This window comes from Geotrypetes seraphini, chromosome 16 (genome assembly GCF_902459505.1).
Source record: "Geotrypetes seraphini chromosome 16, aGeoSer1.1, whole genome shotgun sequence".
NCBI classification, from domain to species: Eukaryota; Metazoa; Chordata; class Amphibia; order Gymnophiona; family Dermophiidae; genus Geotrypetes; species Geotrypetes seraphini.
This window is the reverse complement of record NC_047099.1, coordinates 13,203,435-13,275,523: the sequence shown is the minus strand read 5'-3', so window position 1 is coordinate 13,275,523 and position 72,089 is coordinate 13,203,435. Positions and strand designations below refer to the sequence as shown.

Here is a 72,089-nt window from a genome sequence, read left to right as displayed (position 1 = left end):
TTTAGGGATACTGATGTGGAATTGAGAAAAAGTTTAGGAAATGTAACGAGATGTGTTCGGGAACCTTTTTTATATTTACTCTTTATGCTCCATCTCTGGATCTCTTCAAATCCTGGCTTAAAGTCTACCTTTCTGAGGCATTTTTTTAAAGTCTTAACCCCTCATTCTCTTATTTATACCCATGTTGTTTTTAATCTTTTTTCCATAATAAAAGGAACTTCAAAATTTCTTATTTCTTCTGTTTATCTTGATTAGATTGTAAGCTCTGTAGAGTAGGGGCTAACTCCTGTTTCAATGTGTACAAGGTTAGTGCTATAGAAGTGATAACTAAATTGTAGTAGTAGTCTCCAAAAGGACTCATAGTTTAATAGTTTACCTGAGTGTGAAGTGACTTGCACAACGTCAACGGCGTGCCAGTGGAATTTGAACCCTATTCTTATAGGTCATTTTACTAAGGTGTGCTAACCGATTTATCATGCGCAAACTGTTTCAGCAAGCGAAAATCGAATTAGCACACTCTAAAAGTAAACGTGTGCATGTTAGTCTTTGGACACGTTAGCGTTTAGCGCTTGCTAAATCAGTTAGCACGCCTTAGCAAAAGAGAGGGTTAGTTTCTGACTTCTCAGTCTTCTCTGGTCACAAACTGGTTACTTTAAACTTGGACTTCTTGTTCATTTTTCAAAGAGATCATGAGATGAATGTGAAATGGAGATAGATTTCAGAGAACTGTAAAGGAATATTTCTTTAACGAAAGTATTGTAGGCATGTGGAAGCCCTTCGCAGTGGAGATGGGAAGACAAGGGAAAATGTTAGAATTCAAGAAAGCCTGAGATAATCACAGTGGATTTCTGAGAAGAGTAAAGGGTTAATGGGCAGAATGTAAGCTGTATGATCTTTGTCTGCCATTATGTTAGGAAAGGCTCCCAGATCTACATGAATGGGAAAAAAAAATTCTGATCACATTGCTCATGTCATTTCAAGTAATTTTTAACCTGACACAACAGGGGAAAGTCTGAAATTTTATTTTTTTCAGTGTTGTGAAGACTATAACTTGCAACTCCAAGGGGGCAAACGGTTGGACAAAACATGAATGGAGCAATGGCGGGCCTCCCAGTTACACAAGTAAGCACTGTCCCCTCTAAGTTGAGTGGGAGTCCTCCACCTACACTCCTGCCAGTAGGTGGTGCTGTTTCACTATCAGATATTCAATAGTGAGAGGCAGTCAAGGCCTGTAAGACTCCATGGAACCTGTCTGTCCGCAGAGATTGAAAACATGCTGAAGCATGCTTCCCTCCCACCACCACCACCATCGGCAGCCATGCAGATGGAGGACTTTCGCTCAGTTCAAGTCCCTTATCCTTGTGATGCTTATCCTTGTGATGCTTCAGTGGCCATTGCCTTGCTTTGTGTTTCTACTTTTTCTCCACATAAGGCCAGTTTATCCTTTTTTTTTTTTTTTTTTACTGCTTGTGCCTAACAGGTTGGACATGTCCTCTTTTTAGGGGATATGTCTGGGTGTTTGGATAGCTTTTCAAAACCCAGTATTTTGGGTTTTGAAAAGCTTCCACCTCAGGACCGCATCAGGGGGGCATCTGCGCATGCCCTTTCGACGCGGTCCCGAGGATGAGAACAGGTTGAGGGGGCAGGGCTGGTGAGAGGCTGGGGCAGAACAGGGCATGACTTGGATGGAATGGGGTGGGGCTGGGAGGCACAGCCATGGGTCTAGATCTGGTAACCTTAGCTAAGCACAATTCTATACATGGCGTGTGCCTTTTATAAAATCAGGCTAAGCGCCATTCTAGTCAGGGCCAAATTTATGGTATTATATATAGAATTGGGTCCTTGTACTAAAGGATTTTTTCTAACCATTGTTGTATCTATGGTGAAAATGCATAATACGTAAGTCCTCCTAACATGTTCAGTTAATTCTTTTTTTTTTGTGAAATATTTATATAGGGCATCTTTGACTTCTTTATTATTTTAGACTATAAATAAATGGATTCACTAGGGGAGTTACAACAGCATACAGCACAGCCATCACTTTGTTCTGTTCGGCATCTCTTGCGATTGGCTTAATATACATAGTGAGAACTGTGCTAACAAAAATTATTACAACTATAAGGTGGGAGGCACAGGTGGAAAAAGCTTTCTGCTTCCCAGTTGCTGAAGACATTTTCAAATGCAGAAAAACAGAGTGGAATTGTCCTAATCAGAATGATGCGCACATATAAAGTGTCCTTCAACTCATCTGATGGTTCAAATGCCTTTATTCTTCCAAAAACTCATTAATTCATCCAATGACTCGACATGTACATGTTTCGGCCAAACTGGCCTGCCTCAGGAATCTATAAATACATATATGGACATATAAATTAATTAAAAACATACATAATGCATCAGGTCACAAATACACATAAAATACACATAAGAAATTTAATAAATAAAGACAACAGCGAAAGAAAATCAAATATAAAAACATTAGTGCATAAAAACATACAATGCCAAATGCAAATCACATATGCCTATGGACTGCATATTGAAATATATTACATGCAACTACAAGAATGGAAAAACAAAGTCAATTACACACAAATACACAGTAGAAATTTATGTAACCATTGAATCCCCAACTGATTAAATATACAAATGCTGTTGTCTTTATTTATTACATTACGTGTATTTTATAAGGTTCTATTTGTGACTTAATGCATTATGTATATATGTTTTTAATTAATTTATATGTCCATATATGAATTTATAGGCTCCTGAGTAGAGGTCTGCACGGGAACGGGGATCGCGGGGATCCCGCGGGTCCCGCGGGGATCCCGCGGGTTCCCCCCCTGGCCCACGGGACTCCCACGGGGACGCCCCCTGGCCCACGGGACTCTCACGGGGATGCCCCCCTGACCCACGGGACTCCCACGGGGACGCCCCCTTGCCCACGGGACTCCCACGGGGATGAAAACAACCTACCTAAATTCTGGCGATGCAAGCATGCAGCTTACAAGTCTGGCGTCGCGTCGGGAAATAGCCATGTTGAGCAGTGAGCTCAGCACGTACACAGATGAAAGCCTTGCTTGCTGATTGGTCCGGCGGCCCCGCCCCACCGTGCCGCCGGACCAATCAGCAAGCAAGGCTTTCATCTGTGTACGTGCTGAGCTCACTGCTCAGCATGGCTATTTCCCGACGCGGGCATTAGGCTGTTTTTTGTCATTTCGGGTGGGGGATGGCAGCGGCAGCAGCAGCCTGAAAAAGAAATCATCCTGGCCGGGTTCGGTGTCATGCTCCGGAGCTTCTACAGCCTTCCTATCTCCCTCTCCCTTCTACCTGCGGCTCTCTTCGGCAACTCAGCAGCAACGATCGACACAAGCTTCTGGCGTCGGGGCCTACCCTCTGCGAGTCCCGCTTGTTTCAACTTCCTTTTTCCACAAAGGTGGGACTCGTAGAGGGAAGGCCTCGATGTCGGCAGCTTGTCTTGATCACCGCTGCTGACGAGTTGCTTAAGAGAGCCGCGGAGCAGGGGGGTGTTGCCAGGTGCAGGTAGAAGGGAGAGGGCCAGATGCAGGACTCGTGGGTGAGGGAGGAGAAGAGAGAGGGGAGAGAAACAAAAGGAAATATTTCATACTGGGCTGGGCCGGAGTGGAGAGAGGGTGGAAAGATTCTGGCTACAGGGTGCAGTAACAAAGGAAAAGGGGGGAAAGCTGAAAATGGAGATAGTGACACAAAGAAGAGAAAGGGTAAGCAGGACCTTCTGAATAAGGATAGAGATACAGAGGGGACATGAAGAGGAGGTGAAATAGAGACATAGAAGTAATGCTGAAAAAGTGTGTGTGGGGGGGGGAGATAAAGACATTGAAAGGGCAAATGGTGAATATGGGGTAAAGACAAGGACAGAGACAAATGAAGATTCTGAAAAAGTGGTGAGATAGGGATATAGGTGAGATGGACACAAAGAAGGGTGATGCTGGAAAATAGGTGGAATGGTAATTCTGACAGACACAGAAGGGAAATGCTGGATCAAGGAGAGATGGGGCTCAGGCTGGATGGAATGAGGAGAAATGCCTTGTTGGCCTGGAACTTCCTCTCCTACGTCAGAATTGACGTCAGGGAGCGGAATGCTGGTCAGCGCGACGCTTCTGCAGGGAAAGCTTGGGACAGCGGTGGCTTGGGGACTATTCCCCGATGGCGGTGGCAGCAAACCGAGTGGCTTGGGGGAGGGCACGGAGAAAGAAAGAAAGGGGGCAGACAGAGAGACAGAAAGAAGGGGGAACAGGGAGACAGAAAGAAAAAGTTGGGGGAGAGAATGAGGTCTGGAGGAGAGGAAACATACAGGAGGCTGAAAGAAAGGAAGAAAGATTGGATGCACAGTCAGAAGAAGAAAGTGCAACCAGAGACTCATGAAATCACCAAACAGCAAAGATAGGAAAAATGATTTTATTTTCAATTTAGTGATCAAAATGTGTCTGTTTTGAGAATTTATATCTGCTGTCTATATTTTGCACTATGGCTCCCTTTTACTAAACCGCAATATTGTTTTTTAGCGCAGGGAGCCTATGAGCATTGAGAGCAGCGCGAGGCATTCAGCGTAACTCCCTGTGCTAAAACCTACTATTGTGGTTTAGTAAAAAGGGAGGGGGTGTATTTGTCTATTTTTGTATTTTGTTACCGAGGTGACATTGCATAGAGTCATCTGCCTTGGGAAATGTATATGGCAGATATCTTTGTTTTGTGTTCAAAAGAAAAGGAAATGCATTTCTGGTTTTATTTCTACAGTGTTGAAGTACTTGTTGGCCCTTGCTGTGACTGGTGGGGATCCCCAAGCACCGCCAGCAGAGGACCTCTGGCAGCATCCATGAGCCACTGAGGTGCCAGCATCTGTGACTCAGGGACGCTACTGCTGCCTGCCAAGCTTGGCAAAAGGGACCCCAGGCCAACTGCAAAGGAAGTCCTCAGCTGACAGTTTGTGGGTTCTCATCAGCTGAGTATTTATATTTTATATTTACATTAGAGGTTCTGGTAGAAACCCATTTACAAAGTATGTATTCTTCCCAATTAATATTTCCAAATTAATAGTCTCTTTGCTTATTTGTAAATGGGTCTCTACCAGAGCCTTTAATTCAGTAGCATAATTAAATAAAATAACTATTTCTGAAGTTTATAGGGAAGGATGGTGACGGAGGGGATTCCTCGCGGGGACGGGTGGGGACGGAGGGGATTCCTCGCGGGGACGGGTGGGGACGGAGGGGATTCCTCGCGGGGACGGGTGGGGACGGAGGGATTCCTCACGGGGACGGGTGGGGACGGAGGGATTCCTCACGGGGACGGGTGGGGATGGGTGGGATTTTGGCGGGGACGGGTGGGGACGGGTGGGATTTCTGTCCCCGCGCAACTCTCTACTCCTGAGGCAGGCCGGTTTGACCGAAACATGTACATGTCGAGTCATTGAGTCATTGGATGAATTAATGAGTTTTTGGAAGAATAAAGGCATTTGAACCATCAGATGAGTTGAAGGCAATTTATTTGTGTGCATCATTCTGATTAGGACAATTCCACTCTGTTTTTGTGCATTTGTATTTGTGGTTTTGTTTTCCCCTGTTTTATTCGAAGACATTTTTAAGACAGTTACTCTGATATGAATGTAGGACACCAGAGTTACAATCACAGAACACAGTATTACAACTGAAGCACACACAGTAACAGCTAGATCCACAAGATAGTCATTACCACAGGCCAACGTTAGCAAAGGAGAACGTTCACAGAAGAAATGGTCAATGATATTAGGACCACAGCCAGGTAATCTGGAAATCAAAATAATTGGGAAAGAAGTAGAGAGAAAGGTAATAATCCACGTTGCAATAGTTAACTGGAGGCAAACTCTGCTGCTCATATTGGTAGCATAGTGCAAAGGGTGACGGCCAGATATTGTTCAATAGACATTAATCCAAGGAGGATATTCTCTACAGCAACGAGGAATGTGAAAAAGAACATCTGGAAAAAGTATCCCTCAAAAGAAATGTTGTTCTTATGTGTGAGAAGGCTGGTGAGGATTCTGGGAACTGTAACGGACACGTAGCCAATCTCAAGAAAGTACAAGTTAGAGGGGAAAAAGTACATGGGTCTGTGAAGGTGGTGGGACATCTTCACTATGGTAATTAAGCCAAGATTCACACTTATAGTTATTAAATACACCATCAGAAACACCCAGAACACAAAGAACTGAAGGCGGAATTCTTTCACATGGGTTTTGTTGATCATCTCCTTATTAAAACATCACCTAAAAAAAAAATTATGTTCACAGACATAATTAGTATCCAAATTCTTAAAAAGCACATTTTAGGCCTATGTACCCGCAAGACACATTGCAGTACAAAAGTTATCAAGGCCTTGCAGGCCTCTTCTTCAGACAAGACAAAGAATCCATTTTAGGAATATTCCAGGGGTTCTAAACACATGGAGGGGTTGTTGTTTTTTTTCAATAAAAATTGACTAATCCCTGATATACAGTGCTAGGTATCTTTCAGAGCTCTGCATTTTTCGGGTTTATACACCTCATCCAGAATTTGACCAGGGTTCATAATTTAAATCAGGGTTGTCCAAGATCAGTCCTCAAGGGCCACAATCTAGTTGAGTTCTCAGGATTTCCCCAATGAATTTGCAAGAGATCTATTTTCATGCACTGCTTCTATCGTATACAAATAGACCACATACATATTCATTGGGAAAATCCTGAAAACCTGACCTGGCGAGGGCTGAGTTTGGACACCCCTGATTTAAATCAAATACATAGATAGAACATTCCAATAAACGCAGTACCTAGCCCCCAAAGAATTAAATGAATAGGACATCAATTTGAAATTATAAGTGCTTTTATAATCTTAATCTTCCTACTTTTCTATTCTTTTAAAAGGTCATTAATATTAATCTTAGTCTTCTTACTTTTTTCATGTAAAAGGCCATTTACATTTAAACTGATCAATCATTCTTAACATTATCTCATATTTTGAATTATTTCAAAATAATTAAAGCTTTTTTAATCAATTGTGTGCAAACCTTAAATGTTCCTTTTTTAAAATTTTATTGTATAAATTGTATTTCTACCCTTTACCTATTTGTTCCAGTTTGTATCAATAGAACATAATGATTAGTCTGTATTATTTTGTCTCATTTGTATTTGTCATCCCTGGCTTTTATGGTATATTAGAATTATGTAATACGCATTGAAATATTGGATATTGCGTAAAATCAAAATTTATTAAACTTGAAACTTGAGCTTTATTGTCAAACTAGTCATGCAGGAGTCAATACTGGAAGTGATTTAATTGGCATGTTAGTTATGTAATGTAATGTAATTTATTTCTTATATACCGCTACATCCGTTAGGTTCTAAGCGGTTTACAGAAAATATACATTAAGATTAGAAATAGGAAAGGTACTTGAAAAATTCCCTTACTGTCCCGAAGGCTCACAATCTAACAAGGGCTCGTGTAACTAACATGCACTGTTCTCTTGGATGTATAAATTATTTGTCTGAGGGGAGTGTGGCTTAGTGGTTCGAGCTGCTGCCTCTACATCCTGAGCTTTCTAGTTCAATCTCAGACTGTTCCCTGTCACTCTGGGAAAATCAGTTAAGCCTCCACTGCCCCATGTTGCAGAGTTAGATTGTGGGTCTGCAAGAACAGACAGGGAAAATACTCAAGCACACTTGAGTACTATTCAAATGCATTGAAAACCACTTTGGGTTACTCTTTTCATGAAAAGGTGGTAAATAACTGTTCCTATTCACTGGCACGTAACCAGTTAGAGCAGCTATGGGCAACTCTGGTCCTCAAGGGCTGGAATTCAATCGGGTTTTCAGGATTTTCCCAATGAATATACATGAGATCTATTTGCATGCACTGTTTTCAATGCATATACATTGGGGAAATCCTGAAAACCCGATTGGATGTCTGAGTTAGAAGCATATTTTCAAAGAACTTAAACACACAAAGTTCCATAGGTTACAATGATGCTTTGTGTGTCTAGTATTTTTAAAATATCCAGTTAGGTCCAGATTCTCTATAGGGTGCCGATATCAGCAGCCACCAATTGCATGTCAATCACACGACGGCACCCTATAGAGAATTGAGCCTTCGTGAAAGATAGGTACCAGAAATGTAGGTCAGGCTTTTCTGGGCCTACATTTTCAGTGCTTATCATTGTCTTGAATCACATCTACATAGGTGCTTTATGCCTTATAATGCCACTTCCAGCTTTAGCCATGTCCATAGTAGTGTTCGGCAGCCTAAAGGGCCTATGTAGGCATGATTCCAGCATGTATCATTTAGTCACCAGTAGGCACTTTAACAGTGCCATATATAAATATATTGTTGTTGTTGCCAATTTTATTTTATTTTTTATTTTGAATAATATCTTTATTGGAACAAGCAAAACAGCCAAAACACAACCAGAAATATAACAGCGAGAAAACAAATCACACTAGCAATGTAAACATCACTGCAATATATGAGGGCTGTTCAAAAAGTATCAGACCTTAATTTTTCTTGCATAAACAAATAAAGCTAGGGAGGCATGGTTTGGTACGCGCATGTAGGTGACCCTAATGCGCCTGCTTGAATTTTTTTCCTGCTTACAAAAGCTGTCAGTAGCTGGAAGACCACCAATGAGTGAGGAAAGAGCGCTATCCAATTTTCATTTTTGACAAAATGACTGAAAAAGTTGAACAATGCTACTGCATTAAATTTTGTGTAAAGCTTTGCGATTCCCAAGTAGAAATGATCAGCAAGATTCAACAGGCCTTCGGGGATGAAGCAATGGGCACCACACAGATAAAGGAGTGGTACAACTGCTTCAGAGATGGCCGCACATCAGTGGAGAGTGAAGCACGTTCTGGTAGGCCCTCAAGATCCAGAAGAGATTGTCATTGATCAAGTGAGGACCCTGGTGAAGTAGGATTGTCAAATCGTGATCAGAGAATTTGCAAACGAGGTGAGCATCAGCATTGGATCCGTTCATTCCATTTTGACTGAGGCTTTGGGCTTCAGGAGAATTTCAGCGAAGTTCATGCCAAAGCTGCTAACGATCGAGCAGAAGCTACTCCGTTTGGAGATCGCACAGGACATGCTGGAGACTGTGAACAGTTATCCCAACTTCCTCAGCACAGTGATCATTGGCGATGAGTCCTGAAAGGGACCAGATTTCAGTCAAGAGAAGACATCATGTAGAATGCGACGGACCAGTTGAGAGCAATCTCAAAAGAGGCATTCCAGTGCTGCTTCCAACAGTGGCAGAACCATTGGAAGAAGTGTGTGGCAGTCCAAATCTGAATACGAGTATTTTTTATGAATAAAGGTCTGATACTTTTAGAACAGTCTTCGTATACTCAACTCCAACAGCACTTCTTACTCAGGCGCCGTTTCTAGAATTTTTCCCTGTGTCCATCTCAAAATCATTTATTTTAGGGCATTCAGAGGGTAGTCAGCCTTTGGTCCATTAAGTGCTGACATTCCAGACTTAACTATTTTTGTAATACACCTTGGAGAAAGGCCGACTAGAAATAATAAATTGAAATTGAAACTGACCAAGGTAACCACATAAATAGGACTGTATGAGTCGGTCCTATCTTTATGGCTTCACCTGCTCTGTTAACCTCGAAATTCAATTCCAGAGCCCAGATATGATTCAGCATTGAATTTCTGGGCAAAATACCTGCAGCAGCCAGCAAAATGTTGAGCACCGCCCACTGTATGTTGATCCCACAGCGTTCTTCAGTTGTTTGAAAGAGGGATATAACATTAAAGCTTGATAAATCCAAACATCAATAAGGAAAAATAAAATTGATAGCACGCTGGTCCCCTGAATTAAGAAACATAGAAACCTGAGTCACCCTGCTGAATTAATTGTTTTCCCATCCTATTCCACAGTTCAGTGCCTATCGCTGCTTCCCAACACAAAGCAAGATTTCTATATATGCTTACAAGGACATGCCGCAGATCTGATCTCTCACTCGTTGCTCGCTGGACTCTCTTCTTCATGCCCCTGTCATTATTCCATCACTAAATTTTCAACAGTCACCTTCATACAGTATTTTACTTTGCATTATCATAGACTGACATCTTTTGCTTGCTTCCTAGCAGGGAGGCTAGATGTAGTAAGTACTTTTTCTGCAGACAGACAAGACAATATACTTTTTTTTTTTTTTAGTACATCTGGTCCTATTTGTCAAAAGGAAACAAATACCCTATATTGCTTCCAACCACAGGTCCTGCTTCAATCATATTTACATTTGCTTGTGTTAGTCTCATTCATCTGATTTTATGTCTTTCTTGACATAATTTTGTTCAGCGTCATGGACTAATATATAAGATAAAGTGCCTTTCATGTCAATGTGTACCTGTGTGAACCATTAAGCATGCAGGAACCATTGTGCATGTATGCCCAAGCACACACTATGAGGAAAGAGTGTACCCTCTTAATGGCATTGATTCCGTAATGACAAAATGGTCAAGAAAATCCAAATAAAACAATCCTCGCAAACAGGAAGCACCACAGATTAAAATTTTTCTGTCCACCTGAAAAAAAATACAATGTTAATGGTCAGCTACTAATTATGATATTATTACCTCAGACCATATGTATAATTTGATAACCATTTGATAACTTTATGTAGCATGTATAATTCTTTGTAATATATTTAACTCTATACAAAATTCTATGTAACAATATGTTGCCTGCAACTCACCTAGAATTTTAATTAATGAGGATTTGACGGGATATAAGATTGCACATAACATAACATATAGTTTTGCAAATAGCTAATTCATTAATCAACTAATCAACTGGAAAATAACACTTCTCTTTTCTTCATGTGAGCATTGTTTGCCAACCTTTGAGAAGACATTCATATTTAGCTTTAATTTCGGGTCCCTGATAAGCTCACACACGGGATTGGCTGCCTATTATAGCTGTGATTGCAAAAAGAGACAATACTGGCAGCAAATCCCCTGTGTATAAGCTAGGCAGGGACTGTCATTGAGACCACATAGGAATTCCTCCTATCAGCAGAAATATGCAGAAATGAAAACGTTATTTTACGATGTGAATCCTGCATCTCAAGAAGCAAAAGTATTTCTTCCAAACTATAGGTGTCATCCTTATACTTACCCCTGGATTCTATAAAGGTTGCCAAAAAAGTTAACTGGATCAAATGATTTCATTATTGGAGATATTAAGCACTAAGGATCTGATTCTATAAACGGCATCTAACACCAAGGCGCCATTGGGCACAATTGTCAATCATCATCTAGGCACCAGTAGGCGTTGAATCCTTAGGCACACTTCCATTTAGGTAAGGGTTTACTTGGCCAAAATGAGTGCGTCTATAGAAGCCTATCAGCACCTAAGTCAAACCACGCCCAAAATATACCCCAAATCCACCCCTAACCATGCCTATTTGCTTGTAGGCACCTTGATGTAGCTACCTACATTGAAGTGGAAGGCATCTACAGAGTTAGGTGCCTAAATTTGGCATCATTTATAGAATCCAGCCCTAATGATTCAATTCTATAAATAGTGCCTAAACCATAGATTCTTAGGAACGCGGCACTTAGTGCATATCAATCTTAAGTTAGGCGCCATTTATAGAAACATGCCTAGCAGTGCCTAAAGAGAGCTTAGGCACTGGTAAGTATCAGAACCTTAGGCACACCCTATTTATGGTCTTAATACTGGTGCCTAAGTCCAAAACAGGCACCTATAGTACCTGCAAAACATGCACACAACCCTCCCCAACCACGCCGGACTAGGTGCCTCCCTGAAAGTGGTAGGTGCCTACTGCCCAATTAATTTTAATTAATTGAATTATGAGGTGCTAATTGCTTGTTATCAGTGCTATTTAAGCTTTTTAAATAATTAAGACAGACCTGTAGATTGGATAGGTGCACCAAAAGTTTAGATGTGTTTTATAGAATCTGCTAGTACATTGGCACTGATTATGATGTGGGCATCAATCTGGCTGAGCACAATTCCATAACAACGGGCACCTACATTGGATTGTGTGCCACTCAAAAGGGGGTGTGGCCATGAAAAGGGCATGAGAAAGTCAGGGGCATTCATAAAAGATGCACCCAGTGTTACAGAATAGTAAGGATCTGTACCCAATAAAATTGAGTTATGCACAGAGGTTTCTGTGAACAGTGCCGGATTTAGATGAAAAGAGGCCCTAGGCTATTCCACTTATGAGGCCCTTTCACCTCCCATTTTTAAGTTTGTAAATTACATGAGAGATAATAAAATGCATCATTACTGTGATATATATCAATATGTTAAATGAAACATGTTGTTATTGGTACTAACCTTTATAAAAAATGTGACACGGATAATAAATAAAAAAACGTCGAGAACACTTATTTGGACATTTATTCTCAGCACCATATATAGTACTTGTAACAATAATTAATCAAACATATCACACAACATTGCCCCTTCCTATGTCCATAGTGCCCCAGTGCGTCCTTCCTCACCTCACCCCCCCCTCCGATGCCCGCCTGCCTCCCATCCCCCTTCCACTGAAACCCTCCACCCCCACCCCCGATGCCAGTCTGGGCCGTCCTGTCCTGACGGATCCACGTTTTGCCTCTCTCCCCGCGGGGCTGAGCTTTGCCCAGCTGTTTCCGGACTGACGTCTTTCCCTCCCCGATCCCCCTCCCAGGGCGAGAAAAAGAAAGGGAGAAGCCGAGTTGGCGCCCCGTTGCGGCCGGAGCCGTTTCCGATCCCGAAGCGTAGAATTTCTCCTTATTTTCGGTTCATTGTTTTAGTGTTCACTGTTTTTAGACTAGTGTAATTTTAATTTTGCTAACAATTTGAATGTAGGCCCCCTCTTGATCTTGAGGCCCTAGGCTGAAGCCTAGTTAGCCTATAGGAAAATCCGGCCCTGTCTGTGAATTGTACCTTTGCAGAACCGAGGCCCTACTAAACTTAATCCTCTGAGACTCCATCTCTTCCTTTGACAATTAACTCTTGAACCTACACTACGGACCTTTCCCTTCAGGATCTATACTATGCAACTTAGCTATCCAAGCCTATTACCTATCTCTCCTCTATCTAAAAACGAATCAATTCCTATCCTCCTTAGAACTGTAACTTCTCCTATTCCGTTCACAACTCCCTAATTTGTATACCAACAATTTTCAAATTGTAAGTTATCTTGAATCTGTTTTGGACATAGTGTGACTCAGAAATTCCAGATTATATTAGATTAGATATAGGGAAAATACTTAAGAGTACCTGATTACTATTCAATGTATCGTAAACCACTTTGGGTGAATCTCTTCATGCAAAAGGGAATTAATAAATCCAAATATATAATAAATAATAATAATAAGACAGTCAATAAATCTGTTTTAAAAGTAATCCTGATAAGACTTGAAAAATGCAAGGACTCAGGAAGTCATTAACATCTTCCACTACATGCATCATGTAACCCTCCATTGCCCAGATACGAAAAGGTACTTGTATATAATTTGCTTTGATTGTAACCACAGAAAGGCAGAACATATGAGGGTGACTCATAAATTAAAGGCAATTGTTAAATTATGCGATAACCGGAACAGAGCTAGTGAAATGAAACATATGTACTCATACATTGACTATTGGATAGTTCGTCCACGCAGAGTCCAGCACATGACCTTTAGTCCTGTGGCAGCCACAAAGTCAGAAACATGGACATTCCATTGCAAGATTGCAGCATTAAAGAACAATGTGCAGTTGTGCACTATGGGTGGACAGAGTGAAACCTATGAAAATTCATTGGCAGATACTGACTCAGTATAGTCATAGCGCCATGAATCAATGAAAGGTTTATGAGTGGGTAAAAAGGTTTAAAGCGGAAAGAACAGGTGTAACCAACAAAGGTCATTCTGGTCACACATTAACATTACAGACACAAGAGCACATTGACAGGGCAGATGCCTTTATTAGAGAAGACCAATGGACAACCGTGTCTCAATTGGCTGCAAATTTGGATATCAGCTATGGATCTGCATTTGTCATGATGCATGATGACTTGGAATACAGGAAAGTCTGCACACGACGGATTCCCAAACAGCTTACTGATCTGCACAAGCAACAGTGTGTGGAGGTTGCAACCCAGTTTCTGGGACAGCATGAAGAAGATCTGAGTATTCTGGAGAGCATTGGCATCGGCAACAAGGCATGGGTGCATCACTGCAACCCAAAGAGCAAAAGAAAAAACATGATGATCTAAAGGAAGTGGTGCTCACCTGTCTTCAGGAGCAGCCAAAAAACTTCTCTGCAGGAATGCTAGTTGAACGATATAGCAAATGTGTCATCTTGCATGGGGACTATGTGGAAAAGTGATATGTTCAGTTGCTCACAGTTACTTTTATTAAAGCCAATGTATTTTGCCTTTACTTTTTGATTTACCCTTGTAAAATCCCAACCCTACAGGTGGATTCACATTTCTAGGACATATGTAGCCCACTACTATATGATTTTTTAGATTTTCATTTCATAGAGAAATCAATAGGGTCACCAGAACTGCAAGCCACACAGTATCTATCTATCCTGAGCAAATGGAGACACTTGGCAATCCTGGTTGCTAGATAGATTCCCGTTAGTATATTTTTGATGCTGGTCTGTTGACGTATCTCTGGAATATAAGAACATAAGAATTGCCGCTGCTGGGTCAGACCAGTAGTCCATTGTGCCCAGCAGTCTGCTCACGTGGCGGCCCTTAGGTCAAAGACCAGTGCCCTAACTGAGACTAGCTTTATCTGCATACGTTCTGGTTCAGCAGGAACTTATCTAACTTTGTCCTGAATCCCTGGAGGGTGTTTTCCCCTATAACAGCCTCCGGAAGAGCGTTCCAGTTTTCTACCATTCTCTGGGTGAAGAAGAACTTCCTTATGTTTGTACGGAATCTATCCCCTTTTAACTTTAGAGAGTACCCTCTTGTTCTCTCTACCTTGGAGAGGGTGAACAACCTGTCTTTATCTACTAAGTCTATTCCCTTCATTGAATGTTTCGATCATGTCTCCTCTCAGGCTCCTCTTTTCAAGAGAGAAGAGGCCCAGTTTCTCTAATCTCTCACTGTACGGCAACTCCTCCAGCCCCTTAACCATTTTAATCACTCTTCTCTGGACCCTTTCGAGTAGTACTGTCTTTCTTCATGTACAGCGACCTTAATCATTCCTAGCATTCTGTTTGCCCTTTTCTGTTCACATGATAAAGTGCTAAAACAAGTTATGTGCATACTAACGAGCCAATATTAAATAGGCTTAGGCAATATTAAACAGGTTGGACAAGCATTTTTACCTGTAGGACACATTTAAGAGCCCTAACCAGGATAGGGGTCTGGTGTGTGAGATTTAGGGTCATATTTACTGCATTAAGGCATGTTAATGCTCAATAACACACCAGAATTGAAGCGTTTGAATATCCAATCAGAACCAAGCCAGAAAAAAAAAAAAAAGAATTGGCAGATGTTTGGCCTCATCTGATCTAAGTGTTGGCCATAATTTGGCCTCATCTGATCATAGCACTTACCGGTAATTTAAGAGAAATATACATAAAAAATTAAGACTTTGCTTGATTGGAACAGGTAAACCTAGACATCAAAGATGACACATTTCCAACATTTAAAAAGTTTAAAAGGTGATGGTTCAAAGGTTGGGGCTGGGAAGGGGAATGAAGTTGTTATTCATTTCTAGCACTATGCACCCTCACTTAAATGAGCTCATAGTAGGCCAAACATTTGAAACCTGGGTCTAAGAGGTACCAAACAGGAACATATTTTAGGTGCCCATACTTGTAGAATAAAAGTCCCTAACTATCAAGGCATTCAACTTTCTGTAAATAATATGTTCTAAGTTTTTAGTGGATATGACACTATCAAACATGCTAAGGCACCTTAATATAGGCGCTGGTAGGTGCCCTACTGATGCCTATAACAAAACAAAACAGCACCAGAATTGCACCTACATAACGCCTCTGTAGGCATAGTTAATGCTGTAAGTGGCGTTATGTATCACCAAAATGTTTCCATGTCAAAGGTAGGCACCGGAAACATAGGCCTTGAAAATCCTGGCCTAAATTTTCAGCACCTACATTCCCAAAGGAGCAATTATTTAAATGGTGCCATCGCATGAATGACACACAATTGGTGGCCGCTGGCAGTGGTGCTTTAGAATCTGGGCCTTTAGTGAATCCACCCCATAGGGTTAAATTCTATATAATGGTGCATAAAATGCCAGTGATGCGAACAGCACTATTCTATAAGCCCCACTTAAAGTTAGGTACTGTTTTTAGGAGAGTGACTAAATTTAGGCACGGCCATTTATACCACTAAAAGCATGAAGGATCTGATTCTATATAGGTTGCCTAAAAAATCTGATAAGCAATGTTAGGTGCATGCATTTAGGTCAAGAAAGCCCTGGCATAAATACGGTGTGCCTAATATTAGGAACTTAGTGATGCCTAAGTTAGGTGTACAATGTTGCCCAACTCAAAAACATGTGCCTATCTCTTATAAAGGTCGACGATCTACCCACTTTTACATATGCATTTTGGACAAGGTGCTTAACTTTAATAGAATCATGCCTACCAGACTGGTTAAGTGTGTCCTGAGGACCTATTTGAGAAATGTTGTTTTAGAAGAACCCTAGTTTCCAGAAATTAAACGGAGTGGATGGATTAATCAGCTATTTTTAGAGAAAAGCTTGGATTTAGGCACCAACATAGATACTTTTAGAGTTTTAGGATATAAAATGGACTCTTGGTACACATTTCGTTTTGTACAAAATCTTCTTAGAATTTGCCTTAGAAAGACAGCTGTAAACAGTGGCGTAGTAGGAGGGAGGGCAAACCGTCCCAGGCACCATCTTGGAGGGAGTGCAAGTACCTCTCCTCCTCTCCATTCACCCACCTCTTCAAAATCTTCACTGGAAGCAAACAGCCACACCTATCTGCTGCTCACACTGGCCTAAGCTCTCTTTCTGGCATTATTTCCTGGTCGTGGTACCAGGAAGTGACATCAGACGGAGAGCTGAGACCAGCATGAGCAGCAGGTAGAAACTGCTGCTCTCTGCCAGTGAAGATTTGAAGAGGTACGCTGAGGTGCATGCTGGGGAAAAGTGTGAGGGGTGCATGGCGTGCTGATGCTGGGTGTCACCACCCCTAGCACCTCCTTCCTTCACTATGCCGCTGGCTGTAAAGCAATGAGAGTGATGTATATTTACTAGACTTCATATCAGCATAGGTAATGAAAAATAAAACATCTCAGTTAGATATACAGTACAGAATATATATCCACCTATTGCTAGCAGAGATATAGAACACAACTAATAGATTTCAATCCAGTTCCCAATAACTATCCACCTCATTGGGTCTTCAGGATATTCCCATTTAGGGGAGGTTATCCAGCTGCATTAGGGCAATAACTTGCTTTATTAATCCCTTAAGAAGATTTTAAAGAGCTCCAACACTGTATTGTGTGCACCCTTTCACAGTGCAAAATCAATTACCCCATGATGTCTAGCAATGAGATGTAAATATATACAAATGCATTTAAAGCACATCACTACTAAGAAAATACTATAACATGACTTTTGGTATCCACTGGATGCACATCTCAAATTGCATTATGGCCCTAAAATGACAGTAAAATAACCCCAGCCAAAAGCTGGGGTTATTTTGCCAAACTGGAAGAGTCAGGACTCAAAGTTTGATCCAGTGCTTTTTGGCTACATGTTGAAGGGACTGCATTGCTGTCTCCCCATCCCTGGGTAGCATTTGCACCCCTCAATCAAGTTCCCCAAAGAGCAATTCTGCCAGATCCAAGCACCTCCACCTCCCTCCGAGTAGCAATTTCCCTGATCCAAGCCTTTCCCTAAGAAGTAATCCCTTCTAATTGGCAACCTCCTTGATTCAAACCTTCCTTAAGAACATAAGAACATAAGCAATGCCTCTGCCGGGTCAGACCCGAGGTCCATCGCGCCCAGCAGTCTGCTCACGCGGCGGCCCAACAGGTCCAGGACCTGTGCAGTAATCCTCTATCTATACCCCTCTATCCCCTTTTCCAACAGGAAATTGTCCAATCCTTTCTTAAACCCCAGTACCGTACTCTGCCCTATTACGTCCTCTGGAAGCGCATTCCAGGTATCCACCACCCGCTGAGTAAAGAAAAACTTCCTAGCATTTGTTTTGAATCTATCCCCTTCCAATTTTTCCGAATGCCCTCTTGTTCTTTTATGTTTTGAAAATTTGAAGAATCTATCTCTCTCTACTTTCTCTATGCCCTTCATGATCTTGTAGGTTTCTATCATGTCTCCTCTGAGTCTCCGCTTTTCCAGGGAGAAGAGCTCCAGCCTCTCCAATCTTTCAGTGTATGAAAGGTTTTCCATGCCCTTAATCATTCGTGTCGCTCTCCTCTGGACCCTCTCAAGTATTGCCATATCCTTCTTAAGGTACGGTGACCAATACTGAACACAGTACTCCAGGTGCGGGCGCACCATTGTCCGATACAACGGCAGGATGACTTCTTTTGTTCTGGTCGTAATACCATTTTTAATAATACCCAACATTCTGTTTGCCTTCTTCGTGGCTGCTGCGCATTGCGCCGTTGACTTCATTGTTGTATCCACCAGTACACCCAAATCTCTTTCAAGGTTACTTTCCTCTAATACTAATCCCCCCATTTGGTAGCTGAACATCGGGTTTTTTCTCCCTATATGCATGACTTTGCATTTCCCTACATTGAATTTCATCTGCCATTTATTCGCCCACTCCTCCAGTTTGTTTAGGTCCCTTTGTAGGTCCTCACACTCTTCCGTAGTTCTAACCCTTCTACAGAGTTTAGTGTCGTCCGCAAATTTTATAACTTCACAATTCGTCCCCGTTTCCAGGTCATTTATAAATATATTGAACAGCAGCGGTCCAAGTACAGACCCCTGTGGAACTCCGTTCGAGACTTTCCTCCAGCCCGAGTAGTGACCCTTCACTCCAACCCTCTGTCTCCTGCCTGCCAACCAGTGTTTGATCCATCTGTGTACGTCCCCTTCCACCCCGTGGTTCCACAGCTTCCTAAGTAGCCGCTCATGGGGTACCTTGTCAAAGGCCTTTTGGAAGTCAAGGTAAATGATGTCTACAGGTTCCCCTTTGTCCAACTGGCTGTTTACCCCCTCAAAGAAGTGCAGTAAGTAAGTGCAGTAGCAAATCCCTTGATCCAAGCCCTCTACCAAATAGAAGTTCCCTTATCCATGTTCCCCTTGAGTAGAAATACCCACTAAACCAATTTTCCCACCCTACAAAGGAACATCTCTCCCACAAAACTACTGCTAGGGGTGCCATTTTGAGTGATGGTACAGGAAAGGACAGGAACAACTGGGTAGGGTCATTCCTTCAACAACCAATAGACCAGCATATAAGGGTTGGTAGGCCTTAGGGTTTGGGGTATATCCATTATAGAGTAGTATGTTTCTTTAGGGGAGGGCTTGGATATGTAGGGAGCGCTACTCAGGGTGGCTTGCATTGAGGAGATTACTAAGTGGATCAAGGGATCCTTACTTGGTGGGCTTTGATTATGGATTACTACTTGGGGGATTGCTACATGGGGGGATGGATCATTTGTGCAAGTATTACTCAGGGTGCACTGTAGCCCCTTTAACATATGGATTGGGTATATCAAAAAACACTTTGAGGTCCAATGCTTCCAGCTGCTGGACTAATTCTGCATGTGAGGTGGCTTACAGGCAGCATTAATCCTTTACCATGGAAGTCAGCAACTTGTGATAATGTGATACCAAAGGTTATTGATTTCCATGGTAATTCAAATTACAATAAAACTCACTTTTTACCACACCTTGCTAACCCCCTCTCCTAATATCATAAAGCATCAAAATGTCCCATCTTTCTCTTAGGGTTAGATTCAGTAAATGGTACCTAGTGCTATTCTATAAAGCCTGCTCTAGATTGAGCTTTCTTTATAGAATCGTGTTGGTCGTCAAATTCTATGCCCAACTTTGAGTACAAGGAATTTCACCAGCTGAAACCAGGTACAAATCTTGGTGCACAAGTTGGGCACACATCCACCTTATTCTATAATACTGTGCACAATTTTCCAGAATGACCCTGACCTGCCCATGCCCCTCCCATGTGAACACCCCCTTTGCAATTACACATAAATTTACTTAGGCACTATCCAAAACTGGATATATAAGTGTATGTTCATGCTGGTCTGCCATTTTTGTCTTATTTTGGCATATTGCAGTCATTTGGACACAATTCTGTGTTGGGTATGGATTGGGCATGGAATTAGCACTTAGCTTAGGCAACATTTATAGAATATCTCTCCCTAAACTCTTCCCCAGGAACTCTGTTCATCAGGCAAGTCTCTCTTACCTGTACCCTTCTCTTCTACTGCTAACTCCAGACTATGTGCTTTTTCTCTTGCTGCACCATACACCTAGAACAGACTGCCTGAGTCCATATATCAAGCTCTGTCCCTGGCAACATTCAAATCCAACTTTTTTGAGGTTTCTTTTCACTCCTGACCATGCTATAAAAATGATAAGTAATAGTAGTAGTCCACTTTCTTACCATGACAATGGTGAGTTGATATCACTGTTTCAATCACAGGGTACAGGCAAGCTCTACAGTATTCCCAGGGGGTCTGCCTGCCCTTTGTTGTTCAAAACGTACTGATGTGCAACCTCCCATGGTAGGAGTATGGGTGGAAGACTCCCATGCACCTTTGTTTATAACAATTCAGAGAGATGTCCTTATTAGTAACCCCTTGTTCAATTGACCTCAATCATCCACCATAGTCGCTTTCTTTACTCAATGGACATAGATCATGGCTCCATCCATAGGCCACATGGAGTCTGATTTCTAACAATCATCACTGCCTTTTGGTTTTTCTTATCCTCAGGATTCACGAAATCCACTTCTGCACTATCCCCAGGTCTAACTATTCTGAACATGTGGAAGTTGAAGAATAAAAAGGTTTTGAATTCTGGAATGGGACAAAAAAATGAACAACAAAAACAAATATGTTTCAACCAAATAAAGCCTTTATCAAAATGTATTAGGGATCAGTTTTAGCACAAAAAAATGGGGCTTTGTTATTATCATGCATTAAGCTTTAATAAATTGAGACCTGAGTAAATCTGTCAATTTGTTTAATGGTATATGACCCTGGAGGACCTTAGAGGACTAGCACAAAACCAATCTACTTTTAGATCTGTAATTCATCAAGTCACTAGGACTCCAACACGAGTCAATGGAATTTAACTAACTACCGTTTTTCCCTGAAAATAAGACAGTGTCTTATATACATTTAGGGCCAAAAAAAGGCACTAGATCTTATTTTGGGGTAGGCCTTATTTTTTTCATGTACATGATCATCTCTCCCTTCCTCTCCTTCACCCCAATTCTTCCTCTTTGCTTTCCCACACATGTGCAACATCTTTCCTTCCCTCTCACCCATCCCCTTGTGCCTTCCCTCTGCAGCATTTTTCCATCCTTCCCTCCCTCCCATCCCCCTGTGCAGCAGAATGTCCAGCTTCCATCCTTTCCTCCCTCCCATCCCCCTGTGCAGCAGAACCCTTTGCCCAGCTTCCATCCCTCCCTCCCATCCCCCTGTGCAGCAGAATGTCCAGCTTCCATCCTTTCCTCCCTCCCATCCCCCTGTGCAGCAGAACCCTTTGCCCAGCTTCCATTCTTTCCTCCCTCCCATCCCCATGTGCAGCAGAATGTCCAGCTTCCATCCTTTCCTCCCTCCCATCCCCCTGTGCAGCAGAACCCTTTGCCCAGCTTCCATTCTTTCCTCCCTTGCATCCCCCTGTACAGCAGAATGTCCAGCTTCCATCATTCCCTCCCTCCCATCCCACTGTGCAGCAGAATTCTTGCCCAGCTTCCATCCTTCCCTCCCTCCCATCCCTCATGCAGCAGAACCCTTGAGCACCCACCGCTGCCCTTGCCATGCAGCCAAACCACCGATGACCCTCCATCCTTCCCTCCCAACTGATCCCTGCTGACCACAACCTTGCTGCAGAGGAGCGTCAGGCCAGCAGCACTCACAGGCTACTTCGCGGCCTTCTCGCTTTCAAACATTTTTTAGACCGATGACAAGTTTGGTGTGTAAAGATTGCATGTGTTAAAACTTGATTTTCACACAGCAACACCGCTGAGGTCTGTGAATTGTTATAAGCTGCTATAAAATATTTTTGTCTGAGGTATTTTCGAAGAAAAACAGTTAGACATAGTCAGCTATCCACTAGTATTCAGCAGGTCATTGGCTATCTCCTGCTGAATATCCCATTTGGTGGATAGCCCAGTGACCAGCTATGCTATACAACATAGCCAATCACTGCCAGATAGACCCACCTAAAAAAACAAGTCTATCTTTGGCTACTATGCCTTAGCTGGCCAGCTGGCTATGTCTTGGCCAGCCTTAAAAAACCCTGAAATTCAATGCCAGTCAACAGATCACAGGAAACAGATGGCTATCTTCCATGATCTGAATATCGGGTGGTATGATTCTAAAGTTGGATGCGCCTTCCATACATAGCAAGTATCTGTTCATGCAAGTTCAACATTGACAAATTCTGGTCTAAAATACTATAACTTCAGTTTTCCTGGCCTATAGGTCTCAATTTTGATTTTATACCCTTTCTAAAATGTCACTTCACATTGATACCAGGCTATTTGGTATGGCCATTAAGGGCATTACCCTAAATTCAGTTAACCTCTAAACTATACCAGCTGCATCTTCCATGGAATGAACAACTCTATTTGTATGAATTCAAGAGGGCCTGGGATAGGCACATGGGATCTCTTAGAGAGAGAAAGAGATAATGGTTACTGTGGATAGGCAGACTAGATGGGCCATTTGGCCTTTATCTGTCATTATGTTTCTATGTATCCTATTCTTCATAGACTAGTCTTTAAGCCCGTTACATTAACGGGTGCTAGAATAGATGTGTGTGTGTCTTTCTTTCTTTCTTTCTCCTTGGCCATTGTCTGTCTGTCTTTTTTTTCTTTGTCTCTCTCTCCTTGGATGCTGTCTGTCTGTCTTCCTTTCTGTCTGTCTCTCTGGCCTTCTGTCTGTCAGTCATTCTTTCTGTCTGTGTCTCTCCCTGGCCCCCTGCCTGCCTGTATTTCTCTGTTGTGCCATGCCTGCCTGCTCCGTGGCCCCCTTCTGTTTCCCCCCTCCCAGAGCAAAGCATGATTGCTGTATGCCCCCCAGCACACCCCTCCCCCCAAAGAAGCCCCCTTTCCCTCTCCCCCTGTTGTGTCATGCCTGCCTGCTTCATGGCCCCCTTCTGTTCCCTCCCTCCCAGAGCATGATTTCTGTCTGCCCCCCAACATACCCCTCCCTCCAAAGAAGCCCCCTTTCCCTCTTCCCCTGGCCCCCTGCCTGCCTGTATTGCTCCCAAACTGCCATTCTTACCCTCCTTCCATCCCGGCTTCCTGGTCTCTTCTGGCCCACTGGCATGAACCACTGCTGCTCTTCATTGCATCTGCCCTCCTCTTCAAAGCAGCCTACTGAGGATTGCTGGCCGGCTGTAGTGAACTTTGCAGGCTGCTCTCCATCTCGGTAGCACGTTCCCTTTGATGTGATCTCGCCCCTCCTCTGACGTATGAGGATAGCATCAGAGGGATAGCATCAGAGGGAACATGCTACCGAGGAGGAGAGCTGGCCGGCAATCCTCAGCAGGCTGCTTTGAAGAGGAGGGCAGACGCAACAAAGAGCAGCAGTGGCAGCAGCGGGCCTTAGAGTGAGGGCAGGAAGGGGAGTCGCCAGCATGTTCTCCTTGCGTCCGTGGTTGCCAAACTCCGCATGCGCAGTAGCGTTCTACTGGCACGGAGTTACAGATCGCGGACGCAGGGAACACGAAGTTTGAAGTGCGCATGCACGCTTAGGGTTTTATTATTAGTGATTTCTGAACCTCCTAGCTCCTCTTCATCATTAAAGATATTATTCCCTACTTGTGGGTCTCAAATAAGGTTAAAGACTTTAAAAGAACAACTTATTCTTCATGGGCTGGAGTCAGGTGGTCAGTATTTTTCCCCTGAGGTTTTTATGAACTCTACATCTTTTTTATTTTTAATATGACTATCTTTTGTAGTCAGCTTCTTATATTTCCATTTGTTGGTGGGAAAGTATCAATTTCTTTTCAATGAAAATCTAGTTTCTGTGAAATTATAACTTTACATTATACAGTGCATTCAGTGCTTTCAGATACACCTGCTATCCAGTATGTTGGCATGAATCCAAATGGGCATTAGCCAACTTCTTTTTTTTTTTTTTTTTTAGTTAATCTAATTGCTGATATCATTTTTCAGGTCTGCTGTTAGCTTTATTCAGCTAATTGGCAAGGAACCATGTAGAGACTTCAGAAGCTTTGATGAGTATAATTAGTGTTAACTAATCTTTTGAGAATTAATCTGTAAAAGTTATAATTAATGCTTGCTTTTTTTTATTTCTGTTTCTGTCAAACTTTCCCGTAGATCCCTGTGAAACCAATTAAACAGGGAAGAAACCTTAACAGCATGATTTAATGAGGATGTGCTGAAGTTAACTTTGGAAATTATACTGAAACCTATGTACACAGAGCAACTAATTTCTGTCTGGCTGTGATAGGCCTCAGAGCACAAGAAAGATGTTAATGTTAAGTTTATCAGACATTCCTACAGTGTGTAGAAAGGTCACCATTTTTTCTATGAGACATGCTAATTAATTATAAAGACACACTTATAAGATCCAGGAAAACCAGGTAGTTATACCTCAGAATGGACAGGTTTGGTCAGTCCTGATTTTAAGCCCCTGCTTTTAACTGTTAATTCCCATAATAAATAACTCCCTAATCCATTATTTCTCCTATTTGTCACACATAAACTGTAAACTCCGATGAGCATTGACCGTCTCATATATTTTGTATATCGGGTTAAGTACATCTAGTAACGCTAGAGAAATGTTAAGTGGTAGTTATAATAGTAACCCAAGTTAAATAGGCTCCTGTATGAAAAGGCTGTGGGGTTAATATTCAAAGTTATTTAACCAGCCAGAACCAACTCCTGTTCGGGGCAAAAAGATCATTTTCAATGGCACTTAACCAGGTAGGCCCACATTCGGAAAGCAGCGCTGTAATTGGTAGCTACCTGACAAAAATGGCACTGGTCACCTGTTACTCCGATTACAGCGCCATTTTCAGAATCATGGCCTGCATCAAACTTAGAGGCCTGAAAGGTAGGCCAGGGTTTTAAAGGCCTACAATACTGACGCCTACATTCACTTAGTGGCACCGAACGTTAACCCTGCCCGTACCACGCATCTTTTGATGTTCAGTGCTATTAAGCATTTGAATAGACGTGATTCCAGCACCATGTTTTGTAGACGCCTCAAGGCACCTACTTTTTTTTCTATTAATTTGTTTTTAATTGTTTTTTAATGGTGCGATCATTTACCACACTGTTAATAGCCAATTCAAACAATTAACTTAGGCGCCGGTAGAGTGCCTAGCGATACCTTCCTAATGGCGGCACTTTCAGAATCTGGGTCTTGGCAGGCAATTATGATGCCATTTTCAAAATTGCGGCCTGTGTCAAAAGTAGGCACCAGAAATGTAGGCCAGGGTTTTACAGGCCTATATTTCTGGTGCCCATCTTTGACATAGAATCATGATAAGTGGTTCCAAATGCCAACCCCGTCCATAACCACATCTCTTTTGATGTTTGATGCTACAAAGCATCTGCATAGACCTGATTCCAGCACCGTGTTTTATAGGTACCTTGTGGTACTTACTTTTTTATTTTTAATTGGTTTTTAATGGTGTGGTCAATTACCTGGCCATTAACAGCCAATTAAAACAATTAACTTACACATTGGTAAAGCACCTAGTGGCACCTTCCTAATGGTGCTGCTTTCCAAATTTGGGCTTTAGGCCCAGATTCTGAAAGTGGTGCTGACATCGGGAGGCGAATAGAATGCTAGGTATTATCAAGAAAGGTATTACAACCAGAACAAAAGAAGTTATCCTGCCGTTGTATCGGGCAATGGTGCGCCGCATCTGGAGTACTGCGTCTAATATTGGTCCCATACCTTAAGAAGGATATGGCAATACTCGAGAGGGTTCAGAAAAGAGCGACGCGATTGATAAAAGGTATGGAAAACCTTTCATATGCTGAAAGATTAGAGAAACTGGGGCTCTTTTCCCTGGAAAAGCGGAGGCTTAGAGGGGACATGATAGAGACTTACAAGATCATGAAGGGCATAGAGAAAGTGGAGAGGGACAGATTCTTCAAACTTTCGAAAACTACAAGAACGAGAGGGCATTCGGAAAAATTGAGAGGGGATAGGAAGTTCTTCTTCAACCAAAGAATGGTAGGCTCCTGGAATGCCTTCCAGATGGTGTGATAGGACAGGGTACGGTATTTGGGTTCAAGAGGGGATTAGATGATTTCCTGAAGGAAAAGGGGATAGAAGGGTATAGATGGAGGATTACTATACAGGTCCTGGACTTGATGGGCTGCCGCGTGAGTGGACTGCTGGGCATGATGGTCCTCTGGTCTGACCCAGCAGAGGCACTGCTTATGTTCTTATGATTATAGTGCCATTTTCAGAATTGTTACCTTTGACAAAGATAGGAGCAAGAAATGTAAGCCAGGGTTTTACAGGCCTACATTTCCGGCACCTACCTTCAACACAGCATCATGCTAAGTGGTGTTAAAAGTCAACCCTGCCCATAACCATACCTCTTTTGATATTTGGCGCTACTAAGCATCTGCATAGATTCGATTCTGGCACCTACATTTTTCTTTTAATTTGTTTTTTTAATGGCAGGATAAATTACCACACTATTAATAGCCAATTAAAACAGCAGAGGCACCAGTAGAGCACATAGCGGCACCTTCCTAATGGCGCTGCTTTCAGAATCCGGGCCTTAGTGCCGCTGAAAATGTCCGGTTAGCGCCTATGTCAAAACCAGCTATTTTGGGGTGTTCTGGAGGCAAAGTCAGCTGATATGTATGACTTAACTGACTCTGTAAACGCAGAAATTGACCCCCTCTTTTACAAAGGTGCGCTAAGCTTTTTAGCGCATTCTAAATATTAGCATGCGCGAAACACACGCTATACGTTAACTTGTGCATGTTATCCTATGGACCCGTTAGTGTTTAGTGCACGCATCGATTTAGCACGTGCTAAATCCACGCTAAAACGCTTTGTAAAAGAAGGCCTTAATGCCGGTGCACGGACGTGACCCAGCACTGAATTTCTGACCATAATGCCGGTGGATGTTTTCACTAGTAAGATGTCCAAATGCCAGTTTATGGTGTCTTTTGGATGTCTATTTTTTTTTTTTTTTTTTTTTATAAACTCTACATATGCCAATTACTGTTACCAATCATGTGCATTAAAACTACTTTTCTATAAATTAGGTACTGTATTGGCACCTAAATTTAGGTTTTCCAAAAGGAATATGTATGAGATGCATTTGGATGCACTGCTTCCATTGCATTAATATACATCTCATGCATATTCATCCTGAAAACTGGCTGGGTTGTTACCTTTTAGGCCAAAAAAGCAAACAGGATACTAGGAATTATTTTTAAAAAAGGGATGGTTAACAAGACTAAGAATGCTATAATGCCCTTGTATCGCTCCACGGTACGACCTCATCTAGAGTATTGCATTCGATTCTGGTCTCCTTATCTCAAGAAAGATAAAGTGGTGCTAGAAAAGGTTCAAGGAAGAGCGACCAAGATGGTAAAGGGGATGGAACTCCTCTCATATGAGGAAAGACTAAAACGGTTAGGGATCTTCAGCTTGGAAAAGAGACAGCTGAGGAGAGATTTGATTAAAGTCTACAAAATCCTGAGCGGCGTAGAACGGGTACAAGTGGATTGATTTTTCACTCCATCAAAAATTACAAAGACTAGGGACACGCAATGAAGTTACAGGGAAATACTTTTAAAACCAATAGGAGGAAATTTTTTCACATAGTGAATAGTTAAGCTCTGGAACGCATTACCAGAGGATGTGGTAAGAGCGGATAGCATAGCTGGTTTTAAGAAAGGTTTGGACAAGTTCCTGGAAGAAAAGTCCATAGTCTGTTATTGAGAAAGACACAGGGGAAGCCACTGCTTGCCCTGTATCGGTAGCATGGAATATTGATACACCTTGGATTTTGGCCAGGTACTAGTGACCTGGATTGGCCACCATGAGAACAGGCTACTAGGCTTGATGGACCATTGATCTGACCCAGTAAGGCTCTTCTTATGTTCTTTGACCCTAGCCCTAGGGTCAAAACTGACCTTCAAAACTGACCTTCAAAACTGACCTTCAAAACTGACCTTCCATACATCTTTCTGTTTGTTTTGACTCCAGTGCATCTAAATCTTAAGGGGGGCATGTTAAAAATGTGTTTTTGGTGGGCCGAGGAGAGGCAGCATGGGAGCCCTGCTCCGCCCCTCTCTTCCTGACCGAAAGGGAACATTTAAAAGAGCACAGCAGCCAGCCGGGCCCCCTTTCAGGCCACCAGCGGGAGACAGCATATCCAGATTGTTCCCGAAGAGAGGCAGCGTGGGAGCCCTGCTCCGCCCCTCTCTTCCTGACCGAAAGGGAACATTTAAAAGAGCACAGCAGTCAGCCGGGCCCCCTTTCAGGCCACCAGCGGGAGACAGCGTATCCAGATTGTTCCCGAAGAGAGGCAGCGTGGGAGCCCTGCTCCGCCCCTCTCTTCCTGACCGAAAGGGAACATTTAAAAGAGCACAGCAGCCAGCCGGGCCCCCTTTCAGGCCACCAGCGGGAGACAGCGTATCCAGATTGTTCCCGAGGAGAGGCAGCATGGGAGCCCTGCTCTGCCCCTCTCCCTGACCGAAAGGGAACATTTAAAAGAGCACAGCGCCAACGGCGCTCAGCCGTTCGGCACGCCGACGAAGGCGCGCACTAACGACAGTTGGATTCTGAACCTAACAAAATAACAGGCTCCAATCAGGTAATCATTTAATTTAAGCACAACTAACTTGTTGCTATACCTTACCATACGCAAAGGTTGGAACACCTTGTTAAACTTAATTCGTGGGTAAACCTTGTTATACTTAATTTGTAAAACCTGTCCCCCGCCAGGATCAGGTTATCAGTTAGCTTCATTCTCAACTAACCTGCTGTACCTAGTTATACTTAACAGTTGGTATACCTTGCTATACTTAATCGGTTGGTTTTACCTTGTAATATTGCTATACTTAATTTTATTGGTCGTACCTTGTAATACTGTAATTGTATTCATCTCACACTATCCTGTCTAAACATCTAAGAGCACTAAGAACAACTCTCACCACTCAGGCATAGGCAATCCAAAGAGACAGATAACACCAATAGAGCAAAGAACTCTAGAACCAACACCCCTTTTTACACACAAAAATGGCAACACGCACATTTAAACTCATCCTAGTCCTACTACTGCTCTCCCTACTCATAGAGAAATGGAAAACTGCAGGATACCACACACATTCTATACCCATCCTCACAACAACACACAGACTGGTTCAACCCAACAGGAAAGTCCAAACCCCCAGAACCCTGACACCTTGTCCATCATCCAACCACGAAAACATTCTCACAATCTGGGGAAAAAGACCCCCAACAAAACCTAAGACAAGACCACAAAAACTTCAAACACCTTCCAGAACACTAATCAATACACTAACTACTCACCCTCTCATAAAATTCACATCAATAGCATGCGCATATATGAATATACGATCTATCAACCCAAAGACAGAACTAATCAAAGACTGGCTGATCAAAGATAATCTAGGTTGCCTCTTCCTAGCCGAAACCTGGCTCACTTCTGACTCAGACCCTAGCATTACTGAATTCTGCCCAAACGGATACAAACTAAAGCTAGTATGTAGAGAAAAGAGAAGAGGAGGAGGTCTAGCAATCATTGCAAAAAACAACTTCAACATTAAAGTCCTAGCCATGCACTCCACCCCCCACCTAGACCTTCTAGCCTGCCAACTTTCTGACAACACTCTCACAGGAACTCTGAACTGCCTTCTCTGCTATGTCACACCAGGAAAATGGAACACCTCTAAACAAGAACTCGAAGAATTTATCCTCCAGCATTCCCTCTCCTCCACACATAACCTGATCCTAGGAGACATCAATCTCCACTTAGAAGACCACACCTCCAAACAAGTAGCGGACATTCTTTCATACCTCAACACCCTATCTTACCAGATACTCAATCCCGAACCCATGCATGAATAGGGCCATCAACTTAATATAGCCGCTTACACTTCCCCCAACCTTAACACACAAAACATCCACATCACCAACGGCTCATGGCATCCCACCTTATGGTCTGACCATTACAAGTACACCTTCACAATTAACTGGGTGCAGAATAACAACAAACCCACGCCACACACAACAAATTTTGCCTTCCTATTCTGTTGTAACTTGTGGGTAAGTGAATAAAAACAATCCACTTGGTCATTCATCTTGTCATACTATCACTGGAGGTGCTAATTGATACCAAGTAATGTCAATAATTGGTTATTAGTGGTCAATGATTGTTAATGATGCATTAGCCAATTAATTTGACTGAAATCTAGGTAACATAAATGGAATCCAGAAGAAATTGTTGCAACTGTCAGGGTGTCTACTACTTGGTAGAATATAGGCTTGTCATGGCATGTCATGGGCATGGTACCAGGTAACGTATGCAGTTACATATGCTACAGGTCCACTTATGCCAGCTTTTAACCTGTTGTAAGAAGGTACAACTAACTTTTGGTACACCAATGCCGCTTTGCACTAGAATTCTATAACAGTTTAGGTGCATCTTCATTACAGAATTGGCACTAAGCATGCCACTTTGTGTCTTTGCATTTTCTTCTCTTTGGCCATCTAAAGTCTTATTTTACTAAGAAAACACTCAATCTCCTTCCTTCATTTTTTCTGTGTTACACTATAGCTGCCTAATCACTGCATCCTTTGCCTTAAGCATGTATAAATAACATAACAGGATTCAATAATGTTCACCCTCTTTCTTATCATTCCTTACCCTGCCTTGCAATGTGTGTGTGTGTGATAACAAATTTTTCACATATTCCAGGTTGGCTGTCCAAAAGCAGAACTGATCCTGTCTCTGGATTTTGGATTTCTTATTGGTGATAATCATAGAAGAGGTGGACAGTCAGTTTTTTCCTCCAACAAATACCACAGCAGAATGGGTTGAGAATTGTGGTAACACCTGGAACTGCACATCCAGAGACTAAGCAAGATCTCAGTAGTAAATCTGAGCCATTGGAGAAGCTGAGTCATCCTCATGCTCACCTCAACTTTGAAGTCCATGTTTCATTTTGGTCTATAGTCCTCTTTTGCTCTTTATCTATGCATTTAACTTTTGCAGACCTCTCCATCAGATTATACACTAGTTATTCTTCTACCATTCGGATCTGTATTATTGTGCTGATTCATAAGGCTATTATTATTTTTAGCTTGTCCCTTAAGTTAGTCAACAGTAGAATCTATCCCCAATGGTTGTTGGTCTACTTTTTCGTATTTTCACTAATACCAGTTGGTGTTGGGGTCAGCATTCTGATATCAATGAAGTGGCCTGCAGAATTTGCCTTGATGCAAGCGATCCTGGAAGATGTTGCACCCAGAATTTTTGTCACTGTTACCTGTTTATAGATTTTGGTCAAGGAATTGAACACTTCAGGAAAGCCAATGCTGAAAACCCTGTTTATAGTACTTGGAATTCTCAGTTATGGCTCTCATTGCCATATTGACATAATGGAACAATCATGGTAGCATATAGAGAATGACACGGTGGCGGTTTACCCGCGGCCACCGCATTTTAGCCGCGGGTCACCCGCCGAAAACGGGGAAGAAAACTAGCAGTCGCTGCGGCGACGGGGACAAGGCCATTCACCGCCCGCGGGGCGGTGAATGGTCTTGTCCCCCGCAGTGAGGCATGAAGGATCGCGCGGTCCCCGCAGCTCACACCCGCCCGCCCAATCGATTCCAGTGTCCACCCAGCTCTCTCCCCTCTCCTCACCCCAGTCCGCAGATCCTCCTCCTCGGCGACCCGCACGCTACCAGAGAGCCGCGCACACCCGCCGCTGCTCAGCCTCGATCTTCTACTCTGACGCAACCGGAAACAGGAAGTTGCAGCAGAGCAGAAGATCGAACACTGAGAAGCCGCGCGTGTGCGGCTCCCTGGGAAAGCGCGCAGGTTGCCGAAAAAGAAAACCCACAAACCAAGGTGAGGAGAAGGGAGAGAGCCGGCCAAACACCAGGATCGACCGGGCAGGCAGGTAGTGGCCGAGGGGACCGTGCGATCGCTAGTGTTCCCGGCTCAAATTGGAAGGAGGGAGTGAAAGGAAAAAGGCTTATATGGATGCAGCGGGGACGGTGACGGGGCGGTGAAAGGGATGGCGGTGACGGTGACGGGGCGGTGAAGGGATCGGCGGTGACTGGGCGGTGCAGAGGATGGTGGGCCGGTGACGGGGCGGTGACGGGGACAGATTTTTTCCCCGTGTCATTCTCTAGTAGCATAGTAACATAGTAAATAATGGTCTATCCAGTCTGCCCAACCCTACCCTCTCTTTAAATTACTGATTTAATTTAAATTTTCCTTCTTCTTAGCTCTTTCTGGGCCAGAACTCAAAGCTCTGTCTGGTACTGTGTTTAGGTTCCATCTATTGAAGTCTCTGTCAAAACTTACTCCAGTCCATCTAAACCATCGCAGCCATCAAAGCTCCCCCCAGCCCATCCTCAACTAAATGGCCATATACAGACACAGACTGTGCAAGTCTGCCCAGTACTGGCCTTAGTTCTTCAATATACAGCATACCATTATTTTCTGATTCAAGATCCTCTGTGTTCATCCCATGCTTTTTGAACTCTGTCACCGTTTTCATCTCCACCACATCCCTCGGGAGTACATTCCAGATATCCACCACCCTCTCCATAAAGAAGAATTTCCTTACATTACTCTTGAGTCTACTACCCCTCAACCTCAAATGATCTAGAAATTGGAACGATGAGTGAGGTGATTAAATTTGCAGATGTAAATAAACTGTTCAAAGTTGTTATAACACACACGGATTGTGAAAAATTGCAGGCAGACCTTAGGAAATTTAATGTGATGCACATTGAGAAGAATATCTCGAATCATAGTTACTGGACGCTAGGGTCCACCTTGGGGGATAGTGCCCAAGAAAAGGATCTGGGTATCATCGTAGATAAATCTTCCACTCAATGTGTAGCGGCGGCCAAAAAAGCAAACATATGCTAGGAATTATTAAAAAAAGGGATGGTTACCAAGACTAAGAATGTTATAATACCCCTCATCGAGTATTGCGTTCAATTCTGCTCTCCTTATCTCAAGAAAGATATAGTAAATCAATTTAAAAAACTCTCCAGGGCTTATCACTAATTTTGCAATAGCTTCAATCAATTATACAATATACCATCAATTCCAAAAAGCTAGTTAAATAATAAATTCACACTGTTCATCATTAGTTCTAACACCAATATGAAATAATTTTATTAAATGATCCTAAATATATCTCACATAACCTACATATAATTCTAATACATACATAGAGCCTCCCCAGTTCTTATAATCAATAAAATAATCCCTTCAAAAATTTCATGAAATGTTCACCCATCATCTGTGTATTGCAGCAATCAAAAAACATTAATAGCAGCAGCCAACATACAACATGCTTGGACTCAAAGTTCTCATCAATTGCTTCATTTGCATGGGTCCAATTGATCTCTCAATAGCAAATAATGTCCAGTTCACACACATATCTCAACACAATTCCGTGTTTCCCCACCAGGCGTCTTCAGGAGCTTACTCTGGTTATGGCTCTACTTCAAATAAACATACTTATTGTTTCATCTAATATAATAAAGCTCTAGCCGTGCATGCGCACTCCCACCTGCGTGCGCCGGTTTTCCGTGAGCTGTAGGTCTCTTGCAGGTAGGAGTGCGCATGCGCGCCTAGCTGTGCCAGTGGCCTTCCTACTTTCTACCTCGCGCAGTCCGGAGCCACGCCCGCCCCTTGATTTTTGCATTCACCCCACCCCCGCAAAGAGAACCACCTCTGCAGCGACTGTGAAGCGTGCCAGGCACCTGGTATCAGGGATGGCAGGGCTTACTTCCTCAAAGGGGGGGAGGGGTGGCGCCGCCTCACAATCACCCACGGTTTCCCTTGAGCGAGCGTCTCCCGAAGCTCTTCGTTCCGCTTGGGAATTCCAGGCGCCCCCGAGCAACGGCTGTGTCCAGTGCGAGCCTTTAACCACCGCGGCCAGCACGGGAGAGGCACGAGCGCAGACCCACCCACTCCAGCACCGCGAGGGACCTTCCGCCCCTCTGCTCACAATGGTGACAAGTCAAAACCACACGAGACAATCATGCACGGACAATTGAGGGCAGAAAGTTGCACGTAGAATGTCAGCACATTGGATTCAAAACACTATTTTACAGAGGCCCAAGGGGGTGTGAGGTGGACCACCCCCTTACAGAGGGAACTGTAATTTTTCCCTAAAAAAGAGGGAAAAGGCTGTTTCCTCCAACCCACAACAGGACCACCATAAAATAGTGTTTGAATCCTGCGTGCTGATGTCCTGTGTGCGATTGTCTCGCATAGTTTCATCCATGTATCGAAACAATAGTGGAGAAAGAGGGCATCCTTGATGAGTGCCTCGTGAGACAACAAAAGAAAGGGATTTAATTCCATTAACTAGAATAGATGCACGAGGACCAGCATATAAGACTCGTAAACAATCCAAGAACCATCCAGTAAAACCCATGTGAGACAATGTGGAAAAAAGAAAAGACCACTCCACCCAATCAAAGGCCTTCTCCGCATCTAGGCTTGCCAACAATCCTGATATTGCTATAGTCTGACCAGTCACCAATGCAGTCAAAACTTTATGGACATGTATAATAGACTGGCGACCTCACACAAAACCAACCTGTTCTTCCCCTATTAATAGAGGTAATTGAGATGCCAATCGATCTGCAAAAATCTTAAGATTTACATTAAGTCAAGAAATGGGATGATAAGAATCCACATTTTGAAGATCTTTTCCAGGTTTGGTAAAGTAATTAAAGAATCCATTGCACTGAGTTTTCCACACATGCATCAAAATATCGTATCATCACTCCAGAAGATGATAAAGAAGCATTTTATAATATTCTGCAGTAAACTCATCAGGTCCCGAAGCTGTAAAAGTAGAGAAGATTACGATCCAAGATGGCTGCTGAATGCCACGTTTTGGAGCACCGTAGTACACGGTTTTTTCTTCTTTATTTACTTTGAAGTCGAAATACCCAAGCGGAGTGGAAGGAGTTCTGCTGCGACCTTGCGGAACTCTGGACCTGCCGTTTCGGGCAATATCGAGGAGCTCCTGCGGCGGATGCAGGGAAGCTCACAGCAAGTTGGGACTTCCCCGTTGGAGACACTCCGTGGAAATGGCATGGAGGCGAGCACCTTGGGCCTTGAGACCACCCTCAGTCCCGACGTTAGGGCACCACCTCCCCGGACTACCAGCTCCCCGCGGGCAGATGAGCTTCTGGAAGCAGGAGCTCATCTTGCATCGGAGGTCAGGAAGATCATAGAGAGGAGCTTGGAACTAGACTCCCTGCATTCGGAGGAGAGTCTAAGTGTGGACACCGAGGAAGAGACAACAACAACAGCAGGAGATGGCAGAATTCAGGAGGACAAACGAGAAACTGTACCAGTTGGTGAGGAAAGTTTTGAACTTTGTATTTCCCAGCTACAGAAACCCCAAAAGGTTACTTTAGATGTGATTTGGGACCTAGTTGCTAATCTTCCTAAATCGATAAACCCTCATTTCCAGCAGATTGAAGAGAAAATAAAAATCCAGATAACTGAAATTGAGAAACTAAACACTGAAGTGACTGGTTCTAAATTGGTTATGGATGATATTAGACAGGATGTCAAAACTTCTAAACAAGTTCAAGAAAGTATTATCAAAGATAACATAAATCTCAGAAGAAAAATGGAATTTTTAGAGAATGTTTCAAGAAATAACAACCTGAGATTGGTGAATTTCCCTAGGGTAACAACGGTAACCCCTAGGGAAATGTTAAAGAGATATATAATGGAAATTTTGGAAGTTACAGAGGAGGTTACACCTCCATTTGCTCAAGTCTATTATTTGCCCAACAATCCTCAAAATCAACAAGGAAATAAACAAGAAGCAATGAATGTATCAGCAAAATTAGAGATGTCTGAGAAGGAATTGGTGGTACCAGCAACATTGCTTTTAACGGTAGCTTTGGCACTGGATAAAAACTTTCCGCTAAGACTATTCTTTAAAAATAGACAAAAAGATTTTTGGGGTCTGAGAGTACAAATGTACCCTGATTTATCTAGGGATACCCAAAAGCGTCATAGAGAATTTCTATTGTTAAAACCTGGAGTATTAGCCCTTGGGGCGACTTTCTACTTGCGTCACCCATGCAAATGTGTTGTCCATTATTCTTTACAAAAGTTTGTCTTTTTTGAACCTTTCCAATTGTCTACATTTCTCTCCTTGTCATGTATGGAAAAAGAAAAGGATAAGACCTAAAGCCCTAATATGAAAATATGAAGTGATTTTTTTCCCTCTGTTCAGCTAATTTAGCCTAAGTTCTACTTAAGTTTTCTTTGTGACCGTTAAATATATCTTGGATCTAACCCAATGTGGACTTGAGCTGGGGATGAAGCTAAATAATTTTAGTTTCTTAAATGTATTGTATAGATTGTTCTTTTCTATGTTTTAGATCCTGCTTTCTGTACAAGTTAATACTTGATATGTTTAATCTAAAACTGATAAATATATAATTTTTTTTTTTAAAGTAGACAAGGATTGAATAACCTTTTGGACCTTCACCTCTCGTAAAGGCACATTCAACAATTCAAGCATTTGTGGAGTTAAACTAGGCAAATATGCATCTTCCAGGTATGCGTGAATTAAAGAAGGCTGTGACGACGTATCTGCTATGTAAAGATGGGAAAAGTATTCACAAAAAGCTTGAGAAATTTTATCAGAGGCGTTAGTCAAGGTTCCATCTGGCAAATGAATGGAGTGAATCAACCGAGGGCCACTCCAGACTTTATTAAGACGCACAAGTAAACGTCCAGAATGATTTCCAAAGCGAAAAAACGATGTTTACAAAATAAGAACATAAAAACATAAGAAGTTGCTTCCACTGGGTCAGACCAGAGGTCCATCTCGCCCAGCAGTCTGCTTCCGCGGCGGCCCATCAGGTCCATGACCTATAAGGTGATCCTTGTCTAAAACCCTTTAATCCCCTTTATCCTTCTATCTATACCCTTTCATAATCCTATCCCTACCTCTATCTGTATCCCTCAATCCCCGTGTCCTTCAGGAATTTATTCAATCCTTCTTTGAAACCCCGTAGTGTACTTTGTCCTATCACAACCTCCGGAAGCGCATTCCAGGTGCCCACCACCCTCTGAGTGAAAAATAATTTCCTAGCATTGGTTCTAAACCTGTCCCCTTTTAACTTCTCTGAGTGCCCCCTTGTTCTTGTGGTTCCCAATAGGCTGAAGAATCTGTCCCTCTCCACCTTCTCTATGCCCTTCATGATCTTGTAAGTCTCTATCATGTCTCCCCTGAGTCTCCGCTTCTCCAGGGAGAAGAGCCCCAGCCTTTCTAACCTGTCTGCGTATGAAAAGTTTTCCATATCTTTTATCATTTTTGTCGCTCTTCTCTGAACCCTCTCAAGTATCGCTATGTCCTTCTTAAGGCACGGTGACTAATATTGGACAAATAGGGTGCTCCCTTTACTTCTTTCATGTAATAATGTATTCAAGGCTACTTGAGCAGTCAACATATTTTCTTTGTGAGCTAATGTAGGTCGATGAAGGTATGTCTTTTTGGCACATTGAAATTGATGTTCAAGAGAAATTATTTTTGTAGCAATATGGCAGTTTCGTGCTGCAACATAAGCAATTGCATCACCTCAGAGAACCGCCTTGGAAACTTCTCAATAAAGAACTGGTTTATCAGCGTATGCAGAGTTAAAGTATGTATAATCTGCCCATCGTTCCACTAAATATTGTTGAAAAGGAGGATCTTCATATAGATAAGCAGGAAATCACCAACCACCACCTCTTCATAAGCCAATCTTTAAATCAAAAAGCACCATTGAATGATCAGAGATAGCCAAAGGTCCTATTACAGATGAAAGAATTCGAGAAAACAAGGATTGGGTAACAAGAATGTAATCTAAACGTGGCCATGTAGAATTAGATGCTGGCCTGGGGAAGACCTGTCAAGAGAGGGATCAAGCACTTGATTCAAATCTCCAGATAATATTAAGGGAGAAACATCATATTCCAAGATCGTCTTAATTAAAGACTGAAAAAAATCATGTTCATAAGTAGAGGGAGTGCATACCGCTAAAAGATTAAAGTGACCATAAGTGTCTGTAGTAAGTAATTTAGTTTGACACAGCAGTCTTTTATTAATCAAAATTGCTACCCCACCTTTCTTACAGTTTGTGAAAGAGTCAACCAGTTTTAAGTTTCAGATGTTCTACATCAGACAGTTTAGTCTCTTGTAAACAAGCAATATTTACTTCTTGGCGATGTAGGTAAGAAAGCAATTTAGCCCGTTTAATAGGAGAGTTCACCCCAGACACATTCCACATGGCTACTCACAACAAGGAAACATTATCACTAAAAGCAAATATACCCAATTCCTTCCCCATTTTAGAACTGTAATTACATATTAAATAATATGCGACTGCGAGTGTGTGGTGTTAATGTATCCAAATAAAGTTGCCAAATAGTAAAAAATTGTCTTCCCCGTCTAGTGTCCCATTCTGATAATTGCATACTTTCCATTGTTAAAATGTGTAACATTCTAGAATGCCATTGACTATATGTTGGTCTTAAAGGTCCAATCCAAAGATAAAGTATGACTTTCAAAACTGATAAGATTGTTCTTTGAAGAAAGCCTTTTAGGCCTCTTGGAATAGGACGCTTAACATCAAAAATCCAAAATATATTATAACTATTGCAATGCCAATCAGTTCCCCACATTTGCTCAACTTTATAAAAAGCAACATTCCAAAATTGGCGTATCAAAGGACATGTCCAAAAACATGTGAGATAAATTAGCATTAGGGATATTTCAAACAAAAGTCTAATGTAGCAAAAGTCGCCCTATAAGCAAGGCAGGGAACAATATATATTCTGCAAATAAATTTATAACCCATTTCATAATAGGTGATATCAGATAGAAGGCCATATAAAATCTTTAAAAATCTTTGAATATGGAATCCCTGAAGGTGAATCCCCAACTCTTCATTCCAAGCTTGAGCTATTTTATTGTAATCTAAATTAGGAGAAAGATTCACTAATGAATGTCTAAAATATTTAAGGGGCACAATCAACTGGGCATCTAACCAAAATAATTCTGAAAGAGCATCATATACTTTAGCATTTAGTGACAATGAAGGTAAGGCATTCACAAAATACCTCAACTGCATGTAAGAATATATATCCAATTTAAACCAATTATAAACAGTATGTAATTGTGATAATGTTGGTAAATTACCCTCATCAACTAATATCTGGTAAAAATAACCACTGTATCTTTAAAACCCACCCACCCGCCCGCTCGCTGCCATTGTACCTGGTGTCCAGCGTATTTCCTGGCCAGCGGCGCACAGGCCAGAAGCACAGATATCAGGAGGGAGCAAGCCCGCCATGCTCCCGCCTGGGCCCACACCAATCTCCGAATGGCTGCAGTCACACATAGCTTAGGCCCCATTTTATCAAACCATGGTGAGGGTTTTACCATGGGCTGGCAAGGTAAATGTTCCAATGCTCATAGGAATTGAATGAGCGTCAGAGCATTTACTCATTGGCCCACAGTAAAACCCTCAATCACAGTTTGATAAAAGGGGCCTTAATGAATAATAAGCCAGCAGCTAATTGGTCTTTATAAGCAATTATTGACAATAATTGGTTCTAATTGGCTCTAACTGCTAGTAATGTATGTATCGGCCCTTAGTCCTTTTTGATAGACACAAAGGATCAAAATAAAACTTAACACATCAACAGTTATGAGTTTATTTATGATGGGCAGGAGTGATGCTTCGATGGCAATGCCAGCAGTGGGGAAGATAGATTAGTACTGGATAGATTTCTACAGTCTATATCCCATATATAATAAGACAGATCAGGATGGCCTGGATTGAAGTTTAATAGCAACTCCAGTGGTCGGAAAGTAAGGCCAATGTCAGGCAGGTTTTAACTGTCTGAGCCCTGAAAATGGCAAAGATAGATCAGGATCAAATATGCATATTTTGTATCACCTTCACATTGTATGCTCTGAGGGCAGATGCTGTGTATCTTAGTATGGGAGTGGAAGCCATCTTAAAGTGGGACTTAGCAAGGAAAACGCTGTTGGAAATACTATTGGGCTGTTGGATGGACCATTAGGTTTCTATCTTCCATCAATTACTATGTTCTTATGTTACTATATGGTTTGTGTTCTATATGTTTCATGATCAAATTCCAGAGCACACAACTTCAAAGGGGAGCAGCAAATTGATAGGGGCAATAATGGGTAGAGGCTTGTTGGGCAGTTACACATGTGTGTTATACAGTTTCATATACAATTGTTATTGTTGGGTGGGAACATTTACATTAGCCATAAATCGTCCCTTGGAGAAATTTCTAGTAGATGGAGTAACTCAGAAGGGCTCCAGGGAAAATAGAATACTTCTATAACTATTTAAGAGCTTCAGAGAATGTACAGGCAAAGAAGAAGATAAGATTGAAAGTTAGTATCAGGGAGTCTTTTCTGAGACGTTAATGCATAGGGTTGATTGGGACTGTGGGTTTGTTTCTACTTCATTTGTCCTTTGTTTCAGTTGCTTTGTTGGATTCCAACATTGGGACAGAAAAAATAAAATGGCTACTCTTTCTCCTATGTTTTTCTTAGATTGAATAGAAGTGGAATGTGGAATACAGTCAGATCATCCTGATCTGTACTTCAATTGATGTCTTTTTTCTTTCCTTGCGTTTCTCTTGTTATTCATGTTCTAATTTTGGAGCCATTCATTAAATTGGTAAACTGCTTTGTGAGGAATGGGGGCTTCTTGTTAATCTATTCCAGCAAAAAAATAAAGCCGCACACATCTCATTCTTGAACCTATACATCAGTGTCTCTCAAATTGTGTGCCCCGAGTGCCATGAGAGATTCCAGAATTTTACTTTATTTTAAAAAATTTCCTTCATAAGTATACACTAGAATAGATGACCTGTACATCACATACACAAGAGTATGTCAATATTATGAGCTTCTACATGTGTACGGATACAACCACCCAGACAAGCATCATTCTTTGATGTGATTAGTCCTTGAAAACTAATGGCAAGTCATTTTATTTTTATTTTTTTATGCAGTAGTTATCCTAACTTGAGCAACAAAGCAATCAAGGAATTGTTACCATTTGGATCGTCCAATCTTTGCAAACTTGGATTTTCAGCTTTATCAGAAATTAAATAAATTTTAAAAAAAGTGAACGAATGCAGATGGTGGATGATGAAATGCATGTTTGCTTGTTGACTCTTGAGCTGCATTTTGAGTTAATTTGCACTCATAAACAAGCACATCCATTACATGGCTTCTATCCTACCTACTTTAGTTTCGCCATTGGTATAATTACATAGATTAAAGAACTTTAAATAAATACAACAGATTACGAATAATTGAAAAAATCGGGATAGGCTAAATTATAGCTTTTGGTGGAACTCTTTGTGTCACATATTCAAAATGGAAAGGATAATTGCCATGCAGCAGGGAAATTTTAAGAAATTTCAGGTTATTTGGGAGCCATTAACAAGATACTGTAAAGATTGAAATTACTGCATAGAATAAATATTAGTTTTTTCCCTTTTGTTCATACATGTCCAGGGTGGGGTGGGGGGTGGGGTGGGAATATTTCATGATTTCTTTTGCTTATGAATAATTGTTGGGTATAAGGGAGGGAGAATATTTGATGAAAGTTCGAATTTGATGATATGTTAAGTGATGTTAAAGTATAAAATGTTTGTACTTTATGTTACACTTATTTTAAGTTTTAAAAATGAATAAAGATTTATATATAAAAAAATAATAAATAACTCTCAAATTTAATTTTTTGTTTGTTTTGCAATTTTATAATTTCAATTATAATGTGCAATTTGGCAGCTACAAATGAACTTCAACCAGTATCAATCACGGGCAAATAACATAGAAACATAGAATTATGATGGCAGATAAAGGCCAATTGGTCCATCTAGTCTGCCCATCCACAGTAACCATTATCTCTTTCTCTCTCTGAGAGATCCCATGTGCCTATCCCACACTTTTTTGAATTCAGACACAGTCTCTTTTTCCACCATCTCTTCCGGGAGACTGTTCCACGCATCTACCACCCTTTCTGTAAAAAAGTATTTCCTTAGATTACTTCAGAGCCTATCATCTCTTAACTTCATCCTATGCCCTCTCATTCCATAACTTCCTTTAAAATGAAAAAGACTCGATTCATGAGCATTTACACCACGTAGGTATTTAAATGTTTCTATCATATCTCCCTTCTCCCGCCTTTCCTCAAAATTATACATTTTGAGATCTTTAAGTCTGTTCCCATAAGCCTTATGATGAAGACCATTTTGTAACCTTCCTCTGGACCGACTTCATTCACAACAGTTAATATGTAGTGAGTATGCATCATCAGTTTAATTAAAGAGTTAAGTAGAACTGTGTATATGCATGATGCATAATATTATGAATATGGGAATTGGGAGCATCCAATCAAAAATTTTAAAATCCCCATGTATAAATTAAGATAGAAAAATGAATTACAAACTGAGGGCACCTTTTACCAAGCGACTGTAATAATTTTAATACCAGTGAAGGCATTTAAATTCATATTTATATCTGAATTCAAGAAAGCGTGGGCCAAGTATATTGGACCTCTAAAGAAGAGGAAGGGAGAGTAGATTGTGAGCCTGCTATGGACAGAGAAGGTACCTGCATATGCAGTTATATGTATGTCTCGTAGTAGTAGTAATACTAGTGGATGTGTCTAGCGGAAGGGAGATGGACTGCTCTTCTGAATCACTGCAGGCTCCTTGGGATTTATTTTGCCAGGTACTTGTGACTTGCCCCTGCTTTTACAAAGGTGTGCTATGCTTTTTAGCGCACGCTAAATATTAACACGCAATAAACACGTGATAAACGTGTGCATGTTATGCTATGGACGCGTTAGCGTTTAGCACACACGTTGATTTAGCACATGATAATCACGCGCTAAAATGCTTAGCACGCCTTTGTAAAAGAAAGTCTAGGATTGGACTCCGTGAAGATGGACTAGGCTAGATGGACAATTGGTCTGATCCAGTTAGGCTATTCTTATGTTCCTATGTTGTATGCATTGGATTTATGTTGTGATTTTTAATAGGTCTTGCTATTTTATGTTACTATTTATCGTTTTATGATTAGCCAGTTGCCTTGAATGATTGCTTCAAAAATTCAGTACATAGAACTTTATACATCAACATATATTTAGATACATTTTATTTATTCTTTTTGTTTCAGTTTACAAATGGAAATGACAGGAAGAAGGAATGGTACGTCTATAAGGGAATTTACATTCTTGGGGTTTCCAAGCCTCCTTCAGATGCATAATTTAGTCTTCCTAATGTTTTAATCATATACATTATAACGGTATCTGGAAACACGCTCATCATTGTAGTCATTAAGATGGAACCTCATCTCCATACTCCTATGTACTTTTTCCTCAGTAACCTGGCTCTCTTGGAAATCTGTTATACAACCAATATTGTTCCTAAAATGCTTGAAGGGTTTCTCATAGAAAAGAAAATCATTTCTTTCACTGATTGCATGGTACAGTTATATTTCTTTCTTTCTATGGGTTGCACTGAGGATTTCCTCCTAGCTGCGATGGCCTATGATCGGTTTGTGGCCATCTGCAAACCACTGCATTATGGAGCCTTAATGAGCAATGGAGTTTGTATCAAGCTAGCATTGTGGTCTTGGGTTTTGGGTTTCCTAATTCCCATCGTACCAGTCTTAATGGTTACCAGATTAGATTTCTGTGGCCCAAACATAATCAATCATTTCTTTTGTGATGTTTCACCTCTAATAAAATTATCCTGCACAAATGTTTCTCATCTCAAAATAGTGGAATTTTCTGTGGGTTCTTCAGTATTGTTGACCTCATGCACGATAATACTCTTATCATACATTTATATCATCTCAACTATACTGAGAATCCCTTCTATCTCTGGCACACAAAAAGCTTTCTCAACCTGCATTTCTCACCTTATCATTGTTTCACTATTCTTTGGCTCTGGCATGCTTATTTATATAGGTCCAACAGCATACCAGTCTTTTGATCTGAATAAAACAGTGTCTGTGTTTTACACTGTGATTACTCCTTTATTCAATCCCTTCATCTATACTTTCCGAAATGAGCAAGTAAAAACTGCTTTTAGAAATACAGTGAAGAGAAGCATTTTAAGAACCAAAAGATGCTGTTGATGTTGGCTTTTGAAGAGGAAATGCCACTGTCGATGAAAGAGAGAGCCAGTGAAAGAGCAGAGAAAAGAGACAAAAGTGGAAAAGAAAACAGCCAAAGAGCGCAAGGTCTGTCAAAAGTGACTGAGGATATTTGAAAGAAATATATATCAGTTGATTTTGAAGCACTCATGTATTAGGCATGCACTAAACCTAGGAAAGCATGCCTGATGGCTTCGCTTAATAACCCATTAGTAAGCTGAATTCTATAAATATACTATGGGCGATAGCTTTTTTTAGGTAGCGTACACTAATCCGGTGCATGCGCTAAAAATGCTAGCGCACCTTTGTAAAAGGCGCCCTATGTAGTTCTGTTCTTGCCTTTCCATCATATTGGAGCAATGTGTTTTCTAAGGTTCACAGCCATTCGTATGCGGGACAAAGCTGTGCCGACATTTGAGCCCAGACAATTGTGCGCAAGACTGTAGCGCGCCGCCGGAAAAGTTAATTTTAAAGAGCTCTGACGGGGGTGTGTGGGGGGAAGCCCCCCAGTTTACTTAATAGTGTTCGCACTGCCATTGTGGGGGTTGGGCGGTTGGAACCCCCCCATTATAGAGGAAACTTTACTTTTTCCTGATTTTTTAGGAAAAAGTTAAGTTTTCTGTATAATGTGTGTGGGGGGGGGGTTACACCCCCCCACTTCCCCCAAACAGCAGCGCAAACAGTATTAAGTAAAGTGGGGGGGTTCCCCCCCACACACCCCGTCGGAGCTCTTTAAAATTAACTTTTACAGCGGCGCGCTGGAGTCTTGCGTGCAATTGTCTGTGCCGAAATGTTGGCGCGGCTTTGTCCGGCACGCTTTTGTCTTGTTACAGTTTTCTAAAACCAAATCTACCTTATACAATCTAGATCCTTTTGTTTGTTTCAATCTTGCCACACAACAAGGTCATCAGATGCCTCCACATTCTTGTGTTATGAGATATAAGCCAGATTTGTGCACCTCTCATAACTTCAGATGTAAATCTCCAGCCTCAGCTCTTGAAGGTCATGAGTTAAATCCTCTAGCCAGGCGGAGTAGAGCCATTTTGGGAAGGAACAAGGAATAACCAAGTGCTATTTGACCTGTCAACCTGAAAAATTAGAGATTTTTATGCTTAATAGGTGTTGTGGATGGATATATAGTATTGTCTTTATCTATCATTTTATTCAGTATTTCATTTTATCAGCAAATCACAAGTAAAGATCCTGTTAATAAATACCATTCATCAATCTGCTAACAACTGTATTGAACATCTGCTTGTACTGTAACAATTTGTGTGAAAAATGTATTTGAATAACAAGCCTATTAGCCTCAATAATTGTGTGCTAATCAACACTTAGGGCTCCTTTTACAAAGGCGCGTTAGGGCCTTCACACGCGGAATAGCGTGCGCTAAATTGCCATGGGCACTCGCCGATACCGCCTCCTTTTGAGCAGGTGGTAGATTTTCAGCTAGCGCGCGCTAGAGCATGCGCTAATCCGGTGAGTGCGCTAAAACGCTTAGCGCAGCTTCGCAAAAGGAGCCCTCAGTGTTAATTATGAATTGGATTTACACGCATGTCATGCTTAGAAATTTTCTATAAAGTTGGTTCATTAAAAAGGCATTGCCATTGCTTGGTTTGCTGAAGTTTTCTTCTACTGTATAAAAAGATGTGGAGGGGCATTTTCGATAGTGCCTCAAAGTCTGGCTCTGGACATATCCTGCAAGGTGTCCAAAACTTGGGGCGGGGAAACGTCTATTTTCAAAACCACTACACAGGTCTATTTGGGGGCAAATTCTAGAAAAGGCGTCCTGATTTTTGGCAGCGGTAGGTGTCCTTCTGCTGTCTAACCAACCAATTGGGATGCACGTTTTTAGAATAAAGGTACCCGAAGTAGGTGGCCCGAAGTAGGTAGCCTACACTGCAGGCATTTTTGTGGGTCTAGGGAGATGCCTAGGAACACCTAAGCTTGCATAAGGCTGGATGTGGGCGTGATTTCATCTGAAAGTGGCCTTGGGCGAGCTTAAGCAGCCCTAGGTATCTTCCTAGAGCCGTGACAGATGTCTGAAATGTAGGCCATTAAAATCCTAGCCTACATTTCAAATAGAGGTGGCAAGGAAATCTCCCTGCCATGATCAGCTGAGTGGCCATAGCAGGGAACCCCTGAACCGCACCTCAAGTCAGCTGGCAGGAGAGTTGCCCACACCCTCATGCTACCACCTCTGAACCCCCCCAACACTGTCTGCAGCAGGAGCAATGCTCAATTCCTTCTGCCACCCCCCCCCCCCCCAAATTCCCATCAGACTATCCGTGCTAGGAGGGATGACCAATTTCTCCTGTACAATCCCTGAAACCCCCTTGAAGTCCCCTGGCAGGAGGGATGTCCACTCCCTCCTGCCAGAACCCTTGAAACAAACCCCTCCAACTGTAATAGGCAGGAGGGATGCTCAGTCCCTTATGTCAGCAGACCCTCCTCCCGAACTCATGACCCCAATCTATGATCCCTCAGACTCAAACCCCCTACCCTGGAACACCAAACCCCCCCCACCCACCTGTACCTTTTGTATTATGGCAAGTTAGAGGGATGCCTACTTCCTCCAGCCACCAGGCTTGCCTCTTCACAATGGTGGGCCTTCCCCTTCCTGATGCATCCTGGGATGCACCAGGGAAGGGCCTAAGGCCATGATTGGCCCAGGCACCTATTTTCCCTCCCATAGGAGGGGCTTTGAACACCGGGGTCAACCAGAGTCTTAGGTCCCCCTTTCCAGTGCATTCTGGGATGTACTGGGAGTGGCCTAAGACTCCGATTGGCCAGATACCAAAGGCCATGCTATATTATATTTTCCCATACAGGTTCTGCTGTTCTAGAGACAGGTATGTACTGTTTCATTTACATCTTTGGGAGGTGGAAGGGGGTAAGTGACCACTTTGAGAGTTTGGGTACCCTTTTGGCTCTTATTCACTTTTAAAACTTGTAAATGTCACTCTGCACTTCTTGAAAAAGGTTTGATTATCCCTGCAAGACATCCAAGTGCTGAGCTTGCCGAAATCATGCCTCTTACACACTCTCTTAACATTTACATTACATTAGGGATTTCTATTCCGCCTAGAACCGCAAGGCACAGGCGGAATAGAAATCCCTAATGTAATGTAATGTAATGTAATTTAGGCATACTGGAGTGTGAATGCCCTGCAAGACATCTAAAAAAATTAGTTTCAAAAATTGACACATGGATATTTCAGTGATTAATACATCCAAGTGCTGATTTCTGCCATTTTTTGGATGCATTTCTCTTTTGAAAATGAGCCCCATAATATGCTAGGAAACAGCGTGTGGCCAGAAGAAATTTCTTGTGATTTAGCTGGGGACCTCCATAAGCTTTGAAGAGCTTAATAAGGATATTTTCCTCACCTGATCCTCTGTCTTATACTTTGAAAAATAAATATATTACAGATCAGAACTTAACTATCTATCAAACAAAATGCAGCCAGTCTCTTGTGTGTGAACTTCTCAGGCACTATTTTCAAAGTTGCCCCAGCCCCATGGGTGATTTTAGAGTTTAAATACACAGAGAATGAATTCTGCTCATTCGAAATGTAAAGGGGAACAGAACATCAGAAACTCATTGAATAAATTTATCCATGTGGCATCCTCCTCCAGAGAGAAAAATATATCAGCAACACCATATAGGGTAATTATTTCCTTTCTTACATATTTGCTGTTATTGATTCTGGGATAAGAAGTAAGAGATAGTATTTGAAGACAGTTTCACTCAGAAAAGTAGGATTTCTGGATTGCAATCTGTAGAAATGCTTGAGTATCTGATTGTAAAACCACCTTGATAGGCGGTATATATATATATATATATATATATATTTTAAAACCTAACAATAATAATAATGATTGATAGGAATTTATAGCACAGTTTGTCAGATCTAGGAGAAACCATAAAGGTTTGAGGTTTGATGATGGTGTCCTGTGAGGAAATTGTGTGGTCATTTAGCAATTGATATTGCCAGATATACTCCGTGTTGAGTCCTGTGAAGATATTGTTTTTAATAAATGCCATTTTTATTTTGGGTATTCTCAATAATGGCAATTCGCTCAATACCATTATACTCGGAATGATCAATCAAACATCCACACAGTAAATTTGAGTCATAGGTCTTAGCTATAGTTTTATAAATTTCATGAGTAGAATATTATAACAATTTTCATTTAGCTCTCATAATCATCTTGATAACTTATAGGTCCTTTTATTAAGGTGCGCTAAACGATTTAGTGCACGTGTAAAGATCAGCGCGCGTTAAATGCTAAGGCATCCATTAAATTCTGTGGGCGCTTTAGCATTTAGCGCACATACTAAATCAATTTGCGCATCTTAATAAAAAGGACCACTTACCCCCTCTTTTACAAAGGAGCGCTAAGCTTTTTAGTGCGCGCTAATCACACGCTAAATGCTAACGCGTGCATATTATCCTATGGACGCATTAGCAGTTAGCACATGCATCAACCTAGCGTGTGCTAAAACGCTTAGCGCGCCTTTATAAAAGAGGGTCTTAGTTTATATCTGAGAAGATTTGAAGTCCAGCATGTTTCGCGTAAAGCTTTATCAAGGACATTCCCCAGTGCCAATCCTTCACCGACTTCTTGGCTAATAAATTAGTGAAGTTGGATGACGGATTGGCACTGGGGAGTGTCCTTGATAAAGCTTTTTGCAAAACATGCTGGACTGCAAATCTTCCCAGATATAACCTAAGTGATCAAGATGATAGAACTAAGTGGAAATGTAATAAGTAGAATATTATAATATTTATAAAACTATAGCTAAGACCTATGATGATAAAGCACCTAGGCCCAAATTCTGTAACCAGCGCCTATTATTAGACCCCTATTTTGGGGGCGCCCAACTAGATAGGCGCCTATCTGAATTGAATAACAAGCTCAATTATGCTTTTTAATCAACACTAATTGAAACTTAGGCACCTATCAAGAAAGAGCGATTCTGTAAAAAGACGCCTCTTAAAATTTAGACGGTCTTCAAAAAAATAGTTGCTTCGCATGTTAGGCGTGGGCATGGCTTCATGTTAGGCTGCGAGGTAAAATAACATTATTCGCCGATGACGCCAAACTAAGCAATGTAGTGGGCAAAAGCACAACAGACATAAATTCAATGTCCGACAACATGATGCACGACCTACTGGAGCGCTGGTCTAGGTCCTGGCAACTCAGCTTCAATGCCAAAAAATGCAAAGTCATGCACCTGGGCAGCCAAAATCCATGCAAGACTTACACCCTTAATGGCGAGATCTTAACAAGAACTGAAGCAGAACGAGACTTAGGGGTGATCGTCAGTGAGAACATGAAGACTACCAATCAAGTGGAGCAAGCTTCATCCAAGGCAAGGCAAATCATAGGTTGCATACGCAAGAGTTTCGTCAGCCGTAAGCCTGAAGTCATTATGCCATTGTATAGATCCATGGTGAGGCCCCACCTGGAATACTGTGTGCAATTCTGGAGGCCGCATTACCGTAAGGAGGTGCTGAGACTGGAGTCGGTCCAGAGAATGGCCACCCGGATGGTCTCGGGACTCAAGGATCTCCCGTACGAGGAACGGCTGGATAAATTAAAGCTATACTCACTCGAGGAACGCAGAGAGAGGGGTGACATGATCGAGACATTCAAGTATCTCACGGGCCGCATCCAGGTGGAAGAAGATATCTTCTTTTTCAAGGGTCCCGCGGCAACAAGGGGGCCTCCGTGGAAAATCAGGGGCGGGAAACTGCACGGGGACACCAGGAAATTCTTTTTCACTGGAAGGGTGGTTGATCGCTGGAATAGTCTTCCACTTCAGGTGATTGAGGCCAGCAGCGTGCCTGATTTTAAGGCCAAATGGGATAGACACGTGGGATCTATTCACAGAGAAAGGTAGGGGAGGGTCATTGGGGTGGGCAGACTAGATGGGCCGTGGCCCTTATCTGCTGTCTATTTCTATGTTTCTATGTTAAGTACGCTTAAGTGCTGACATGGTCGCCTAACTTTTAATTGTGCCTAGAGCTGGCCTATTTATTGGGTGCCTCCAAAATAGGTGCCGCTCAGCGAGATTCACTAAACAGTGCCCAATTTTACTTGAATCGTGCTGAATGGTAACTAATTTGGTGCCTACCTTTTGGGCGCTTCTTATACAATTTGCCCTCTAAAGCTTAACGCTATGAAAGCTTATTGAGCATGGAGTGGTCATGCTAACATATCTTCAATATTGGGAAGTCAAACGCGACTCAGATTTACTGTGTGGATTTTTATTTTTGGAGCACCAGATATTTTGTAGAGTGTGGTTCCCTCCACTGTTTCTTCCATAATGTAGAGAATGTGAGCATTTATGCACCAAGCCCCAAATTCTGTCTACATCTGCATACTTAGCTGATATAGGCACCCATTTTAATTGTATGATAAGCTATATTGACTCTAATAACTGGGAATTAACACCTCATAATAGGCTATAATTGTAGTTAATAATAATAATTTATTTTTATATACCGCCAAACCTTCAGTTTGAGGTGGTTTACAATAAGAAAAATCTGGACATAAAGCGAATTACAATAATCGTCAAATGGTTTCTCACAAAAAATACGGTTTACAATTAATTCAAAATCAGAATCAAAATGAATTAATCTCAAAGGCGCTTCCAAATAAGTAGAAGTAAAAGTATAATAAATAGGAATCATGCTCAAATATATCATAAAAGATAAAAAATACAATTAAGTCAACAATTTTTCAAACACATATGTTTTAAAAAGTTTTCGAAAAAAAGTTGAGTTTGAGCGATAAGAGCATTCCAATAAGAATTCATTGTACCAGCCTGAAATGCCAGAGTTTCCCCCCCAAATCTCTTATTACAGCATGCTGTTGCTGAAGGAAATGAAAACCAGCATGATCTTCGTGTATTCTTGGTAGTTAATTGAAAGCACAATTCCATACAATGTACCCAATTTTTATAGCATCAAATTTACCCCCGCCCTTTACAAAACCATAGCACAGCGGTAACAGCTCCAACGTGGCTGGCACTAAAAACCATGCTAGTTTTGAAAAAGGGGGGGATTAGTTTCACACTAGTTGGTGCCAATTTTGGGGGTGATATCTATAGAATCAAGACCTAAGGGCTAGATTCAGTAAACAGTACTCAAAATTCAGCACCCCAAAAATTGCCAGTAAGCAGAATTCTATAAAAGGCACGCAGTATTTCTAGAATCGCGGGAAGTGCAGATTCCCATACCTAATTTTAGGTGCCAGACATATCGCTGTTCGATCGAGAAGTAAATAACGATGCCACCCAAATTAGGTGCATGGAGGCTGCATCTTATTAAGACACACACAATTTTTCAGAATGCCCCTGAAGTGCCTATCTTTTGAGTTGGGCACTATCAAAGTTAGACGCCATGCCTTATAGAATTAATACCAATCTCTATTAAAGATAGAATATATATATTTCAAGCCAATGTATTATCATTTTTACTAATATTTTTAAATGACAAAATATTGCACATTTCACTTTACTACTATATTAAATATCTTACCCCCCTGCCCCACCACCACAACAACCTTTTACTAAGCCGAGGTACAGGTTTCTACCATGGCCTAGAGCGCTAAATTCTTTGACGCTGCTCTGATAGTCATCAAAATTCCAATAAGTATTAGAACAGCATCAGAGCATTTAGTCTCCCCACTCCTCTCCAAGCTTCACTGGCTCCCAGTATACTCCAGAGTCCTCTATAAATGTGCCTGCTTAGTCTTCAAGATCCTACATGGCGTCCTCCCTCCCGTTATCCCACTCCTTTGGAACTCCTCAAACCCACACCCCACTAGACCCTCACAAAAACTGAAACTGTCTTTCCCCTCTATAAAAGGTATATCCCGCGCAGGAAAACTTGGAACATCCCTCCTCTTTAGAACCACAGAACTCTGGAACAACCTCACACCCCCGCTCAGAAATTCAAGTTCCTTCCAATCCTTCCGCAAACACTTGAAAACTTGGCTCTTCTCAAAAATCTAATTACTTCCCGTTCTCTAGCAACCGGTCCCTCTCTATCTTCTTAGTCCCTCTCCTTTATTCCCTTCATTGTAGTTCCTTTCCTCTTAACTTCTGTAAACCGTGCCGAGCTCTGCGCTTGCGGAGATGGCGCGGTATACAAACCTAAGATTTAGTTTAGTTTAGTTTAGTGCTCCAAGCCATGGTAGAAACCTCTACCACGGCTTAGTAAAAAAGGGCCATAATAAATTATGAATTCTTCCAAATTCTTCATTCAAAACTTATTATACCATCCATATAACATGGCCCTGTTGTAGTCCTTCAAGTCTTATAGCATCACAGTTTAATATCGTTTTTATTAGAGCAAACTGGAATGTCCAGTGAATAATAATTCTACTAGTGTCCTCCAACCATATCTCACTCAGCAGGATTCCCTGTCCCAGACGTTTGAACTGGTTAAAATGATATATGTTCTAAGAACAATCGGAGAATACACTATGCTTGAAAAACATTGTGAAATGGTTTCAAATCCTGAAGAAGCAACAGTGAAACACAAATTTGTGTTGAGTTGAACATTGGCTGTTGGATTTATCCTTGAGGAAATTCATTAAAAATCTTTGATATGGTTAAAAGGACACCAGCAACATCAGTATTTACTTCCCGAGTAGTCATCTCACTCCCCTCCAATCCATCCAGAATTTGGATGCACAACTCATATTCTGAGATAGACACTTTACTCATGTTACCCCCGTCTCCTAAAGTCACTTCATTGGTTTTCCATCTGTTTCCAAATACAATTCAAACTCCTCTTACTGACCTACAAATGCACTCACTCAGCTGCCCCTCACTATCTCTTCACTTATCTCCCCCTATATCCCCTCCCCCCTATGAGCTCCACTCAGCTAGTACCGGTAAGTCCCTCCTTATCTGTGCCTTTCTCTTCCTCTGCCAACTCCAGACTCCATCCCTTCTACCCTGCTGCACCGTATGCTTGGAACAAGCTGCCCGAATCCCTACGGCGGTCTCTGACTCTGGCACTATTCAAGCCCAGTTATAAGTCTAACTCCTAACTCCTCTCACCTTGGGTTCTGCATCCCCCCGCCCTATATGTCATGTCTGTCTGTCCAAGTTAGATTTTAAGCTCTTCTGAGAAGGAGCCGTCTATAAATGTCAAAATGTTCAGCCCTGCATACGCCTTTCAGCGCCTTTCAGCGCTAGACAAACAGTAGTAGAAAAGAGTATTAGCAGCAATGGTATTCATTGAACATTCCATTCATTGGATGGTGATACTCTACTAGGGACTGATGAAAAGTTCTCAGCCCATCCAGCAAAGTTGGAGCAGTGTCCATCAAGGGCTGTACGCTTAGTCCAACGATTTTCCACTCATTTCTTTCCATATTTTTCTGACTAGTGGAAAATCACTGGACTAAGTGCTCCTTTTACTAAGGTGCGTTAGGGCTTTAACACGCAGAATAGCGCTAGACGGTAATGCCAGCATTGAGCTGACGTTAGTTCTAGCCGCGTAAGCACACCTTAGTAAAAGGTGTATAGCCCTTAATGGACACTGACTCAGCTTTGTTGATTGGGCTGAGAACTTTTCAGTGGCCCCTTGGAAGAACTGAAGGACTGCGACAGAGCAATGTTATATGGCCAGGATTATAAATTTTGAATGGAGAATTTGGGAGAATTCATAATTTATTGAGATATGAGGGATATTTAATATAGTAGTAAAGCAAACTTTGCAATATTTTTTAATTAAAAAAATATTAGTAAAAATGGTAATACATTGGCTTGAAATATATATATTCTATCTTTAATAGAGATTGGTATTAATACAGTTTATTTAGAAGCTAAGTTGAGATTAACCCAAACTTTGTGATTGTTGGATGCCAGATGTGCATGCAAATTTTAATGTGTACCAATTAACACCAGTAATTGGCTGCTGTAGAGGATATAATTAGGGTGTGGAAAGAAGAGAAGATTGATTATTTGTAATGTAAGTCATCTAAGGCCCCTTTTACTAAACTGCGGTAGAGGTTTCTACTGCAGCCTAAAAGCTCCGATGCTCCTCAGACGCTCATAGAATTCCTTAGAGCAGCGTTGGATTAGCGTTGGACATTTTGCACTCCGAGCCACAGTACAGAACTCTACTGCAGCTTAGTAAGAGGGGGAGGGGTAATTTGGTTGCCCAAATCTAATAAGACCCAGTTGACCTGAGCTGGACAGATTCAACACTAAAAGTAAATGAAAAGTCCCACTCAACTTGGAACTACCTTTCACCATTCCATTAAAACCTTCTAATAGACATATCACACACACCCCTCTACCTCCTCCCCTACCCCTTCCTACCTTCTAGTTTGCCTTATTTTCCCAATCCCAACCCCTGGAGGTAGGAAGAGGTCTGCTTACCTTCTCCCTGCTCCTAGCTCAGACTGGTGTGTTATCATTCAAACCTCAGCCCTGGATCTTGGAGAAGAAAAACACATAGGGTTGATTTTACCATTAAGCACAGTTAAACTTGGGGTGAAGAAGATGGGAGCGATCCCTGAAGGGAAACATGCTAATGTGTATAATGTAAGCAATCATTTTAAACTTATTGAAAATTGACTCTCCGGTGTCTCTGCATAGGCAAGTGACTTGATAAAATATTCAAAGCATAAATACCAATGGATCTTATTCCATATGTTCATATAGAGAAGAAAGATAATTGATATCATGCAGTCTTTCAGCATAAAGATTGATTTTTCATGAATTGCGGTATGACAAATATAAAAAGAAAAGGTCAAAATAAACTAGTGTCAACAAGAGAGATACAAATGTAGTCTGTCCTCAAACATGTTTTAAGAATTTAAAGGATTGTAACATGTCAATGTGCTTACTTTTCAGTAAAACGCTCAATCAGAACATGATTAACCAAACTCATGTGAAAGAATTCTTCCTGGTTGGACTCCCAGTTCTTCCTGAGCTTCAAATCTTAGTGTTCTGGATGTTTCTACTGATGTACATTGTAACCATGAGTGTGAATCTTGTCCTAATCACCATAGTGAAGATATCACGCCACCTTCACAGACCCATGTACTTTTTCCTCTGTAACTTGTCCTTTCTTGAGATTGGCTACGTGTCCGTAACAGTTCCAAGAATCTTGATCAGCCTTCTAACACATAAGAAAAGTATTTCCTTTGAGGGATGTTTTCTTCAGGTGTTCTTCTTTACATTTCTTTGTGCTACAGAAACCGTCCTTCTTGGAATTATGTCTTTTGACCGGTATGTGGCCATCTGTCACCCCTTGCGCTATGCCATCATTATGAGCTGTAGAGTATGCCTTCAGTTAATCATTACAACATGGACATTTGCCTTCCTGGCTACTTCATTTCCAATTATTTTGATTTCCACATTACCTTTCTGTGGACCTAACGTCATTGATCATTTTTTCTGTGAATGTGCTCCTTTATTAAAGTTAGTATGTGGTTATGCCGATTTTGGTGACTTAGCAGTTACCGTCTGTGCGGCTATTACGATACTGTGCTCTGTCATGATAACCTTGCTGTCCTATATTTTTATTATAACTACTATCCTGCAAATGTCTTCTTCAACAGGCAATCAAAAGGCCTTCTCTACCTGCGCCTCTCACCTCACGGTCGTCATCATATTTTACAGTACAATTCTTGCTATGTACATTAAGCCAACTGCAAGAGATGCCCATCAGAACAAGGTGATGGCTGTCCTTTATGCTGTGGTCACACCCCTAGTTAATCCTTTTATTTATAGCTTAAAAAACAAGGAAGTTAAAGAAGCTTTATATAAACACATAGCTAAAATTAGAATTCCCATAGAAACAAAATAGGAGGAATTCTTGTGTAGATCAAGTCCTAGGGATACAAAATACATAGAATCAATATAAATGCCTAGAAATCTTCCTTCATGTTGTTTTGGCCACAGAAAATCAAACATTAATGAACTTTTCATTGCTTTACAATCAGGGCAGGATTAACCAATAGGCCCAGTAGGCACGTGCCTAGGGCCCGAAATGGTCAGAGGGGCCCGATGAAGGAGGGCATCAACATTGTTTTTACTAAACGGCGATGGGCCCCTCCAGCATCGATAGGCAATGCAGGTCTTCCCCCATTCGGCAATGCGGGCCCCCCGATCAGCAACGCGGCTCCCCCCACATTGACGGAAAGTAAGACAAGCAAGCAACGGGAACTGTAATTTTGCAAGCGGTACTGCTTGCCCAAAGCTTCCCTCTGACGCAGGTTCCTGTTTCTGCCTGGGCACTTGGTGGGGTGGGGCGGGGTAGGGGGCCCAGTGTACTTGTGTGCCTAGGGGCCCTCGACGAAGTAATCCTGCCCTGTTTACAATCATTCAGAACAAATCATTCCACATAACATTTCCTACTTCTTGAATTATTTGTATAGAAAATGTTAAACAATCATGAAAACAATGTACCACTTTATTTTTTCAATTCATTTAGTAATTCTAAATGTTCTGATTTTGGGGGGGGGACTGTATCCTTGTGTTCTGGTTATATAATTTTTTCAGTGGTAAAGTCCAAAAACATGACAAATGTGTGTTTGATAAAATATATTAATTGGTCACAAATTTGAGACATGAATGCCTGATATTTCCATGTATAATAATCCACTCTAAATTTATTGCCCTCCACAACGCAGTGCGAGTTTCCAAATGTCTTCTTCAGGAGGAGGATTATATCTAAAACCACAATTAAATTATGACCTTTACTTTTCACTTATAATAAATCTTGTGATTATTGTTGTGATCTTCAGAGAGCTTACAATATTTTACTGTAAGATTATAACTCTGACTGAGCTAGCTGTGATAAATTATGAGGGCAGAGGGATAGGGGGGAAGGAGGGATAGGAGACTAAGATGTCAGGTAGTATTCATTGGGAAAGGTCAGGGTAATAGGTGAGGCTAGGATTGGTAGTTGGGTTGCTAGGGAAAAGGGATTGGTTAAGTAGAATGGGTGGGAAGTATGGATTGGTGGGAACATTGTGGAGGCGTGAGAAGGTTTTGTGGAAATTGGTGAGTATGGGAAAGTGGTGGTCATTTTGGAAAGTGAAGGAGTATGGGAGGGTGGTGGGTAGGAGTAATTTGTTTCCATCCCACCCTCCCTGTTATGTTTTTGGGGTTGTTTTGCTATTGGTCACTGGGATGGGGGTTGGTCGCAGCTTTTGGGCGGAAAATGAGAGATATGGGGTAAATTCTGTAACAGTGTGACTAATAAAGTTATGTGTTAACATGTGCTTATCTGCATCTTGTGCGGAACCACCATGGGTGGCAGCAAGACCCTGCAACGCTGTGAGTCTTGCTGGGGGAAGATGAGATTGGCGGAATGTGAAAAATTTTGTGAGCTGGGCTAGTTGACACCGAATAGCTTCAGGTATATGTGATGGTTAAGATACAATGAATTATTTGTGGAAGAAAATTATATATATATATATATATATGGAATTGTTTGATGAGTTCAATAAAGCTGCGGTCTATGCTTTGCCATTGCTAAGGTGTATTAGATTTTCTTGTCAAGATTTTTGGTTTGAGTGTGAGGAGTTGTGAGACTGCCAGTGTTTTAACAATCCTCCTTCATAAACTGCTTAAATACAAATACAAAACAAAATCATAATATGGTCACATACCAAGTTGGAAATCTCATAAAATCTTAGTAACTGCTAGTGCTGCCCGATTCAGGAAAAAAATTTTTTTGATTCGATTCAGCCTATTGAATCGATTTTTTGATTCAATTCAATTTTTCTGCCCAATTGGGTGTTTTTTTAAAACATCCTGATGGGTTTATTTTATAACCTCTCCCTTTTATAGCCTCTTCACCCCCTTTGCCTTCTCCTAACCACACTGGCGCTGTGGTATAAACAAACAAAAAAGACTTTTCCTCTCTCTGTTAAATCCTAGCTCACATTTGCGGTCTAACACCAGCTCTGGCAGGATACACGTTTCAAATCTGACATATTGTAATCACAAAACAGAAAATAAAATGATTTTTTTCTACCTTTTGTTTGCTGGTCATTATTCAAATCTTGTTGGTCCCAGGCTCTGGTTGTCTTCTGATAACTTGCTTGCCAGGGTCTCCTTCTTTCTTCTTTCTCTGTGCTAATCATCCATCTGCCATCTCTGTCCTCCCCTTCCCTCCCCCGGAGGTCTGGCATCTTTCCTTTTTTCGTTTCCATCCACAGATCCACCTTTTCTCAACTACCCTTTCATCCAGCAACTCTCCTTCCTTCCCCACCACCCCAGGGTCCACCATCTCTCCCTTTCTTTTCCCAACTACCCTCCTATCCAGTATCTCTATCCCTCCCTCCACATCATTCCTTGTGTCCAACATCTCTCCCTTTCTGTTCCTTCCCTCCCTAAATCCCATTGCCCATTATCTCTCTCCCTCTCTTCTATTTTTAGACCCATTATTTCTTCCCCCCAAAGTCCGGCATATGCACATCTCTTTGAACCACCCCTTCCATCCCTCCATGTACTTCTACACCAGGGCCCATTCCTCTGAAGGTTTGTTCCCCCTGAAGGTCTGTCCCCCCATGAAGGCCTGCACTTCACCCCTAAAGGCCTGCCTGTGCCCCCTGAAGGCCTGTACAACCCCCCCCCCCCAAAGGACTACACCCCCCCTGGAAGGCCTGTGTATTCCCCCTGGCCTCCCGGCATCAATTTACCTAATTTCAGCAGCCTGGATAAGATCGCTAGTGCTAGCAATCTTTGCAAGCTGCCATCGGGTCTTCCGAGCTGCCTTCTCTCTGCCACGGTCCCGCCCTCCTCTGTCTGTCTGTCTTTCTTTCTGTCTCTCTCCTTGGCCGCTGTCTGTCTGTCTGTCTCTCTAGCCCCCTGTCTGTCTTTCTTTCTGTCTGTCTCTCTCCCTGGCCCCCTGCCTATCTCTCTCTGCCCCCCTCCCGAGCAAATCAAGATTGCTGCCTGCCCTCCAGCACACCCCTTCCCCCCAAAGCAGCCCGTTTTCACTTTCCCCCTCCACTTTTTTCTTTCTGTCTCTCTGTTTCTCTCCCTGGCCAACTGCCTTTCTCTCTCTGCCCCCCCTCCCGAGCAAACCAAGATTGCTGCCTGCCCCCAGCACACCCCTCCCCCCAAAGCAGCCCCTTTCCCTCTCCCCCTCCACTTCTTTCTGTCTGTCTATCTCTCTGTCTCTCTCCCTGGCCCCCTGCCTACTCTCACTGGCCCCCCGAGCAAACCAAGATTGCTGCCTGGCCCCCCAGCACACCCCTCCCCCAAAAACAGCCCCTTTTCCCTCTCCCTCTCAACTTCCCTGTGCAGCAGTAGCAGCCGGATGCAAATCAAACACGGCTATGGAGTCATAAATCATGCTGTCAGGGATCACGGCGTTGTAAGTGCGCATGTGCGTTTAGGGTTTTATTATAGAGGATAAAACAAACAAAAAACCCCAAAGGAAATAAGATAATACCATTTTTTTATTGGACTAACTCAATGCATTTTTTAATGAGCTTTCAAAGATAACCCCTTCTTCAGATCAGAAATCTATATTGATGAAAATCATCAGTAGAAACATAGAAACATGACGGCAGAAAAGGGCTATAGCCCATCAAGTCTGCCCACTCCACTGTCCCACCCCATTAAGTCAGAGTGCTGCTCGACCCACGTAGAGATCCCACGTGGATGTCCCATTTATTCTTAAAGTCGAGCACGCTAGTGACCTTGATCACCTGCACCGGTAGTTTGTTCCAGTGATTCACCACCCTTTCTGTAAAGAAATACTTCCTGGTGTCACCACCAAATCTCCCTCCTCTGAGTTTGAGCGGGTGCCCCCTTGTGACTGAAGGTCCCTTAGGAAAGAATATGTCGTTTTCCACCTCGACACGACCTGTGACGTACTTAAATGTCTCAATCATGTCACCCCTCTCCCTGCGTTCCTCTAGAGAGTAGAGCTGCAACTTGCCCAGCCTTTCCTCGTATGAGAGATCCTTGAGTCCGGAGACCATCCTAGTGGCCATTCGCTGGACCGACTCAGCTCGAAGTACATCTTTACGGTAATGTGGCCTCCAGAATTGCACACAGTACTCCAGATGAGGTCTCACCATGGTTCTGTACAGTGGCATTATGACTTCAGGTTTACGGCTGACGAAGCTTCTATTGATACATCCCATCATCCGCCTTGCCTTGGATGAGGCCTTCTCTACTTGTTTGGCAGCCTTCATGTCTGCACTGATGATTACTCCCAAGTCCCGTTCTTCTGAGGTCGTAGCTAGTGTTTCTCCATTCAAGGTGTATGTTCTGCATGGATTTCTGCTGCCGAGATGCACCACCTTACACTTCTTTGCGTTGAAGCCCAGCTGCCATGTCGAGGACCAGTTTTCCAACTTGATCAGATCCTGCGCCATACCATCCGTGAGATCGCATTCACCTACTGTATTGCACAGTTTGGCGTCGTCAGCAAACAGCGCTACTTTTCCCTTATGAATATGTTAAAAAGGGATGGTCCCAGGACTGAGCCCTGCGGCACTCCGCTAGTCACCTCCGATGTCTTAGAGAGGGTGCCATTGACCACCACCCTCTGAAGTCTTCCACTCAGCCAATCATTGACCCATGCCGTTAGTTTCTCACCTAACCCCATCGATTTCATCTTGTTTAATAGTCTACGGTGTGGGACACTGTCAAACGCTTTACTGAAATCCAAGTACACTATGTCCAGAGACTCTCCCGAGTCTAGCTTTCCTGTCACCCAGTCAAAGAAGCTGATAAGATTGGATTGGCATGACCTGCCCCTAGTGAATCCATGTTGACAGGGATCCCTCAGATTCCCCTCATCCAATATCGTGTCTAATTTCCCTTTAAGTAGAGTTTCCGTGAGTTTACACACTATTGATGTGAGACTTACAATGTAGTTCAATAGATTCACCTTTTGGGGGCACCAAATCCTTTATATTGCTTACAGACAATGGGGATTGTAAAACATACGAGTGGAAACTGTTGCCTTTGTGAGCAGATTGAAAGAAGCTTTTGAATTTTGGCATCTATTTATTTGGTTTTATATCCCTTCCTCCCTGGAGAGCCCAGAACGGGTCTCAAGCTTACATACATAACAAAGCCTGGTAAAATATAACATGAGAAACATGGCATTGCACGGCATCCACAGGATGGCAGCTTAGCATGACAGACATAGTCATATATACCAGCATAGCAAGTATAGCCGTACAATGAGAGGCTAGAGAAACTGGGCCTCTTCTCTCTTGAAAAGAGGAGACTGAGAGGGGACATGATCAAGGCATTCAAGATATTGAAAGGGATATACTTGGTAGAGAAAGAGAGATTGTTCACCCTCTGGTTGTGGGATCAAATCCCAATGCTACTCTTTGTGGCCACTGGCATAGTAAGGGTGAGAGGCGCCATGGGCAGTGGCACCCCTCCCCGACATTTTCCCTGCCCCCCCCTTGCTGCATGCACATCCCCCTTCCCATTCCCCATACATTTTTTTACTTCTCCAGAGCAAGCAGCAGGCCCATGTCGGTGTTGGCTCACCCTTTGATGTCACTTCCTAGGCGCGGGTCCTGGAAGTGACATCAGAGAGAGTGCGGATGCCAATACAGGTAGCGACCTCACACTGGGGAAGTAAAAAAGGTACGGGGAAAGACAAGGAGCGTGTGTGCAACAAGGAGAGGAGCAGAGGGTGGGTGAAGAGGGGGAGGGGGTGCCATGCCCTCAGCAAGACTGCACCTGCGGCAGACCGCCCCATACCTCACTTACTACGCCAGTGCTTATGACCCTGGGCAACTCACTTAGGCCCCCTTTTACAAAGCCACGTGGCAAAGGCTCCCTGCCCATTCAATTCCTATAATTCAAAATCAAAAAGGAGGACACAAATTTCCAAAATGGAAAGCGTGAAAGGTATAATCAAAGAAAATAAATAAAAAACACGCTTACATAAATCACTATGATGGATTCAAAAAGTATTTTCTTATAATACAGTTTATATCATGCTTTCATGATATAAACTTTGTTATAAGAAAATACTTTTTGAATCCATCATAGTGATTTATGTAAGTGTGTTATTTATTTATTTTCATTCAAATCCTATGGCAGGGCTGCCCAAGTCCGGTCCTCGAGATCTCCTGAATATGCATGAGAGAGATTTGCCTGCACTGCCTTCTTGGTATGCAAATCTCTCTCATGCATGTTCATTGTGGATATCCTGAAAACCTGGCCTGCCAGTAGATCTCGAGGACCGGACTTGAGCAGCCCTGTCCTATGGGCTTTGAAGCATTTACCGCACTGCCAGCATTTGTAAAAGAGAGGGGTTAATCCTCTATTTCCCCAGGTACAAAATAAGTACTTGTATATAAGTAAACCACTTTGAATATGTAACCACAAAAAGGTGATATACAAATCCTATTCCCTTTCCCCTTAGTTGATGGATTTCTGTAGATTCATAATGTTTAATTTGCATGAATTTATTTACTGGGCTGAAAGTAATTAGTAGTTAGTCTCCAGTGTATAAACTTGTCTGGCACCATGTAACTCTTTCCAAACTTTTGTTTCCAGAGAGTTATCGAGGAATTAAAGACTGCAGAGCATGACGTTACATTTACCTACTGAGAAGTTTGTTGATTCATAAGATGGCATGGTATGGAGTCAGGAAACCTATAAAGCTTTCATTGAACTTCAGAATTCTTGCATAGTTGCAATCTTGCTGTATCCATGAGTTCTTCCAGCAGTAAAGACATTAAATTATTTGGCCTGCAGCAGGTAATTATCATATTCATTTATTAATGTAACTGTTGGTGTTGCTCCATCTTCAGATATCATGCCTAGAATATTATAATTTCACAGCATTAAATTAGAGATGATTATAAATTAGATGAGCTTAGTTGGTTGACTTTGGACTAATTTGACTAAAACCATTTTTCCTACCCTTTGCATCTAAGAAAGAAGTATAACACAACTGGGCCTTTGATGAAACTGTAATGCAGAGACGAGAATGTTTTATGTAACAGCGTAGCAAAACCATTAAAAACAACTGGTTGATCTTCAGTGGTCCTGAGAAGAAGGTGCTTAGATCTTTAGTGATAGTGTGATCAGTAGCAGAAAATGAATGCAAACAATGAGAGAGAATGAATCTGTGCAATTTGACAGGTACTGGACATTGGTGTTAGATAACTTGTAAGAGAAATGAACAGTAGGTGATTGAGTCAAGAAACCTATGAATTTGTTTTCTTCATCTCCGTATTTATTTTAATTCCTCTTTTCTAACAGCTGAAAATGCAGCATATATAGCATGATATTAAGTTAAAAAGGAGTACATACTGCTATACTACTGCATATTTCATTAATGCTGGCCGGCGCTATAGGTTTTTAGCACAAACCGACATGGTAAATGTTCCGACGCTCATAGGAATTCTACGAGTTTTGGAGCATTTACCTCACCGGCCCACACTAGAAACTTCTAGATGTGTTTAGTAAAAGGAGCCCTAAATTAATGACAGTTGGTCTAATACTATGATGAGCAAAAATTAAGCATATGTATTCAAGAAATATACAGGACTATTGAGACAACTTCATCTATTTTTTATTGAGGAAAGATAATTTTGTCTTTATTGAATTTCATAAAATACAATAATTCAACACAGCAATTAATTGAATGACATTTAAGCCCCTCCCCCCAAGTAGACAAATTGGGAGTACAAACCAAAAATACAAGTCAATTAGAATGTATTCTACAATAGTCATCTAAAAAAGCCCAAACCCTCTTAAAATATTGAACTGAACATTGCCTGACAGCAGCTACTTCTTCATATTTACGTGTAAGACAGGCTCCCCCGCTCACCATGCAGGAAAAGAAAGAACTGTACTATTTTTCCATTCTGATAAAACATGCTGAATTGCGAGGCCCATAAGAACATCAAATAATTTGGCCTTATATTGTTTAAATGAATGCGATAAGAGAGCAGAACGCAAAATGACAATTTCATGAGTCAGCTTTATACAGAATCCAAAGATTTCTTGAACTCGTTGCCAGACTTCATCCCAAAACATTTTAACAGCATGACATCCAAACAACATAATGATAAAATGTGCCTACATCAGTTTTACAAGTCCAGCATAAATTAGATTCATACGCTGACAGTCTGGAGGCTCTATAAGGTGTCCAATATGCTCGGTGAGCAACATAGAATAAAGAGGGAAGATATTTGGAGTGTTTTGAAATTGATGGTCATTTCCAGGATCGGTTATTTTAATGGAGTTTAAGTTGGGTTTGCAATAAAGAATGTTATGAGATTACAAAGGTTTCAAATTGTCTCTGTCCAGTTTGAAGAGTGGTTAGTTTGAAAGGTCTCTGTTACACTGATCTTATACATTCTTCATTGATCACCCAAAAAATATCACATTAGACTGATAATTCTTTCAGTGTTGAAAGGCTATGGAATCAGAATATCTGAAATGGATAAAAATATTATATTGCCCAAGTGAGGCACTATGATTATTCCATGGAATTATGTTCCATCTGCTTTCAGTGAGAATATCAAAGCTCCAAAGTAACTTAAACAGAGCCTTTTGATTTGCAGGTCCAGCTACTTGCAACTTCTCTGCCTACGTCTTGTCAGGAAGTAACAAATCTGCAGCTTTACAGGATACATATTCTTGTATTTGCAGGTTATGATCTGTAGGTTGAATGGTGTTGAGGAATGTACTGGTTAGAAAATAGTTGTCCTATGTTTTATTTAAAATGTTTTGAATAGAGTTTGAATTTATGCATTTTCATATTATGTATTTTTATACTGCACTTAAAATATGTTATGACTATATAAATTTCACAGAACTAGTATTCAGTGCTTGATTTACTATTTATACAAGGTGGTTTGAAAAATTTGGTGAAAAAGCAAGTTAAACAACATACCCCCTCTTCTACGAAACTGCTCTAGCAGTTTCTAGCATGGGGAGCCACGCTGAATGGCCCGCACTGCTCCCGACGCTCATAGGAACTCTATGAGTGTCGGGAGCTGCGCAGGCCATTCAGCAGGGCTCCCCCCACTAGAAACTGCTAGCGCAGTTTCGTAGAAGAGGAGAATGGTCTCCATCGAGGGCTATACACTTAGGGGGAATTCTATAATCAGTGCCGGTATCGGTGACTGCCTAAGAATTGGCCACTGATATCATGTCAATCATGAATCAGCATTGGTTATAGAATTTCATTTTTATTTACACTGGCACCTTATATGTAGGCCATCATTTTAGCAGCCTACTTTTAAGGCACAGTGTGCTGCTTCTATCTAAGACCACTTATGGAGCAAGCCATGCTGGCCTTAAGCTTCCATAAGCACCCTTAAGCACTTCCGTAAACACGACGCTAGCACAGTAAATGAAGGTGCTGTTTGGCACCCCCATTTTGGTTAGCCGGCATGTAGGGTGCCGTACCACCTGCTAACCTTCAGCGCATCTTTGAGAATTTCCCCCTTAGTCCAGCGAGTTTCCAGTTTTTCTCATATTGTAATCAAGCCTTAGGCCCCCTCCCTGGTAATTTCCAATAACAATAATGAAGGTCAACAGAACCACTCCATTTGTTGTAGAGTGTCTACTGGTATATTATCCAAGAGACAATGACCTACCACTGCTTAGAGAGATTAGTCTTTTTTTGTGTGTTGAGATATATCTAAAAGATAATTACAAGTTCTTTTTTGTTATACTTAAATTTCAGGAAAAGCTTTCATCAGGGGATGAGCAACCAAACCCACGTAAAATAATTTTTCATCATTGGACTCCCAAGTCTGCCAGGGCTTCAGATGTTAGTGTTCTGGATATTTCTGTTAATGTACATTGTAACTATCTGTGTGAATCTCATCCTAATTACCATAGTGAAGATGTCACACCACCTCCACAGACCCATGTACTTTTTCCTCAGCAATTTGTCCTTTCTCGAGATAGGTTATGTGTCTGTTACAGTTCCCAGAGCCCTCAACAGCATTATAACACATAAGAAAAACATTTCTTTTGAGGGATGCTTTCTTCAATTATTCTTTTTCACATTCCTTGGTGCTACAGATAATATCCTTCTCGGGCTGATGTCTTTTGACCGATACGTGGCTGTCTGCTACCCCTTGCGCTATGCCACCATTATGAGCAGTAGAGTATGCCTTCAACTAATGATTGCAACATGGCTACTTGCCTTTGTGACTACTGCAACTCCAATCATTTTGATTTCCAAGCTATCTTTCTGTGGACCTAATATCATTGATCATTTTTTCTGTGAATGTGCCCCTTTGCTAAAGTTAGTATGCGGTAATGCCTATTTGGGTGATCTAGTAGTTACCATCTGCGCTTCTGTTGTCATACTGTGTTCTGTCATAGTAACCCTGGTATCCTACATTCACATTATAGCAACTGTCCTTAAAATGTCTTCAGCAACGGGGAAGACGAAGGCCTTCTCTACCTGTGCCTCTCACCTCACAGTTGTCATTATTTTCTATACCACCTTGCTCGCTATGTACATTAAGCCAACTACAAGAGATCCCCGTCAGAACAAAGTGATGGCTATACTCTATGCAGTTGTCACTCCCGTAATAAATCCATTTATTTACAGTCTAAAAAACAAAGAAGTTAAAGAAGCCCTTTACCAATATTTCACTAAAAAGAGAATATATTAAATATTTTAAAGAGAAATATATACTAAGATGCATTGTACGCTTTAAGGCATACAGAGTTCTTCACCCAATTCCAACCTTTGGGAGTGGAACAGCAATACTGGGGATTTTGTCCAGAGGCAGCAGAGTTCTGTGGGATTCATAAGGGACCTGCTTCTCCCTCATGATTGAAGTCACTGTTTCTGTACCAATCTCAATTATTGGAGTGATAGTGGAAGTTCCTTGTGTACCATAGAGGCAAAACTTGGTTTTGGAACTTCCCCATGCTTACTGGATATATTTTATCCAGATAGCATTTGGTCGTAGAAATTTATTTGTGTGCATATCAGTGATGTAGTTTTAGATTGCTCTATCTAGTTAAACTTATCCGGTTAAGTCTGGTTTAAGTTATCTGATTAAATTAATCTATGCAGTTAAAGTTATCCTGATAAACTCATCTAGTCACTGCAAATGCTCAGTGTGGCATGGAATCTCTGTTTTAAGCACATTTCCCATAGACACAAATAGAGAAATTCATTTAGGATATCTGTCACAATGGCACTGTCTCGAGGTGGGTAATTCTATCACAGGGACCAACTAAAAGTACAGCTTAAAGCAGGGGTGTCCAACCTTTTGGCTTCCCTGGGCCATATTGGTCGAAAAAAAATGTTTCTGGGGTCACACAAATGCGCAAACGCTGCAGCAAGACAGAGAAGGGAGCAGGCAAGACAGTAAACACCCGGGGGCAGCAGAGAAAAACACTGCATTGCCCTTGACCGGGGTTGGACACCCTTGGCTTAAAGCATCCTTTTTAAGTTGTGATAATCTTTTCCTAGATTATAGAGTGTTCCAATTGTTTATATGTTAAAGAAGAAACTTCCTGTAAAATAGAACAAAATGATCAAAGTAAAAAATAAAATACATAAAAATCTGTGGCTTATTTTCATTCTTGTTATCATCTTTTTCAGAGCATGCTTTACATCCTTATTTCTGAGGCTGTAGATCAGGGGTGTCAAAGTCCCTCCTCGAGGGCCGCAATCCAGTCGGGTTTTCAAGATTTCCCCATTGAATATGTATGAGATCTATTAGCATTGAATGAAAGCAGTGCATGCAAATAGATCTTATGTATATTCATTGGGGAAATCCTGAAAACCCGACTGGATTGCGGCCCTTGAGGAGGGACTTTGACACACCTGCTGTAGATGATGGGGTTTAACATAGGAGTCATAGGATGATGTAAAACACAGCTGTCACTTTGTCCACATCTAATGAACTTTCAGCTTTTACATACATGAAGATTTTACATACATACATACATGAAGATACATACATACATGAAGATTTTACATACATACATACATACATACATACAGCTTTTACATACATGAAGATAACTATTCTGTAGTGGAAAAGAATCAACATGAGGTGAGAGGCACAGGTAGAAAAGGCTTTTTTTGTTGTTTACAGAAGAGCAATTCTCCATATAGTTGACAGAATGTGGACATAAGGCACAGTCAGTGCCATAGTAAAGGAGGCAGGGCAGGTTGGTAGTGGCGATGGCACTTTTCCTTTCTGCTCTGCTGCTTCCCACTCCTCCCCGTCACATGTGTGCCTTCACTTTCCTGCCCTGTATTCACCAGTGCGAGCGTCAGCTCCAACCTGGTGCTTGTGCTGGCCTCAGCTCTTGCTCTGATGTCACTTCCTGATCACAGGACCAGGAAGTGATGTTAGAGAGAGAGAGAGAGCTGTGGCTGGTGCAGACAGCAAGTTGGAGACGCTACTCATATCGCAAAATCACTGAAGTTGGAGACGCTACTCATGACGCAAAACCACTGGACACAGTGCAGCAAGAAAAGCACAAAGGATCTCAATCAACAGGGACTTGTCTTTATTGATCCACTTTCCTGCTGAAGATTCCTTTGAGATAGCACTCTGTGCTCCAGCTTTAGGACCGATTCTGATCCCCAAAGTTTGGTAATCATATTTTGCTCATTGGTCGACCCCTGATGCAGGTGTTGTATGCCAAAGCATGGATCCTGTTTGGTCAACAAAGATAAGTCCCTGTTCATTAAGGTCCTTTGTACTTTTTTGTGTTCGGTATGCTCTGTTCCTCTCTGTACTGGTCGTAAAACACAGTGAACATGAAAAATGTTCCAACAACCATTATGACAGCTATGATCATATTGAACTTTTGAAGTAGATGTGTATAGGAGCAGGATAGTTGTATAAGAGGAGAAATATCATAAAAGAAATGACAACATTACCCATACAGGTTATTATGTAGATGAGTAAAAAGATTATAAAGAGCATACTCTGAATCTTTAGGGAACCTGTGAATCCAACAATGATAAATTCCCTTACTATGGTGATGTTCTCTCTTTCCATTTGTACTAATGTATGGTTTACTGAACCTTCAAATATATAAAAATAAAAAAGTAATAAAATAAGACAAGAATTTCATTACTAACATTCCTCCCTCTTCTACAAAGCCGCAGTAGTGGCTGCCGTGCAGCAACAGCCCCGAAGCCCTATAAATCTCTATGGGCTTCGGGACCATTACTGCGCGGCTTTGTAGAAGAGGGGGATAGTTCCAGATTACATTTGTGGTAGAAACTGGATTCAGAAAAAAAAAAAAAGTGTGACCATTTTCAAAAATTACTCATTATTTATGTATTCTATTTTGCAGCTTGTTCAAATGACATTATTCACCCTACCCACCTCTTCAACACACACTTATTCTTAAGATAATACAACATTATCCCCCTGTTTTACGAAGCCGCGTGGCAAGGGCCCCGAAGCCCTTTAAATCTCTATGGGCTTCGGGGCCATTATTGCAGAGCAGCCGCTAGCGCGGATTCGTAAAGCAGGCCTTATGACTCATGAGATGGATTGAGTTGGGAGCTGGTTTGGCAAAATATGTCCTAATTTATATTTCATTAGCACACTTTTTTCTTTTCAGAAGGGTGAAAAATTGAATGAATTCTATTTTATGCATTTTCCAAGGACTGCCCATAACTGATCTTGTGGCTCTTCAAATTTAATATTTGCTACAATATAACCTGATCACCAGCAGTAGATAGGCCAGTGCAGAAATAGGCAATTCCGGTCCCCGAGAGCCACAGGCAGGTCAGGTTTTCAGGATATTCACAATAAATATGTATGAGATGGATTTGCATGCACTGCTTCCTTGAGATGCAAATCTATCTCATGCATATTTATTGTGGCTATCTTGAAAACCTGACCTGCCTGTGGCTCTCAAGGCCCAGAATTGCCTACCCCTGGGCTAGTGTGTTATATTGCTAGGATGCCTCAATGCAGCTGTACAGGAGAAAATTCCCATTCTTGTTATCATCTTGTTCAGGGCATGCTTTACTTCCTTATTTCTGAGGCTATAGATGATAGGATTTAACATGGGAGTAACAATGCAATAAAACACAGCCATCGCTTTGTCCACCTCTAATGAACTTTCAGCTTTTGGCCTTACATACATGAAAATAATTGTCCCATAGTAGAGAAGAACCACCATGAGGTGAGAGGCACAGGTAGAAAAGGCTTTTTTACGACCTACAGAAGAGCTAATTCTCAATATGGTTGAGACAATGTAGATGTAAGACACAGTGATCATGAAAAATGTTCCAAGAATAACTACGATTGCAGTAATGAAATTGAACTTTTGAATCAGATGGGTATCAGAGCAGGATAATTGTATTAGTGGAGAAATATCACAAAAGAAATGGTTAATGACATTGGATGCACAGTAGGGCAATCTAGCTATCAGTACTGTTGGTATTACAATACTCATAAAACCAGTGAACCAGCAACTAGTCACCAGCTGTATGCAAACTCTTTTTTTCATGAGAATGGCATAACGCAAGGGATTACATATGGCTACATAGCGATCATAAGACATTGCTGCCAAGAGAAAATTCTCAGTAACACCCAGAGATAAAAAGAAATATAATTGCAAAATGCACCCAATGAAAGAGATGGTTCCTTTTTCAGATAGGAAGTTTGCTAGTATTTTAGGAAGAGTTGATGATGTATACCAGAGATCTATGAAGGACAGGTTGCTGATGAAGAAGTACATGGGAGTATGAAGACGACAATCAGACCTTATGACTGTGATAATGACAACATTACCCATAAAGGTGACTATGTAGATGAGTAAGAAGGTTATAAAGAGGATAATTTGAATCTTCAGGGAACCTGTGAATCCAATAATGATAAATTCCTTTACTGTGGTGATGTTTTCTCTTTCCATTTGTTCTAATATATGCATTACTGTAGCTGTAAATATATAATAAACAAGAAAGAAAGAATGATAATTGTTTGGTAATTGAAATATATATATTTGGAAGGACAAAAAATTAACTTTGCTCATCTAAAATAATTTTAGATACATTTGCGAAGGAAATAGTTTGAAAAAAATATAACATTTTCACAATTATTAAAATTTACATATTCTCTTTAGTAGAATGTTAAAATTATATTCATATCCCCTCACCTCATTAAAACCACTTTTATTTTTAGTAAATGAAAACAGTATGGGGCTCATAAACCAACAACAAAAAAAAAACTCCTAAAACTGTCATAAGTTGACACTTGGACAACCTAATTACCGGGACATATAAGTGCCAATTTTCGAAGCCATTTTTCTGGATGTCAAGTAAGATATTTTGCCCACTGTGCATCATAGGGGGTGTGTTGGGGGTGTGCTTTGAGAAGGCTTAACTTGGATGTCTTGTGGAGATAATCAACCATTTTCCAAGATGTCCTGGACAGAACTTAAATGTTTGGAGAAAGACCTG

General features: G+C 41.6%; 2 protein-coding genes and 1 pseudogene across 2 annotated transcripts; 2 read left to right on the top strand and 1 right to left on the bottom strand.

Moving 5' to 3' along the window:
- The first annotated feature begins 43,762 nt into the window (after window positions 1–43,762).
- Window positions 43,763–44,646, top strand: LOC117349654 (annotated as a pseudogene).
- A 10,928-nt stretch (window positions 44,647–55,574) lies between these two features.
- LOC117349653 (olfactory receptor 6-like) lies at window positions 55,575–56,513 on the top strand. Its single transcript, XM_033923247.1, has one exon. The coding sequence runs from the start codon at window positions 55,575–55,577 to the stop codon at window positions 56,511–56,513; it is 939 nt and encodes a 312-aa protein (XP_033779138.1).
- Window positions 56,514–66,247: 9,734 nt separating this feature from the next.
- On the bottom strand, window positions 66,248–71,542 carry LOC117350590 (olfactory receptor 6M1-like). The gene is made up of 2 exons (XM_033924951.1): window positions 70,633–71,542; window positions 66,248–66,282 (listed from the first exon to the last, which is right to left on the bottom strand). The coding sequence occupies exons 1-2, from the start codon at window positions 71,540–71,542 to the stop codon at window positions 66,248–66,250; spliced, it is 945 nt and encodes a 314-aa protein (XP_033780842.1).
- Between the last annotated feature and the right edge of the window lie 547 nt (window positions 71,543–72,089).

What these genes read in the sequence shown, in the direction of transcription:
- LOC117349653 (XM_033923247.1), top strand. Translation starts at nt 55,575, where the DNA reads ATGATTAACCAAACTCATGTGAAAGAATTCTTCCTGGTTGGACTCCCA.
- LOC117350590 (XM_033924951.1), bottom strand. Translation starts at nt 71,542, where the DNA reads ATGGAAAGAGAAAACATCACCACAGTAAAGGAATTTATCATTATTGGA. An exon ending in AAAGCATGCCCTGAACAAGA is followed by an intron (nt 66,283 to 70,632) that starts TGATAACAAGAA and finishes AAAGACTAATCT; the next exon opens with CTCTAAGCAGTGGTAGGTCA.